Genomic DNA, 71761 nt, shown 5'->3' with positions numbered 1-71761 from the left:
TCGGTCGACCTCTAACAGACATATTCAATCTCTCCATATCCCAGTCTGCTGTCCCCACTTGCTTCAAGATGTCCACTATTGTTCCTGTACCCGAGAAAGCAAAGTTAAATATAAGGGTGTTCTTGAGCGACTAAATGTTCTTTACCATTCGGCCATCAGATTTGCCACCAATGCTCCTTATAGGACACATCACTGCACTCTATACTCCTCTGTAAACTGGTCATCTCTGTATACCCGTCACAAGGCCCACTGGTTGATGCTTGTTTATAAAACCCTCTTAGGCCTCACTCCCCCTTATCTGCGATATCTACTGCAGCCCTCATCCTCCACATACTTGACCCATTCTGCCAGTCACATTCTGTTAAAGGTCCCCAAAGCACACACATCCCTGGGTCACTCCCCTTTTCAGTTTGTTGCAGCTAGTGACTGGAACAACCTGCAACAAATACTCAAACTGGACAGTATTCGCAATCTCTTCATTCAAAGACACTCTTACTGACAGTTGTGGCAGCTTTGCGTGATGTGTTGCCCCCTCCTGTAGTCCCTGTTCAACCATGACTATGTGGCCATGCACGCCTCCAATTCAATCATTAAGTTTGCAGATGACAACAGTAGTAGGCCTGATTCCCAACAATGACGAGACTACAGGGAGAGGTGAAGGCCCTGGTGGAGTGGTGCCAGAAAAATTACCTCTCCCTCAATAAAACAAAGGAGCTGATGGTGGATTCAGGAGACCGAGAGGGAGCACGCTCCCATTCACGAGACCAGAGTAAAGAAGGTGAAAAGCTTCAAGTTCCTCTGCGTATACGTCAATGACAATCTGAAATGGTCCACCCACACAGACAGTATAGTGAAGAAATTTGGCTTGGTCCCTAAGACCCTCACAAACTTTCACAGATGCACCATTGAGCACAGCCTGCAAACGCTGGGCTCTCCAGATGGTGGTGCGGTCTGCCCAACATATCACCAGGGGCACACTGCCTGCCGTCCAGGACACCTGCAGCACCTGATGTCACAGTAAGGCCAAAAAGATCAAGGACATCAACCACTTGCCTGTTCACCCTGCTATCATCCAGAAATAGAGGTTAGTAAAGGTGCATCAAAGCTGCGACTGAAAAACAGCTTCTATCTCAAGGCCATCAGACTGTTAAATAGCCATCACTAGCAGGCCTCCACCCAGTATCCTGCACTGAACTTAATCACTGTCGCTAGCCGGCTACCACCCAGTTACTCAACCCTGCACCTTAGAGGCTGCTGCACTAAGTACATAGACATGGAATCACTGGTCACTTGAATAATGTTTACATACCGTTTTACTAATTTAATATGTATATACTGTTTTCTAGTCAATGCCAATCCGACATTGCTCACCCTAATATTTAAATATTTCTTATTTCCATTATTTTCATTTAATGTGTGTGTATTGTTGTGAATTGTTAGATACTACTACACTGTTGGAGCCATGTAAAGAATAATTTCGCTACACCCGCAATAACTGCTAAATACAGTGGGGCAAAAAAAGTATTTAGTCAGCCACCAATTGTGCAAGTTCTCCCACTTAAAAAGATGAGAGGCCTGTAATTTTCATCATAGACACACTTCAACTATGACAGACAAAATTAGAAAAAAATCCTGAAAATCACATTGTAGGATTTAATGAATTTATTTGCAAATGGTGGAAAATAAGTAGATTTTTTCCCTCATTTTGTCTGTCATAGTTGCAGTGTACTTATGATGAAAATTACAGGGCTATCATCTTTTTAAGTAGGATAACTTGCACAATTGGTGGCTGACTAAATACTTTTTTGCCCCACTGTATATGTATGTAGGTGACCAATAAAATTTGATTTGATGTAGGCTTACCCTGGAGTGACATTTTGATAACTATGTAAATTTCTCTCGGACAAGGTGACGTATCAATATATTCGGCTCTATTTACGCTCAGATTCAAAACGGCTAATTAGCATCAAAATAGACATCATGCAAAACTACAAATCCATGCAAGCTCCACCACGTCATCGCTAACTGATCCCTTTGCTAACAGGTATTGTGTCAATTAAAAAAAAAAATGTGCAGAAGACAGTTCACAGAATTGTCCATTTAAAGAAATGTTGCATATCTATTCCTACATCTAGCTAAGATTATAGTTAATCCAGAGAATCTTAGTTTTACCTCAATTTGGCAGTCTTGTCCAAATTAACATTGCAGTTGTAGTTCCTTATGATAGCCACATTAGCATTTCATTTTTGGGAGGGTAAATACATGCAAATATATTTGTTAGGAAAGATTTACACAGCTATGAAAACGTCGCGCCAGGGTAAGCCTACACGAAACACAGCCCATATTTTAAGTGTTTCCAAAATCACCCATGGGAAAAATGAAAGGTGAAAAAACGACAGGAACCATTTCCCCGTTTGACCTCTAGGTTTTATGGGTATTATGACATCCTGTGGTACTCAATTAACTAACTACAACAACAAGGTCCATAAATCAACTGGCTAGCCAGTAGACGTTACATGGCATTAGTTCATGTAGACTGTAGGCTACCAAATATGAAAAACTATCATACTGGTAGCTACTCCACGTAATAGTTTTAACTTACCGTGGCTTTAGCTATGATAAACACAGACTCTTGACTGGCGAGGGACACGTCTGGGTCGGCTTTCATCAATGCCTTGATGCGGGATAGCGGTAACTTCGCGAGACGGTTCTGGGGAGCTCCTGCAACAGGCCCAGTTTGTTGGTTGTTCTCTCCAGCCTCGTTCACCCGTACCTCTTCCTCGCCTTCACATCGCTCTGGGTCCGACTCTGTGGGTCCCAAGGGGGCGACAGAGACTGCAACACTTTCCGCCATTCTCTTGTAGCCACATACAGTTCGTAGCTAGCATGTGTTACTTTCCTAACGTAGAAAACGTGTTCGAATTCGAGAATCACACATTCGAATGTCCCTCCCCTTTCACTCCCGCCAACTATTCCTTGTGTGTGATTGGTGAAATGGCCGACTTCATGAGGCGACGATTGCCTCGAACGGAAGCCAAACAAAGTGTTCACAACTCCTCAGCGCTCCTAAACGTGAAACATTGACTACAGAACGCCCACGATGCTGAATAGAAAACATGACAGATCATGACACTAATTAAGAACTCTATCATATCTGTTACATTCAATTGCCATCTCCATTTCTCTATTGCTGTAGAAATGTGAGCAAGTATTAATTGTTTGTAGCTAGACCTGTCATAAATATTGAATTTGATTGGCCTCCCTTTCAATAAAATGTTCCATGTTTATCATTACATTAGATTCACGTGATATAGAAAAGTGCTCCATCTGCGTGTCCAGAGATTTAGTGCTGCCTTGTCTATATCAGTCTCTAATGGATATTAATACACGGTGATAATAGGATTGGCAGGGTGATGCCCTGAGGTTTAGTGATGGTGAGCCACTCCATTCACACACACTATCATTTCTACTGCTGGCCTTGAAGGATGAGGGATCCGCAACTACCAGGTAACACTTAAAACTATTATTTTGTGAGTAGTTAGTTATTTGCGAAAGTGCATATAAATAACTTTTTGGCTATTTTGTTTATTTTAGATGCAGATGTGTTCATTACGAAAATATGGGTTAACATCTAGTCTAATTGCATGTAGTCTACTTAATTAGGCCTTTAATTTGGTCCCAACAAATTTAGATAAAATACATAACATTTTCTATCAGATCAATAAGACAAAAACAGTCATTTATTATGCCCCAAAACAATATGTGTTGCCATTTCTATTGGCATTATGAAATGGTGTATTTTACTGCAATAGTAGAATAGAATCAAACAAATTAATCCAAATGGTGGTTTTAAATTGGAATTCTGTGCAAAGCTCATTGCTTTTTAGCTGGGAACTCCTGTTATTACATTACTTTCTGAATCAATGTACTGTATAAGGCAATTGCAAGCACAAAACAGACAGCTAGGCAAAAATAATGGCATGCATTTGATATTAGTGTATGTTTAAAAACATTACAGGTTACAGATAAACTATAAGGAATTGCATTGCATCAGAATATATTATCACATAAAGTTCAGGGGCACCGATCCAGTTGTAACTGATCATTGTGTTGTGTAACAGTTCAACCAGATAGCTTCAGGTAGCACAGCGAGAGAGTACAGTACTGTACTAGTGAGCAAAATTGGTTGAAGGACATCTTTTCATCGTCTTTTAAACCAAAAATAAATATTTTCAACGTCTTGTGCTCTCCCTATACTGAGTGTTATCTATTGCGTTTTCAGTTGTATTTTCAGAACAGAACTAACATCCTTGAGGATAACACAATAAAGTCTGGGACTTATTTCCATTGTTAAATGCATTACTCTTTATGTAGTTTTCCTTTCGATTTGTAAATGGTTCATTATTGATTGATTTACTGTATCTGAGGGACTGAATGATTTGTTTCGCTGGGATAAAAAAAAAACTAAACAGATCCATATATTTGACCATGGGGAGTTCTTAGAGTCAATACTACTGTGCTATTTCCAAGTGTCGCTGTCTCCAATATGCACTAGTAAGAATAGTCAATGTCACTTAAAGCTGTTAAGATGATTATTTAGCTGGCCGGACATTCCGTTCAAGTCAACAGGAGTCTCCTGCATGGAGATTAGTGTGAGCCAATCTCATTATGACTATCCTGCAGACTGCACATTTACCCAGAGGTAATGGTGGAGCTCCACGTCTGCAATTAAATCACCTTTTGTAACGATGACCTAAAATAAATTTTGACGGCTATTATGAATCCTTAAGGCCAGTCAGAGCATCAGCAGAGCTGTGCCCCAAGCCTCTAACAAAGAATGCCAGATAGAGAGAGTTATAATATGTGACAGTTTGAATTGATGCTCCTTTGTATCAATGCTCAATTATCCATTTTATCCTATAGGAGCTAACAGGAATAAGAAAGACAGGTAAGTAATTTGTATCAATGCATGATAGAAGGGAGCGGTAGGATATTTAAGAAGTTGTGTGATGTTATTTTATGTGAATAGAGCTAACTGGGCGAGGCCATAGAACATCTACCCACAATAGTCCCAAATCGGAAGCCCTGCCATTGAACACAGGGAGCCTCACCCAAATTAAAATCTCACCTGTAATTCATTTTTTTCCTTTGTGCCTTTTAGGACTCAAATCCAGACTAGCATGGCCGAAACGCAAGGACAAGGAGGATAAGAAAGCCAAGCCAAGTGAGACGAGTGTAACGCCATTGGACAAAACACCGAAAGTCCTTTCAACCCATCCTATTATACCAGAACTGACCCCAGAACAGAGGATGAGGCAGACACCATTTGAAAGGGTGCTTTATGACATGAACCATGACCAGAGGGTAGTCAACGACCTCATACTGGGCCGGAGGATCTCCTTCTACGAGCTCAGGGGGGAAATAGGGTGTGGGAACTTCTCCCACGTTAGATTGGGTATCCATGCCCTGACTAAAGGTAAGGAGGGTTTATTTGTTTGTCATCTTTTCAGTAGTTGGTTAAATTATTAATTGGTTAATTCATTAATCTAGTAAAGCCTGACTGGTACAGTAACCAGAGTGAGAGTTGAGTAATACACTGTACCTCGTCTCCAATGATATAATCATGTGTTCCATTCAGTACACCAACTGATGCCACATTGGAAAATGAAACAAAATGGACATTACAGTTCCTACTCAATGGTTGGGACCTGGCAGTATAAAGATATAGCTCTCTAACACATTCCTACTGACTGGTTCCATCTGAGCTGACCCTGTCTCTATCCTCCCCTGCCTGCCACACAGACTCTGTCTCCAGGGGGGTATTATAACAGGGTGAATACTGATGCCAGAGGACAAGGGGTGGTCACCTGAACTAAGCACCTCCTGATCGCCTCAGATCCCCCCTCACCCCCTGTGGTGAATTCATGCTTTATACAGCTCTGTTTCATTTCTGTAGCGGGCAGTTAGAGATCCCTGCAGGGAAATAACACAGGAGAGATGGCGAGATGGGGGGTGGGGAAAAGGAGAGGTCTTCATTTACCCTCACATTCTCCTCTCAGGCACATGTTTCACTGGACGTTATATAATTTGGTGAAGCTTCAAATTAAATTACACCAGTTGCCCTGTCTCATCACCCTTCCTTCTCTACTATCATTTCTGTATTGGTTTCTCCCTCTCCCCCCCTTCTCTCTCTGTGTCTTTCTCTCTCTCACTCCCTCCCTCAGAGAGGGTCGCGATCAAGATTTTGGATAAGCTTCGGCTGGACAAGAAGTCTCAGTCCCTGTTTGCCACAGAGATCAGCTGTATGGAGAAGCTGTCCCACCCTAACATTGTTCGTCTCTATGAGGTGATTGAGACCACCAAGCGCCTGTACCTGGTGATGGAGTATGGTAGTGGAGGAGACCTCTACTCACGTATCACCAACCGGGGGCGTCTGTCTGACCTGGAGACCAAGCTCATCTTTGCCCAGATCATCTCTGCCATCAAACACATGGTGAGCTATAGCCAATCAAAGCATTGGACAGTAGACGGGCACAGATGTCAATTCCACTCTGTGATTAAGGAAGCTTCCTAACTTGAGGATTGGATGCATAACTTTTGCATGCATCATGCATTGTCTATGGCTAGGATTTGTCAGAATGTATCCAATTATTGTAGGCTATTCTTGCTTGATTGATTCAGGGAGCACATCGAAATTTTGTAGCAACATCCAACTAACGTACCCCCAACCTACCCCTTTTTGTTATAATTTCAGCATGACAACAACATCGTCCACCGAGACCTGAAAGCAGAGAACATATTTTACACCACCAGCTACTGCATCAAGGTGGGAGACCTTGGCTTCAGTATCGTGAGTGCTCCATCTGAAGTCCTCACCACGTTTTGTGGCTCCCCACCCTACGCCGCTCCAGAGCTCTTCAAAGACAAAGGCTACGTGGGTCGTTACGTGGACATCTGGGCCTTGGGAATCCTGCTTTACTTCATGGTCACCGCCACCATGCCTTTCCACGCCGACAACCTTGGTCGTTTGAAGCGCTGTATCATGCAGGGAGCCTACGCCTTCCCTGACTGTGTACCCAACCCCTGCCAACTGGTCATAAAAGGCATGCTGAGGTCCGTGCCCGCTGACCGTGACCCCATCTCCCTGATAATGACCAGCACGTGGCTGAAGAGCATTGAGTACCCTCGGGCGTACGCCCCCCTGCCCCAGACACCCTTTCATCTGGCTGAAACCTCCCAGGTCCTGTGTGTGGAGGAGCAGGAGGTGAAGTCGGCCCTGTCTGATCTGGGCATCAAGGGAGTCCACCTGCAGAACAACACCTATACAGACAATCGCAGCCCCCTGACGGGGACGTACCGTATCCTCCTCCACCGTGTCCAGAAGAGGAGGTCTGTGGAGGCAGTGGGATACGCAGCCCTTTACCCTGAGGACTTTGGCAGTAAGAACGGCAGGACGACCACTGCTGTTATGGACAAGCACAACCCTACCAGTGTCTGTGTTATCCTATAGACCAGGGATTTTGCAACAGTTTTTGAACCAGGGACTGGAAAATTATGGATCTTCTCTTTGGATTAAAACAAACCATTTTGGTGGGCCACTTATAATGAAATTGAACACTTCAGAAGTGAAGTTCTCCCATAACTATGAACTATCTGAGGGACCTGTCAGCAACTTCTCAGGAACCAGTGCTGCTCCATGGACCTCCATGGAGGTTGGGAAATAATGCTACAGAGTCTGGCCTCCTGTATAGCCAGGCTCCACCAGAAGAGAATCACAAGACAAACACACACCACAAACGCACACACACATACACACACTACACTCACGGATTTGTTGTCGCATATTCATCGCAGTACAGATGATAGATAGATAAATAGCACCATCTTGTGCTCACATTAATCATTACATTTCAGTACTCCTAAGAAATCTGTGACAGAAAGATACAATGGTGAAAAGGTTGAGATTTCAGGGTTGTACTGTAAAGCACATTAATTATATTACAGCTTTATGTACTAAAAGGCTACAGTAATTGACTTCAGCTTGTTGCGATGTTACATCACTCAATAGGTCTATGTTTTGTACAATTGGCTTACAGCGAGAGACGAAGGATTAATAATACTATCAGCATCTTCCAAGCCTACTTAGTCCTGTGCTTCGTCAAAATATAACTGGGGTCGTGCTTGTGGAAGGACATGGCTAATTTGTCTTAGCTGTGATAAAGGAAAAGTGCTTTGTTCAGATAGCAATTGTAAGGGAGTCAGGCATGAAGCACTGGCCAATGCTCTGATATTTGGATTACAATACTTAGGTTTATCCTCAAAGACTTGTATGCCTTCAACATTAATGTAAATATAACCAATATAATCTTTAGGTAAATTCACAAGCTCTATTCACAAGTACATTGAAAAATTTGTAAAATATAGATGTGCACAGTTCTTTATTTAGGCTATTCAGTGGTTTGGAAGTGCAATGTTTTGTCTGAAGATGAATATCTTTATTATGATATAATGTAATTAAAATGCAGTAGCACATTGCTTATGCAGATATTTTTGTATAGTCATTTTATAAATGCTTTACTGATATACTTGATGTGGATTAAGTATATCAGTAAAGTATTTATAAAATGTTAATAAATATTATTTGCCATTGGATGTGCCCATTAATGCTCAAGAGAAATGTAATTTGAATATATGCCTGAGATGAGTAAAAAATAATAATATTGCATTGGTATTGCTATACCATTTAAATAATTAAAAATAAATAAAACATACACATCAAGACAAATTCATAAAAAGAAAATATAATAATCAATCACCTCTTGTGAGTTCAAGGGGCATCCCTGGTGCTAGTAACAGTGGAAAGGTCTTTAGGGAAGACTGACAAGTTTATATTGTGAGTATCCCCTAAGTGGAAATCTGAGCAGCATTTGAATATCATCTGTGTACTTGAAGCACATATTTGTTCATTTTTTACAGAAAATAGATACTAGAGAGTATGTTGTTCTATTATCTGTCAAAGTCAATAAAAGTATAAAACTTCCAAAGCCTTTTTAGAGGTTTTGCAGGTTCTTATGAGGTCACTCATAACGCAACCTATGCTCTCATAAAAATCAGGACGGTTGGATTGTATAAACATTAGCATTTTCTCTAACTGCCCTCCCATCTTACTCAACATACATTTCCCCTGAAGCTATTACCACCTCTATGATCCAAGCAGTGATAAAACCTGTCAGCACTTGACCTTTTCTCTCATTATTGTGTGCCAGGTTCTTACAGTTTGTACGTGTACCTGTTCTGTTCCTCTCCATTGATTGGCAGTCTGGCAGGGCAATATATTTTGCAATAATGAGATGAACCCCAGTCATGCCTTTGTCAATAAGGAACCGGACCTTTAAAAAAAAAAAGTTGACATTTTTGAAGTTTGTGGAAATGTTAAATTAATGTAGGATAATATAACACGTTAGATCTGGTAAAAGATAATTCAAAGAAAAAAACATGTTTTTTTGTAACATTTTTTAACCATCATCTTTGTAATGCAAGATAAAGGCCATAATGTATTATTCCAGCCCAGGCAGAATTGAGATTTTGGCCACTAGATGACAGCAGTGTATTTGCAAAGTTTTAGTTGTTGTATCAAGACTGCCCAAATGTACCTAATTGGTTTATTAATGCATTTTCAAGTTCATAACAGTGCACACTCCTCAAACAATAGCATGCTATTATTTCACTGTAATAGCTACTGCTACTGTACAGTGCAGTTAGATTAACAAGAATTTAAGCTTTCTGCCAATATCAGATATGTCTATGTCCTGGGAAGTGTTCTTGTTACTTACAACCTCAGGCTAATGTGATTAGCATATGTCAGCTCAACCGTCACGCGGGGGGGACACACCGATCCTGTAGAGGTTTTAAGACAAGCATGTGAGTACAAAATGATGGAGAGACAAACTATCAAATTATCTCCAAGCTAGTGCCTAAGTGGAGTCCTGACTTAATCACTTTGAATGTATAGTTGTTTTAGGCTATTGCTAAATATGTCTTAAACATTGCTTTGACTCTTTTCCTTTGGCTAATTCTTTAAAATGATAGGACAATAATAAATCATGTTTCTGACTGGAGCATTTTGGTGATAAGGGGTAACTCATCACATCCATTATCCAGTGTGATGTTTGGAATGGTCTGTTTGTTGTGGTTCTGGGTAACTGGTAACTTTATGTCTTAGCTGAGTCAATAACCTGAAGTGATGCCAAAGGTTGTTGTGTGTGTGGTTGTTACTTTAATGTATTGTCTTTCAATGAATGACGCATGATTATTTCTACAGTTGAACAGTTCACTCCACTGAATATCATAATGAAGTGTTGAAAGCCTGTGCTGAAGGTTTGTGGAACTTAGTGTCTACTGTGCACACTTAATTTCACAATTACCCAATTCATTTCAGCTTTACCTCAAAACTTCTGATTGGAATGAGAGTTCGGTGTCTGCAAAAACATGTTGAGTGGATAATAATTTGAGCAAGAATGTAATAAGAAGCTAATTCTCTCTGCTTACACATAGATACTTTTCTCAGTATTTCATTCCCCCGTGCACCTTTGAAAAAAAACTAACTTCTATGTACTGAGTCACTAGTGAATATCTGCTCAAATTCAAATGTTGACCTGTTTCCTTTTGGAATTGCAACAGTATACTGTCAGATTAATCACTTGTTATTCTCTTCCTCTCAAGTGAGACTGTTGAGAAATATGAGGTATGGGCCAAAAACAAGTTTATAGTCTCACAGTGCTCCTGGCAAATACAAAGGAGTCAGTGTTCTGAAACATTGATCACAGTCCATGTTCATATTGCATTGTATTGACAGTTGTATGCCTTGTTCACTGGAAGTTGGGTATGTGGTTTATAGTTCAGAAGCAGCCATTCATATGTCTGAGATTGATTGAATACATTACTCTTGAACACCGATAGAACATCTTTGAGTGTAATTTCATTGTAGTAGTTCAATGGCTGTATAGCAATAGTGTTAAATCAACATTAATAAGAGGAATAGGCCACTAGTAGCGATGAAAGAGATACTGTGTGTGTCCTTGGAAAGAAAGAGGCAAACCAATTAGACAAGGTTGGATGTATGTCTCATTGTGTAGTCTCAGAGATCTTCTCATTGGAACCTTGTCCTCTGCAGCACATTGGAGCCTCCCTGTCACACTCCACTGAGGGCAGGGACAGATAGGACAGGGACAGATAGGGCAGGGATAGATGATACATAGAGATTTCTCCTGGGGCATCACACTTGCCTTAAAATGGTGACCGGAGCAAGAATGAACATGTATAAACTGTGATTGATTCTCTGCCCATCATACTGTATCACATTTCAGGTAGATATGTGGCATTACAAGTGATAAGCTTCAGAGAGCTGAAGTTCTGTGTCGGTAAATGCTGAAGGCAATGAGAGGAGTGAAAGCTTTTTTTCAAATGAAGCGTGTGCAGTATAAATAGTTAATGTATAGATAGAGTGTAATGAGCTGGCCTTGGAATCATACAATTAAAGAGGATGAATATGAAGACAACTGTGGGGAAGATGGTTATTATGGACATCATGAAAATATGTATTTCTATTAATACATATTCTTAATTAGTTTGATGTATTCCCTACTGACATATCCATTGATATTTCTGAGATGTATCAACATTTTGTACTTTATTACATTTTTATTACAAATGGGAACTTAAACAAATAATGTTTTGACATAGTAGTGATTGAAATCAAAATAGAAATTATAGCTTTACATAAAAGTTTAGTGGTCGGGGGCCCTACAGTCAGCATGTAGTCTGCGTATAGGCAGAGGCAGCACAGCACACACACAATAATGCTAAGCTGCCAAGTGGATCATTACTAGCAGGCACCATTCATGGTTAGTCATCTAATGCTAACAGTGAATACAGTAATACAGTATAGTTGTCTTGCTATGCTACTGGATTGCCACCTTAACAATGGAACCTCAGGTATTCTCCCAAAAGTATGTGATATAAACTCATTAAGCCAAACTATAATATAATGAGTAATGTAATGATGAAGCTCACATTCTACTTACAGGATGATATGTCATATATTTGCCCACACATTTCACTTGACATATGGAAATTGGCATACACTGGTTAAAAGACTCTCCAACGAAGCAGCAGCTCAACTACATCCCCTCTTTCTCTTTTCTCAGGAAGCTATCGATACAAAAAGGCCACAATTAAATACTGTAAACTTGTCAAACGCAGAAGCATTTCTAAAAGGATTAGTTAAGAGTGAGAGTTGTACCTAGTTGCTTTGCTGCTTATCGACAACAGTCATCAGATTCTGTACCCACTTCTGGCTGGGATTGGCACAAACAGTCTTCTGTTTCTTCAGCATGAACCTACAGATATGAGACACGTGGTGGGATAAAAAGTGTTTGTTTTCCGTTAGACACTCAGACTCAGTATTGTTTTTTAGATTCACATTCTACGAGGAGAAAAAAGGGAAATCAAAATATGTAGAAAAATACCACATTTCTCTGTCAAAAAGCCTTCTTGGCATCCATTGCAGGCAACTGGAGGATTTGTTCTACCTTAACAGTGTCCCAATGATAGACTGACTGTGTAGCTTTGATGTTGTTTGGGGAGTGAGGACTTAGGGACAGAAGGTGAGGAGGTGTTCTAACACACTCACACAACAGCCTTGATGTTGCAGTCGCCATCTGTTTCCTGTAACCTGTAGCTCATCACGTTCCTCTTGGTGTTTTTCTTCAGGCCAGCAACGTGCTTCAGACAGCAGTTCCCATAAGAGCCTGACAACAATCAGGGGAAAAGGAAATGGTTGCTATTATACTCCTTTTGTGCTTACATTTCAATTTAATAAATTATAATGTACTAACATCACAGGAGGTTGGTGGCACTTTAATTGGGGAGGACGGGCTCGTGATAGTGGCTGGTGCAGAATGAGTGGAATGGTATCAAATACATCAAACACATGGTTTGATGCCATTACATTTACTCCATTCCAGCTATTACAATGAGTTGTCCTCTACTCAGGCGCCTCCACTGACTGACGTTTCAGTTACACATGGTTTGAAACGTGCAGTTGAAGTTGCGAAATATTACAGTGTGATCATTTTCTAAGAATATTTTTTTGAGTAAATGTATTGCAGATGTGTGCAAGAGAAGACATCACCAGGACTATTCATATTCACAATTTCTAATAATGCAAACATGAGAACTGCCTGTAAGTGCAGCATAGGCCATGTATATAACTATTGAAACGGTTGTGAAATCTAGTGCCAGGTGTTTCGAAACAATGTTTTGAAAGGAGCGGATCACAGAGACAAACATCAGTCTGTGTAAAATTTTCTGGTAAAAAAAATATTTGGAGCCGACAGATCTTTATCTTCTTTACATAGTATGGACCAGTTGAAGCTTGTAAAAAAACAACAGCATTATATTATATTATATTATATTTCACCATAGCCCCATATACTACCCACCATTGCGACATGTACGCTCTCGTTGGCTGGCCCTCGCTTCATACTCGTCGCCAAACCCACTGGCTCCATGTCATCTACAAGACCCTGCTAGGTAAAGCCCCCCCCTTATCTCAGCACGCTGGTCACCATAGCATCTCCCACCTGTAGCACACGCTCCAGCAGGTATATCTCTCTAGTCTCCCCAAAACCAATTCTTTCTTTGGCCGCCTCTCATTCCAGTTCTCTGCTGCCAATGACTGGAACGAACTACAAAAAGCACTGAAACTGGAAACACTTATCTCCCTCACTAGCTTTAAGCACCAACTGTCAGAGCAGCTCACAGATTACTGCACCTGTACATAGCCCACCTATATTTTAGCCCAAACAACTACCTCTTCCCCTACTGTATTTAATTTATTTATTTTGCTCCTTTGCACCCCATTATTTTTATTTCTACTTTGCACATTCTTCCATTGCAAATCTACCATTCCAGTGTTTTACTTGCTATATTGTATTTACTTTGCCACCATGGCCTTTTTTTGCCTTTACCTCCCTTATCTCACCTCATTTGCTCACATCGTATATAGACTTGTTTATACTGTATTATTGACTGTATGTTTGTTTTGCTCCATGTGTAACTCTTGTCGTTGTATGTGTCGAACTGCTTTGCTTTATCTTGGCCAGGTCGCAATTGTAAATGAGAACTTGTTCTCAACTTGCCTACCTGGTTAAATGAAGGTGAAATAAAAATAAATAAATAAAATAAATTGAAATAACTGACTTTGTGCAGAAAAATGCTCTCCATTACGAGAGGTTACTACTCAATCTGCAACAAGTTATTAGTGTACAGAATGTGGAGTGGCTATAAGTACAGTTGATTTTTCAACAATACCTTCATTACAAGAACAAATCAGGACAAACAATAGGCTTTAGACGGTTAGATCAATTACAGGGGACATAAGCTTCATAATAATTAGTCTATAGAATGTACAATACAGTAGATTTAATGGTGCCTACCTTGAGCCATGCTGAGGTACATGCAAGCCAGGAGCAGGAGAAAGAACAGAGCCTGGAACTTCATGGTGTCACTGCTTCTATGGTCCACTGTAAGAACAGGACAGGATGTAAAGCCTGAGAAACGTTCTCTTTTTAATACCACCACACTGTCAGCGGGATGTTTTCCTGACAGGGCCACCCCATTTACAATACTGGTATGTTTGTTTTCCAGACCCCATCCTGACCTCTTGATTTCAAACACTTGGATGCGTGGAGCTGTTTTGTGCAGCTATGTTAAGTTTGGCAGAAGCTCTGACTATGTTCCAATAAAAGTTAGCATGCATTCATCAGATGAACCATAACCTCTGTCTCTTAAAACAGCTGCATCAACTTGTTTATTTTACCACTTAGAAATGCAAAAGTACAGAATGCTTACAGCACAGGCTAAAAGTTAGTAAAATATGAATTAAGAATCAGATAAGCATATAATCAAGCAATAGGTCAGCATATAAACACACAAGCCTACCAACAAAACAGAACATGTCACAAATAACCTTCTCAAAACACAAAATCTCCTTGCAGAAATGACCTGTCTTCTCTGTCTTGTTGAGTTCCCTACTGCTTTATACAGTAGCTGCCATTTGATACCTTCTTCACCCCTCCACCAACCCTGTTATCTTAATCAGCCACACCTCCTCTCGCATGACAACTAGTAAGTACAGTATGTTTTACAATTGCTGGGAAGAGGTAGAATTTGAACAATTTGAACATCACAATCAAATGCCACTGCAATGCTTTCCTTGGCTTAAGTCCAGTGAAAAGATGAGTGACAAACTGTTGAAGACCCTCACAAACTTCTAAAGATGCACCATTGAGAGCATGCTGTCGGGCTGTATCACCGCCTGGTACGGTAATTGAACCATCCGCAACTGTAGGGCTCTCCAAAGGGTGGTGCGGTCTGCGCAATGATTCACCAGGGGCACACTGTCTGCCCTCCAGGACATCTACAGCACCCAGTGTCACAGGAAGGCCAAGAAGATCATCAAGGACTTCAGCCACCCGAGCAACAGCCTGTTCACCCCACTATCATCTAGATGGTGACGACAGTACAGATGCATCAAAGTTGGGACCAAAAGACTGATACACAGCTTCTATCTCCAGGCCAACAGAATGTTTCATAGTCACCACTAGCCGGCCTCTGTCTAGTATCCTGCCCTAAACCTTAGTCAGTATTACTAGCCAGCATCCTTGTGGAATGCTTTCGACACCTTGTAGAGTCCATGCCCCGACAAATTGAAGCTGTTTTGAGGGCAAAAGACCAGTAAATATTAGGAAGGCGTTCCTAATGTTTGTACACTCAGTGTATATATTTACATTCCGGATTCTGATATTGCTCGTTCTGATATTTCTTGATGTCTGTCTTTTTATTTTTGGGATTTGTGTGTATTGTTTTGTATTGTTAGGTATTACTGCACTGTTGGAGCTAGAAACATAAACATATAGCTGCATCTGTGATAACATCTACAAAATATCTGTACTCAACCATCATTTTTATTTTTTATGTTATTATGTTTTTCAGGAGGGATTCCATTTCCCTGAGGCCCCTCATTGCTATTGGAGAAGGATCTACGGTCCAAGGAGCCAGGCCAGCAATCAGTGCACAGGAACATAGTTTATTTTAGTCATTTATTAACTGTAAAAATCCACTACATCCTTAGAATTAAGAAAATGTGGACCACACGCAGAGTCCTTAATATCTTTTGTATAACAGCAATGAAAACACTGTCTGGAAACCCACTGTCTGGAAACCCACTGTCTGGAAACCCACTGTCTGGAAACCCACTGTCTGCAAACCCACTGTCTGGAAACCCACTGTCTGGAAACCCACTGTCTGCAAACCCACTGTCTGGAAACCCACTGTCTGCAAACCCACTGTCTGGAAACCCACTGTCTGGTAACCCACTGTCTGGAAACACACTGTCTGCAAACCCACTGTCTGGAAACCCACTGTCTGGAAACACACTGTCTGGAAACACACTGTCTGGAAACCCACTGTCTGGAAACCCACTGTCTGGAAACCCACTGTCTGCAAACCCACTGTCTGGAAACCCACTGTCTGCAAACCCACTGTCTGGAAACACACTGTCTGGAAACCCACTGTCTGGAAACCCACTGTCTGGAAACCCACTGTCTGCAAACCCACTGTCTGGAAACCCACTGTCTGCAAACCCACTGTCTGGAAACCCACTGTCTGGAAACCCACTGTCTGGAAACCCACTGTCTGCAAACCCACTGTCTGGAAACCCACTGTCTGGAAACCCACTGTCTGCACACCCACTGTCTGGAAACCCACTGTCTGCAAACCCACTGTCTGGAAACACACTGTATGGAAACCCACTGTCTGCAAACCCACTGTCTGGAAACCCACTGTCTGGAAACCCACTGTCTGGAAACCCACTGTCTGGAAACCCACTGTCTGCAAACCCACTGTCTGGAAACCCACTGTCTGCAAACCCACTGTCTGGAAACACACTGTATGGAAACCCACTGTCTGGAAACCCACTGTCTGCAAACCCACTGTCTGCAAACGATTGAATATCAGCCTGTGAGTTTATGTAAGATTCAATACCTGGTTTTGACACAAGCAATTATGTTAAAAGTAGCATCCATTATTGTTGAAGCTATAAGAGGATCCATTGAAAAGTTAACACTTTACATATTTTGAAAGTAGTGACAGATATCAAACAAACTATGTGTGTGTTGTCATCCAATAATGTTGTTGGCATCCTTTGGCCAAAACATGATGCCCTAATGGCCCTTGAAACTTTAAGAGTTATGCAATATACAAGCATGTAAAATGAGAGAAAAGAGATGCCCATAAATAATTAACTTCCATTTGACATATTACTCAACAATGTCTTATGAAGAACGTTTCCAAAAGCATGGAACATGGTGTATTATTCTTTTACCCCATCTCAAACTGGCAGTAACTGGAGGCCTATGAGTTTCTGTTTATTGTGAAACCAAATGTTATGTCAAGAACTGCCAAAGAAATTCTGTTGAAAATGTTGAGATAAAGCGTAACGTGATCTTGTTACGCTTTTACAATAAATTATGAAATCTTCTTGTCAAAACTAAAGGGGTCACAATCAAGAAAAAAAAAGTCTTACAGTCACGATTGATAGAATTCCCTGTAAGATGTACTGTACTTTAGAAGCATAAATTCTGTTTCTTCTTTCACTGCAGGATAAGATATATTTAGAAAATTAATCCGGTATAGGCGACTTTTCACTTACGTGGTTGTGACCATAGAAATAAGAATGACCTTGTGTTTATTCTAAACATTTTAAACATGACAGCTGTACACAAAAATACATGTATTTGTTATATGTCCATTGCTTGGATAAAAAGCACATAATCATCCTGTGAAGGCTAATGAGGACTAGCCTGACAGACACGACTCGTAGCAGGATGACTTAAAGTTAGGTCGAGGTGGACAGGCCTAGGTTAGAATAATATCCTTACAGCATAGCCTAGTATTAGCCCAACCAGCCGAAAGATGGCGCTATTGCTCCTTTTACGTCGTTTCTCGTTTTACGTCAGACTTTATTAACGAATTCAGTTGGTAATTTACTATTGTCCCTCGTGGACCGTATCGCAAATAAAACATAATCCATTCAAACTGCAAAGGCGTCAGTTTCCTCCCTAACTCGATCTAATGGCTCGTCGGTGGGAAAAAACGGGGGAAATATGTTTACTACTGTCTTAATGAAACAAAAAAAAATCACTGTTATCAAGCACACTTGGCTCTTGTAATGATGTTTTCGTCATTTGACCATGCATTTTGCTGACCGTGCATCTTGGTTGCGTATTTATTTAAATGTTGTCGTTATAAAAAATAATATTATACCGGGTTTCATGACCAATGCGTTCTGTTTTATAGTTATAACAAATGCACTACACGAATACAATTTATTCAACACTTATATATGTTTTATTTTACACATATAACCAAATAGGAGGTCCCTTGACCAAAACGTGCCCCACCCTATGGAAATCAAATGCCCGTGCAAACGGGTTCATTCTGGGCGCCTGCTCTGAAGCAAATCAGCAATCTGTTCGCATGCTAACTTGACCTGTGTTGATTTACAGTTTGCTTGTCCAATCAGAGGCCCTGGTCTGCATTTGAACGCGGCACGTGTCGCGGCACATACACGTGTCGCGTTCAAATGCAGACCAGGGCCTCTGATTGGACAAGCAAACTGTAAATCAACACTGGTCAAGTTAGCATGCGAACAGATTGCTGATTTGCTTCAGAGCAGGCGCCCAGAATGAACCCGTTTGCACGGGCATTTGATTTCCATAACTACAATCAGTCGGACGTTTCCTAGTTTCGACTAGTACATCAACTGTGCCACAAAATGAGTGACAAAACCTGGCCAGATATTTTCAAGTCATAAGTCAAAGTAGAGTCACGAGTCAATGTGCTAGTTGGAACTAGGAATCTCTTTAATGTCTTAAATGTCCGATTTACTAACTGGTTGTAGTTATAGGCTACAAACGCAGTGTTCAACAATTCAGAAAGTTGCACATTTTCCAATGTCCTAGTTCCAACTATAACGTGAACTCGGCACAAGTCAAAAAGTCTATATCACAACCGGCCGTGATTGGGAATCCCATAAGGCGGAGCACAATTGGCTCAGCGTCGTCCAGATTTGACCGGTGTAGGCCATCATTGTAAAGAAGAATGTGTTCTTATTAACTGACTTGCCTAGTTAAATAAAGGTTCAATTAAAAAAACATCCCACAACTTTGAAAGTCTTGAACGCGCCCAAGACAGCGCGTCATACAAGTCAGATGAGCCAAGTCATATGACCTATGCCAGTTAACGGAAGCAGAGGAAAACAAAGCACCACTCAGCTGCGGTAGCGTATAACGTTAATCTGTTGATTTCATGATTAGTTAGTTGAACTAACTATTGTTAAGACGCAGCAATGTAGCAAGCTGATTTACCGTAAATTAATATGGCACATTGCTGTTGTAAGTCTGACTTTATATGGCAGCATATGTTACCTAGCTAATGCAGATCATTTGGTCAGCAGTGCTCCTCACTGTTCCTCTTTTGCACGTTTAGAGTTCAGCAAGGCCCGTGCCCTGAAGATGGCAGATAATAACTTTCTTTCAGTCTTGGTCATAACACTCTGTACGGTCAGTACATGTGGTGAGTTTTCCCTTGTTCAACCAACAAGTTCTGATTTTAATAGGTGGTAATCTTGCCGCGTTCAAAATAACTGGGAAATCAGGAAAAATTGGTCATCCAACTCGGGAACTCATGCTGCGGTCGCATGTTGATCAGAGCTAGGAAACTCGGAAATGTAGTTGAACGCTGCAGGTGTATAACTACAACCAGTTAGCAAGTTGTACATTTCCGAGTTTCCTAGTTCCGACAAGACGTAAGCGCTGTAAAACAACTTAACGCAAGGTCAAATCATGACGTCAGTAATCTTCAAATCGGAGAGTCGATTTGTATGACTGTTCAAATAGATTTTTCCCAGTCGGAGCTAGTTTTTTTCCGAGTTCCTAGTTGTTTTGAACACGGCATGAGGCTTCTTTCTACAGCTCCAACCTGGAGATCAATGACGTAATGATTTGACCTTATATTTTTCAAAGTTCCCAGTTTTCTTGAAGGCACCATCTGAACCAGTATCTTGGCTTGAGAAGAAGAAAAATAGGACAAAATCTCCTCTGGCGCCCAGGATCTTGCAATTCAAAATGACAATAACCAGCTCTGCAAACGTTATAGTCAAATTGTAATTCTCATGATAAATAACATCAATGATCTTTCGGGATACTGTGCTGCTGGATCAGCCAGCCTGTGAGTGGCAGTAATGAGTGAATTTATTGGAGGTGCTGAAGGTGTATTTAGCGCATGCGCCCTTGGTCAAAAACAATTTTTATTTATACCTTTTTAGGATGTGCATACTGTGTGTACCGTGTGTATTGGCAGTAATGGCTATAGTTGTTCTGCGAAACTCAATATTTTGGTGAGTACCATTATGACGTTTGCAAAACATGTTAATGGGACTTTTGCCGCATTCACAACAAGTGGGAACTTGGAATTCTACAACCTCAAGACAACTTGGAAGTGGGGGAAATCGTTTTGAACAGTCATTCAACTCGGCATTCCAAGTCGGGAACTCGGGCCTCTTTCTAGAGCGCCAACCTGAAGATCACTGATGTCATGATTTGACCGTTTTTTTTAACGAATTCCCAGTTGTCTTGAAAGCACCAACAGTATTGAAGGACCCTGGTCGTCAGAGGAGATCTAGTCATATTCATCGTCTCCTCAAGCCCAAGTACTGTTTTAGGAATAATCAATTTTGCTAAACAGCCCTATCTGAAAACTGCAATATCATATTCCTTCAACAGATGGAAGTGTATCCCTATCTGCTCCAGCCACTGTAAATCTGGAGGTCAAAGGTTCAGCCAATATCACCATAACACCTAGGTAACCTTTCTTATATCTGGGCATCCATTGCCAGTTTGTATCAGTATCCTATGTATGTCTATTTGTTGTGATGTGTTATAATGTTATAATGCAGTGTTTTTATTTATTTTTGCAGCTCTCCTCTTAATGTGTCCGCACTTATTTCTTTTAACTTCACTGACTCCTCTGCAAATGTTACCTCGATACTTCAACTGCCTCAGCAGGTATGCTTTTTATACCACTCAAACTCACTGAAAATGATGACCAAAACACCATGTAATTGATTATTAATGCAATCTGAGATCTGAATCTATCATATTTCAATGAACTACAGTAGCCACAGTGTGTAAAACATCAATACTCTGTTGTAGGCATAACTGTTTTATATATTATATGTGCTGTATTTCTGATTTCCAGGTACAATTGCCTGCAAACGCCATATTAGGCACATTTGAGGTTCGTGCAGAGCATGTGGGTCAGGTGACCGCCTATTTATACAGTAACAACAATGACATTGCAAGGTGAGTTGTTCTCAGTTTCTGTCTTTTAGTGAATTTCAACTCTATGAGAATTTCCCATGTCACATTTCAGACAGATTTTAAGCCAACACAATGTACTAAGAGTCTCTTTATGTTTTCCAGCTTTAAGACCAGAATCCGTTTCTTGGTCATTAGAAGCAACATCATCGATATCATTAACCAATTAATTGGTTGGATTTACTTCCTTGCATGGTCTATCTCATTCTACCCTCAAGTATATGAGAACTGGAGAAGAAAAAGGTAGTGCCTCAAACTGTCATATATTTTTTTAAACAATTTAATCTCAGCCTTAAATGATTTAGAGTTAAAGGGGTGGCAGTGTAGCCTAGTGGTTAGAGCATTGGACTAGTAACCGAAAGGTTGCAAGTTCAAATCCCCGAGCTGACAAGGTACAAAATCTGTCGTTCTGCCCCTGAACAGGCAGTTAACCCACTGTTCCTAGGACGTCATTGAAAATAAGAATTTGTTCTTAACTGACTTGCCTAGTAAAATAAAGGTAAAAAAAAAAAGGGCATCTAGATTTGATTTCTGACTTTGTCTATTTGACAGTGTGGTGGGGTTGAACTTTGATTTCCTGGCACTCAACTTGACAGGCTTCATTGCGTACAGTGTCTTCAATGTAGGCCTCTTCTGGGTTCCGTACATGAAGGTAAGAGCTCTGCATGCCCTCACTAACAGTGTAACAAATTAGGACGAATCCTAATTTGAGATCTACACGCACAACTCGGATTTCTGTGTCATTCATGCATTGACACCAATAGGGATTTGTTCAAATATTTTGGTCTTCTATGGACCTATTGACTTGGTTTTTACTCCATATAGTTGTTATATTTTAAATATTTTTTTTAGGAAGAGTTTGTGAAGAAAAATCCAAACGGTGTGAACCCAGTGGATGCCAATGATGTGTTTTTTAGTCTCCATGCAGTTGTGCTGACAGTTGTGTATATCTGTCAGTGTGCCATCTACGAGGTGAGTAACAGAAGACTAGTAAAATAACTTCCTAGATGTCCCTCTTTGGTTATAGGCCGGAGACAGATGTTGGCTGGACAAATAATGATCAGCTTATGTTTTGATTGTTGTCAGAAAGATACTGTATGTCTGATCCTTTGAAAGGAAAGCATTGTTGTCAAGGCCTCAAATGAACATTGACAGGTAAACACTTGTTGAAAGTAATGACTGTGTTCCTGTGTGTCTGTGGTAAAGAGAGGAGGGCAGAAGTTGTCCAAGATCGCTATTGGCCTTCTGGTGATTGGATGGACATTTGCCCTTGTCACCCTCTTTGTTGCTGTGGCCAATAAGATCACCTGGCTGGAATATCTCTATTATTTCTCCTACATTAAGTTAGGTGTCACCCTCGTCAAATACATCCCTCAGGTATGGATTTCACAATATTTGACTGCATATTGAATGGTTTTACCTTATACACAATTATCATTTGTTACAGTAGATATTGTTGCTTTTCATGATCACCACTACATTGTCTATCATCAATACACTGTCTGTGTGTGTCCTCAGGCCTACATGAACTACCAAAGACAAAGCACGGAAGGGTGGAGCATTGGCAATGTGTTGCTGGACTTCACAGGAGGCAGCTTCAGTCTCATTCAGATGATCCTTCAGTCGTATAACAACAGTAAGGCTGCTCACGCAGACACTTCAGTAAAACATAATTAGTCAAAGTGAAAACCACAGTCAAAGGACAGTCCCAACAATTGAAAATGTGTCTTCAATTGCAGTCATTCATTGTTTATATAGCTTCCATGGGTTTTTCTTAACTTAATTTATTATTATTTTTTACAATTATTCCTTTACATTAACATAAGAGACAGTGGCACAATTATGTAGAAGAATTTCCTGTTCATGCCCACCCACGCACAAGCCCGCCCACCAATTCACCATCTCTTTCCCTGTGGCTGGGAGAAGAGCAGACAAATCATAAGATAAAAAGTCATCAACATAAAGAATAACAACAACAAAACTATAAAGAAAGGGAAAAATAAAATGGTTTAAATAATGGTATTAAACATGTTATAATAATACATTGAAATAGTGATACATTTTGATGTTGTTTTTCAGATTAGTTCCATCAGTCACACATTCTGCCTTACTACATCACATGCTGAATTATTTAATGGTTTATGTCAGGGTTTCATAGAATGTTTCTATTGTTTCCTAGATGAATGGAAGCTCATCTTTGGCGACCCCACAAAGGCTGGACTTGGTTTGTTATCCATATTCTTCGATGTGGTGTTCATCATTCAGCACTACTGTCTATACCGGCATAAAACACATTACGAGCCTATGGGTGACCAGAAATAGGCTAATAACCTCTCACTCTCTACCTCTGCCAGTGAAACTGGGGCCAAATGACTTCCTATAGGGATTTATTCTATGCAGTGTTCACAGCCATTGAATGAAAAGCTATTTCAACACAGGGCCTTTGCTTAAAAAGTACTTTTTTTCCTCCAAATGATTGTTTAGGATAATAGGGATTTCTTTTTGTTCCATAATTTGTGAAGAAATGATTAGCTATGGTTTGATACCACTAAGGGAGGGACTCTGTAATCTTTTTAAAAACTCACTGTATAGGCCTATCACTTTTACATCTGTCAAAGCAATAGTTCATTTTATACAATACAATTGTTTATTTTGAAATGTGTTCTTTAATTGAAAGGTAATTTCTATTTTGAAATGTAAGTAACATCATGCGTTTGTCAAATTAGTAAAATGTTTTCCACGAATTAATATTAGTGTGATGTTTCATTATGCTTAAATTTATTTTATGATGGACTACAGAGCACAGCACAAAATTGGCGGTGGGGACTATTTCTGCTTTGTTGCACAAACGTGTAAACATGACTCCCCCTAGAGGTAGTAACATTTATTTGTCCAGCCATAACGCGCATGTCTACCGCTGAGTATTGTGGGTGTCAGTAAGGAAGTAAAATGGCGGACCTGGCAAACGAAGGTAAGGAATCGCTCAGGGAGAAAGATAAACAAATCTAATGAATGAACCACAATAGCGAGTGAATGTTACCCAGACAGCTTCGGGACTGTCAGCAGGTGTGCAGGGAATGCTCCGTTGTGTTTGCAGCTCGATGTGGAGGCAGCAGTTTGACTAAACATTAGCTTACGTTAGATCCCCGGCCTTTGCTGGCTATATTTTACAGGGATGTGGAGTGGGGGGCGGCGGTCCGAACCGTGTGCCACAACCGGGGGAGGGGAGGGGCAGTTAACTTTTTGAAAATATCAATTTTTTACAGAACTAGCAAACATAAGCTACCTACCATTATATCTGCATGTTTTTGTAGTTAGTTAACTAGACAAGAAAAGCAAACTAATTAAATACTCATGAACAATAGAAATCACATCTGGGTCACATGTGGGAAACACCGGGTGGAATTTGTCTTCTCGAATAGCCTTTTAAAACCTCCCACCATCTCCATGTTGCTTGATCTACTATGTTCAGAAACGAGTTAATGGCAAAACGCAGGCAACAATGGCTTTGTCCGACCGTAGCTAGTGTTTTGCATGGCGGTGCTGCTTACAGACAGAAGTTCAGAACTAGGTCCTTCTTGTTCTTGCTCATTGCCGGAGGTTACAAGTCACAGGTGTCTGACCCATTTACTGTACTAGCCTAGTGACATAACAGGATTAGCAACGTGCTACACTAGCTATATGGATTTGAATGACTTTGATATATAGGATCAAATCAATCCATTTTATGTAGCTAACAATGCAACCCTGTCTCAGAGCATTTTGTATTATTCTGTACATATCTCATAGCGTTTATGTTACGTTTTGCTTGGTATGTATTAATTTATGGATGTGTATCACCCATTCGTATGATATGAATTACACATTGTGTTATGTTATGAATTACAAATCTTATGTTAAGAATTTGCTAAATGTATGATGTTATGAATTACATTTTTACATTTGAATTGTTTAGCACACACTTATCCAGAGCGACTTACAGTAGTGAGTGCAATAATTTTCATATTTGTTCGTACTAGGTGGCTAACGTTAGCTGGGTTCGGTCATCTAAAGTGTTACGGATAGGGGAAGGGTTAGCTAATGCTAAGTAGATGCTAAAAGTAGTTCAAGTTGCTAAAATGCTAATGTTGTCTGTGGTGAGATTCGAACTCGCAACCTAAACATTCGCGTCATAAGCCCGCTCCGCACCCGACTTTTGTTCTTGCCTTAAGTAACCGTCTGTCTTATGTAACTGTACCAAACATAACATATCATACTAATTTGAGCGTCTTTGATTTACATTTACTATGTTACGTCTAGTCTGAGACCAGGCTGAGTGATGATGCCAATGTGAATAGATATCTTGTTGAGCAGGGCCAGTATTGAACAGTATCTATCGCTTGAATGTGCAATCTACTCAGCTGCACATAATGCCTCGATCAGACGAACAGTGTCATTGCGTTTTGGTACACCTGCAGTACATTCATTTCCAATGGAACGCTGTGTTTGCCTTGCAGCATTGTGTTGCAAAAGCAGTGCGTTTGTGTCGTTTGCTTCAAACTGTAAGTGTAGACTTGACAGAAATGCTAGCAAAAGGTGATTGTTGAATTTTGTTGCACACAAATCCAGTAATAATTTAGGACTACATGGATGAGCTAGACACTGCAAAATGTATTACTTGGCATTGATGCCATGACACTGTCGGTCTTTATTATACATTTTATCTTAATTGTTTTGCACTGACTGCCTTGCACTGGCTCTATGCACACTCACACATACTACACTGACACTCCAACACACTCCTTACACGCACACACACAAAACACACGTGCGTGTTGACCCCACACACACACTCAAACAGGGTGTTTCTCAAAATGCATACTACCATGCTCCGAGCATGAGAGAGTGGGAGTATGAGTCCAAATCAAAGTATGCGAAATGGAGCACGGAGGGCACTTCTCAAATGCGTACTCCGTTTGTACATATTTTGAAGATGGAATTGATGCAACCTTCAATGGAAATATGACACAACCATGTAAAAAGGACCAACATTTTCTTGAAATCAATGGCAGCCATTATTTCAGCTGAAGCGAGAGAAAATACACACTGACTTCGGAATGGTATTCTGCCTATTCACATCTTATATGTTGCCTGACTACAATATTGTATCTTAATGTTAATAAATACATGCTGTGTTAATTTTGGCATGGTTACCTGCCTACAATACCCACTGTAGTGTGCGTAGGTCGTAAACCAACATTAAGTCAATAGAGCTAACTGGTCTAGCTACTAGTGTTAGCTAGCCAGGTAGCCACGTATAATTGTTATCTAGCTAACCAAAAATGGACATCTACCTTTGATAACATTGGTTTTTAGGTCATTATTGACTAGCTAGCTAGATTACGACTTCCATACAGTAACAGTCAAAAGTTTGGACACACCAACTCATTCCAGGGTTTTTCTTTTATTTGTACTATTTTCTAAATTGTAGAATAAAAGTGAATACATAAACTATGAAATAACACATGGAATCATATAGTAACCAAAAAAGTGTTAAACAAATCAAAGTATATGCTATAGATTCTTAAAAGTAGCCACCCTTTGCCTTGATGACAGCTTTGTACACACTTGGCATTCTCTCAACCAGCTTCACCTGGAATGCCTTTCCAACAGTCTTGAAGGAGTTCCCACATATGCTGAGCACTTGTTGGCTGCTTTTCCTTTACTCTGCAATCAAACTCATCCCAAACCATCTCATTTGGGTTGAGGTCAGGTGATTGTGGAGGCCAGGTCATCTGATGCAGCACTCCATCACTCTCCTTGATCAAATAGCCCTTACACAGCCTGGGGGTGTGTATTGGGTAATTTTCCTGTTGAAAAACGGTCCAATTTAGCGCAAACCAGATGGGATGGCAAATCGCTGCAGAATGCTGTGGTAGCCATGCTGGTTAATTGTGCCTTGAATTATAAATAAATCACTGACAGTGTCACCAGCAAAGCACCATCACACCACCTCCTCCATGCTTCATGGTGGGAACCACATATGCGGAGATCATCCGTTCACCTACAAAAAGACACAATGATTGGAACCAAAAATATCAAGTTTCGACTCATCAGACCAAAGGACAGATTTCCACCGGTCTAATGCCCATTGCTCGTGTTTCCTGGCCCAAGCAAGTCTCTTCTTTATTATTGGTGGCCTTTAGTAGTGGTTACTTTGCAGCAATTCGACCGTGAAGGCCTGATTCACGCTTTCCCCTCTGAACAGTTGATGTTGAGATATGTCTGTTATTTGAACTCTGAAGCATTTATTTGGGCTGCAAGCTGAGGCTGGTAACTCTAATGAACTCCTCTGCAGTAGAGGTAACTCTGGGTCTTCCTTTCCTGTGGTGGTCCTCATGAGAGCCAGTTTCATCATTGCACTTGATGGTTTTTGCGACTGCACTTGAAGAAACTTTTAAAGTTCTTGAAATTGTCTGCATTGACTGACCTCCATGTGTTTCTCTTTGCTTATTTGAGCTGTTCTTACCATAATATCAACTTAGCGCTATTTGGTAAAATATCATCTTCTGTATACTACCCCTAACTTGTCACAACACAACTGATTGTCGCAACGGCTCAAATGCATTAAGAAGGAAAGAAATTCCACAAATTAACATTCCAGGTGACTACCTCATGAAGCTGGTTGAGAGTAGAGGTCGACCGATTAATCGGAATAGCCGACTAATTAGGGCCGATTTCAAGTTTTCATAACAATCGGAAATCGGTATGTTTGGGAACCGATTTTACCTTTTATTTAACTAGGCAAGTCAGTTTAAGAACATGTTCTTATTTTCAATGACGGCCTAGGAACAGTGGGTTAAATTCCTTGTTCAGGGGCAGAACGACAGATTTTCACCTTGTCCGCTCGGGGGATCCAATCTTGCAAACTTACAGCTAACTAGTCCAACACTCTAACCACCTGCCTCTCATTGCACTCCACGAGGAGCCTGCCTGTTACGTGAATGCCGTAGAAGCCAATGTAAGTTGCTAACTAGCATCTAACTAAGTTGCTAACTAGCATCTTATAAAAAGCAATCAATCATAATCACTGGTTATAACTACACATGGTTGATGATATTACTAGTTTATTTAGCGTGTCCTGCATTGCATTTAATCAATGCAACGCAGGGGGATGATTTAACAAAAGCGTATTTGCGAAAAAAGCACAATCGTTGGACGACTGTACCTAACCATAAACACCAATGCCTTTCTTAAAATCAATACAGAGAAGTATATATTTTTAAACCTGCATATTTAGCTAAAAGAAATCCAGGTTAGCAGGCAATATTAACCAGGTGAAATTGTGAGACTTGGAGTAGTTATTCCCCTTGCTTTGCAAGGGCCGCTGCTTTTGTGGAGCGATGGGTAACGCTGCTTCTTGTGTGGCTGTTGTCGATGTGTTCCTGGTTCGAGCCCAGGTAGGGGCGAGGAGAGGGACGGAAGCTATACTGTTACACTGGCAATACTATAGTGCCTATAAGAACATCCAATAGTCAAAGGTATATCAAATACAAAATGGTATAGAGAGAAATAGTCCTATAAATACTATATTAACTACAACCTAAAACCTCTTACCTTGGAATATTGAAGTCTCATGTTAAAAGGAACCACCAACTTTCATATGTTCTCATGTTCCGACAAGGAACTCAAACGTTAGCTTTTTTTGCGTGGCACATATTACACGTATACTTCTCCAACACTTTGTTTTTGCATTATTTAAACCAAATTGAACATGTTTCATTATTTATTTGAGGCTAAATTGATTTTATTGATGTATTATATTAAGTTAAAAATAAGTGTTCATTCAGTATTGTTGTAATTGTCATTATTACAAATATATATATTTTTTAAATCGGACGATTAATCGGTATAGGCCTTTTTTTGGTCCTCCAATAATCGGTATCGGCATCGGCGTTGAAAAATCATAATCGGTCGACTTCTAGTTGAGAGAATGCCAAGAGTGTGCAAAGCTGTCATCAAGGCAAAGGTTGGCTACTTTGAAGAATCTCACATTTTAAATATATTTAGATTTAACACTATTTTGTGTGTTATTTCATAGTTTTGATGTCTTCACTATTATTCTACAATGTAGTAAATAGTAAAAATAAAGAAAAACCCTTGAATGAGTACGTGTGCTGGTACTGTATATCTAGCTGATAATTATGAGGTAAAACATTTGCTTTGTGTATATTTTGTTTTGTCTCTATTGTGGCATTGTTCTGGCTGGAAGAAGGTTCAGTGAATATACAGCGTGAGGTAATACATTTGAGAAGCACTCCCACTACTGTAATGTTTTATGCGTTCTTCACACTCTCGTCCTCACAAAAACGTACCCGAGAATGTCCTCGGAGTATGCCCTTGGAGCATGTGTGTGGAGTATGGTAGTATCATACTGAGGAACACCCATCGACACACATTCACACTTCACATACGCTGCTGCTACTCTGTTTATTATATGTCCTGATTTCCTAGTGACTTGTACCCCTACCCACATGTACATACTGTACTACCTCTACTACCTCGTACCCCTGCACATTGACTTGGTATTCCTTTTCTCTTGCCTCGATATTGTTTTTGTGTCACAATTACATTTTTTCTTTAGAAATATTTGTCTTATTTTTTAACCTTGCATTGTTGAGAAAAGGCTCGTAAGTAAGCATTGCACTGTAAAGTCTACACCTGTTGTATTCGGCACGTGACCAATAAAAATCTATTTTAATTTGATCTAGGCATAAGAGCACAGCCACCGGAAGTCCAAACTTTCAACTGGCTCTCTACTCTGTATTTCTTTCTGATTTCACCATCACAAAAATACTACGACTTGTTTTAACACTTCTCTTCAGTGCATGCTCGTTCATTCAAACGTGTGAGATATAAGATGTGAAATTGAAGGTCGTATGGCTAGCTTCAAAATAAGAGGCTTAGACAGTAGGCCCTATGTGAATAGCTGGAAGACTAATGAGATTAATACCTATAGCCACTCTTTGCTCCAGAATGTCACTGTGTTTCTCTGGAGTCAGTCTATTTGACAGCTGCTCCATTGACAGACACTGGAACTCCCATTCCATTTTGTGAAACCCTCTCACTTCTCTTCTGTGGCCTGGATTCCTTTCTCATTTCGTCAGATGCACGAGGTCATAGGAGACGTGTTTGCTATTTGAATCTGCGACAGTCATTGGACGAAGCCTATCACACACATCATTCATTTCTATCAGTTTCTAATTTCAATCAAATGAGAAGAATAATCAGGTGTTTTGGTCTCGACAACTTGTTCCCCTTGCTGAAACTCATCTTATTTTCCTTCTGTTCTTAGCAGGAAGAATGTGAGATGTTCAGTTTGTGATGGTTAGAGCCAGAGGTAGGGATCAAAATTGACAGCATGGACAAGGACAAGGGTGAGTGGAGATGGGTGAGGCCTTTATGCTCAGTGGGTAGGGGACCCAGAAGCAAAACCAGGTTGCTCTCGATCTTACTCTAATGAGATTTAATGAGAATGTTTTGGTCCGAGGTGGATCTTTGTACGTTTTTTTCCAAATCATTTTGCCTTGTTAAAGATAGTTTAGGTGCAATATTGTGCAGGCCTTTTATATTGTCCAACACCTGAGTTCCGCTGATGTGAGCAAGTGTCACCTCACTGATTTCTAGATAAGTTATTCTCTCATGGTAAAGAGCTGAGGCTATATGCTGCATGAAGTAGATTAAGTTATACTGAACAAAAATATAAACGCAACCATTTTATTTATTTTACTGTGTTAGAGTTCATATGAGGAATTCAGTCAATTGAAATAAATTCATTAGGCCACAATGTATGGATTTCACATGACTGAGAATACAGATATGCATCTGTTGGTCACAGATACCTTAAAAAAAAAATGGGCCTCAGGATCTCGTCACAGTATTTTTGTGGTTTGAAATTTCCATCAATAAAATGCAATTGTGTTCGTTGTCCTTAGCGTATGCCTGCTCATACCATAACCCCACTGCCACCATGGGGCAGGTTGGCATCAGCAAACCCACACAACGCATACATGTGGTCTGCGGTTGTGATGCCGTTTGGGCATACTGCCAAATTCTCTAAAACTATGTTGGAGGCGGCTTATGGTATTGAAATTAACATTCAATTCTCTGGCAACAGATCTGGTGGACATTCCTGCTTGAGACATCTGTGGCATTGTGTTGTGTGACAAAGCTGCACATTTTAGAGTGGCCTTTTATTGTCCCCAGCACACGGTGCACCTGTGTAGTGATCATGCAGTTTAATAAGCTTCTTTATATGCCACACCTGTCAGATGGATTGATTATCTTGGAAAAGGAGAAATGCTCACTAACAGGGATGTGCACAACATTTGAGAGAAATAAGCTTTTTGTGAATATGGAACATTTCTGGGATCTTTTTTTTCTGCTCATGAAACCTGGGACCAACACTTTACACGTTGTGTTTATTTTTGTTTCAGTGTACAGTATGTTGTATTTTAACAACAGACATTCGTATGAACACTGAAATAACTAGCCTAGTCAGAAAGGCTATAGAGTACATTTCAACAGGCTAAATATAGACTAGAGTGTGAAGGATATATCAAGTTTAACCCAGCATTGTGACACAAATCAAGGATGTGCAGTTTGTTTTATCCTCTTCATTAATATGATCAAGTAAAAATGCCATCAAGTTTATTTTGTGACGAAGCAAATCCATTGTGTCCTTTTGGTTTTCATAAAAAGGGGAATGTTTCATTGCCATATCACAGGTAATAGCACTAGTGTGGTTGGAGCCCTCAATGTAATTATGCAAAAGGTCTCGTCAAAGGCCTTGCAGTGTGCATCCACCATGCATGTTTTACACCTGGAGGGCAAATGAGCAATACCATCACAAAGCCTTTTGCCTCAGCCGGGGACGAATAACCACACAAACACACACACACACACACACACACCAACACACACACACACACCAACACACACACACACACCAACACACACACACACACACACACACACACCAACACACACACACACACCAACACACACACACACACACACACACACACACACACACACACACACACACACACACACACACACACACACACACACACACACACACACACACACACACACACACACACACACACACACACACACACACACACACACACACACACACACACACACACACACACACACACACACACACACACACACACACACACACACACACACACACACACACACACACACACACACACACACACACACACACACCAACACGAACACACACACACTTTCACATTCTTCATACACACAGTTGCTATTCTGTTTATTATCTATCCTAATTGCCTAGTCACTTTTACCCCTAACTACATGTACATATGACCTCAACTACCTCATACCCCTGCACATTGACTCGGTCGCGGTACTCCTCGTTTTTTAAATTTAATTGTTGCTAATTTTCTTAATTTTGAACTCTGCATTGTTGCTCATAAGTAAGCATTTCACAGTAAAGTTTATACCTGTTGTATTAGGCCCATATGACAAATATAATTAGATTTGATTTACTAGGCCTACATATTGAAAAGCTTTCTTTTTTTGGCTGGAACCAAAAATCTCAAATTTGGACTCATCAGACCAAAGGACAGATTTCCACTGGTCTAATGTCCATTGCTCGTGTTTCATGGCCTAAGCAAGTCTCATCTTCTTATTGGTTTCCTTTAGTAGTGGTTTTTTTGCAGAAAATTGACCATGAAGGCCTGATTCACACAGTCTTCTCTGAACAGTTGATGCTGAGATGTTTCTGTTACTTGAACTCTGTGAAGCATTTATTTGGGCTGCAATTTCTGAGGCTGGTAACTCTAATTAACTTATCCTCTACAACAGAGGTTACTCTGGGTCTTCCTTTCCTGTGGCGGTCCTCATGAGAGCCAGTTTCATCAAAGCACTTGATGGGTTTTGCGACTGCACTTGAAAAAACTTTCAAAGTTCTTGAAATTTGCTGGATTGACTGTCCTTCATGTCTTAAAGTAATGATGGAATGTTGTTTCTTTTTGCTTATTTGAGCTGTTCTTTCCATAATATGGACTTGTTGGGTAAAATATGATATATATCTTCTGACTGGTACTGTATCTGCTTAATATCAGCTTTTACTGTTCAGTGTCAGTAGCTAGGCACATCTGCCTTCTCAGCCTTCTAAATCAGGCTTTGCTGCCCTTTCTGTTCTGCATTTTCACGTACCGTGACCATCTCACCTTCACCATAGTTCAACCGCTTTCTTTCTGTAATTGTATTGTCTTTAAAATGGGTGCTTTCCTCCTTTATACACATTACTGATTTATCATTTCAACAAAATGACATTGAACCGCTATGGAATAGACATTGAATTGTCGTCTGCCCAGTGGGTAGAGCCTCCTCAATTAAGTTATGACTTGTGTTCTAATTATAGCTTGGGGAAAAGATTTACTAGGTCCTGGCTGAGGTTCTATCAAAAGCTTTGTGGGCACTGACCTTGACAGGGGAGTCCACTTACACTGACTTGGATGCCTGAGCCCTGAGGTGTATTGTGTTATGGGGAAGGTGAAGTAAAGTGCACAGTTGAACAAAACTTGTCATGGTTTCACTTTGGCCTAACCTGCGTGTCTTTGTCAGCTCTGTAGAATTCTACTGGTAATATTTGTAGTCTAGAAATGCAGACAAGGCTCATAGTAGGAGAGGTGTTTTTATAGACAAAGGGAAGAGACATCCATCATAAAGCTTTTGCCCAAAGATGTGCAAAATGAGATCTCCAACAGTGACACATCTGATTTCTCTTACAGAGAAGCATGCCATAGCCCCACCAGTGTTTGTGTTCCAGAAAGATAAAGCTCAGAAGGTGAGAAACACTCTTTTCATACCTCTTCTGAAAATGTAAACAGTGTGACGGCATGCTATGGAGCGGACTTGCCTTCACACTGACTGGATAATTTCCTCGGTTTCCTCTGTCTGAATGTCTGTTATGTTCTTCCTATCTTTCTTCCTCTATCTCCATCTTTCTCTGTCAAACCCTTAACAGAGATCAGTAGAAGGGTCCAGTGCGGAGGATGGAGAAGGTAAGGATGAGGAGGGTAACCAAGCAGGTTCTGGTAATTTGGAAAATTGAAAATGTCTGTCTTATATTTTGCACTGAACAAAAATATAAACGCATCAATTTCAAACATTTTACTGCGTTACAGTTCATATAATGAAATCAGTCAATTGAAAGTAATTAATTAAGATCTAATCTATGGATTTCACATGACTGGGAATCTAGATATGCATCTGTTGGTCACAGATACCTTTAAAAAAGGTAGGGGTGTGGATCAGAAAACCAGTCAGTATCTGGTGTGACCACCATCTGCCTTATGCAGCGTTACACATCTCCTTCGCATAGAGTTGATAAGGCTGTTGATGGTGGCCTGTGGAATGTTGTCCCACTCCTCTTCAATGGCTGTGTGAAGTTGCTGGACATTGGCGGGAATTTGATCCAGAGCATCTCTAACATGCTCAATGGGTGACTGTCTGGTGAGTATGTAGGCAATGGAAGAAATGGGAAATATTCATCTTCCAGGAATTGCGTACAGATCCTTGCGACATGGGGCCGTGCATTATCATGCAGTGATGGCGGCGGATGAATGGCGCCGAAATGGGCCTCAGGATCTCATCACGGTGCATTTAAATTGCCATCGATTAAATACAATTGTGTTCGTTGTCTGTTGCTCTTGCCTGCCCATACCATAACCCCACCGCCACCACGGGGCGTATGGAACATTTCTGGGCTCTTTTATTTCAGCTCATAAAACAAGGGACCAACACTTTACAGTTTAAGTCGGAAGTTTACATAGACTTAGGTTGGAGCCATTAAAACTCGTTTTTCAGCCACTCCACAAATTTCTTGTTAATTAACAAACTGTAGTTTTGGCAAGTCGGTTATGACCTCTACTTTGTGCATGACACAAGTAATTTGTCCAACAATTTTTTACAGACATATTATTTCACTTATAATTCACTGTATCACAATTCCAGTTGGTCAGAAGTTTACATACGCTTAAGTTGACTGTGCCACGAAACAGCTTGGAAAATTCCATAAAATAATGTCATGGCTTTAGAAGCTTCTGATTTTAGTCAATTGGAGGTGTCCTGTGGATTAGAGGTTGACCGATTATGATTTTTCAACGCTGATACCGATACAGATCATTGGAGGACCAAAAACGCCGATGCCGATTTTAAATCAAAAATCAAAAAAAGTTTTTATTTGTATTAATGACAATTACAACAATACTGAATGAACACTTATTTTAACTTAATATAATACATCAATAAATTAAATTTATCCTCAAATAAATAATGAAACATGTTCAATTCGGTTTTAATAATGCATCAACAAAGTGTTGGAGAAGAAAGTAAAAGTGCAATATGTGCCATGTAAGAAAGCTAACGTTTAAATTCCTTGCTCAGAAAATGAGAACATATGAAAGCTGGTGGTTCCTTTTAACATGAGTCTTCAATATTCCCAGGTAAGAAGTTTTAGGTTGTAGTTATTATAGGAATTATAGGACTATTTCCCTCTATACCATTTGTATTTCATTAACCTTTCACTGTTGGATGTTCTTATAGGCACTTTAGTATTGCCAGTGTAACAGTATAGCTTCCGCCCCTCTCCTCGCTCCTCTCTGGGCTCGAACCAGGAACACAACGACAACAGCCACCCTTGAAAGCAGCGTTACCCATGCAGAGCAAGGGGAACAACCATTACGCCTCATCTTGGGAGTTGATAGGCTTGAAGTCATAAACAGCGCAATGCTTGACGCACAGCAAAGAGCTGCTGGCAAAACACACGGAAGTGTTGTTTGAATGAATGCTTACGAACCTGCTGCTGCCTACCACCGCCCAGTCATATTCTTGTATGCTTGTATGCTCAGTCAGATTATATGCAACACAGGACACGCTAGATAATATCTAGTAATATCATCAACCATGTGTAGTTAACTAGTGATTATGATCGATTGATTGATTGTTTTTTATAAGATAAGTTTAATGCTAGCTAGCAACTTACCTTGGCTTACTGCATTCGTTTAACAGGCAGTCTCCTTGTGGAGTGCAAGGAGAGGCAGGTGGTTATAGCGTTGGACTACTTAACTGTAAGGTTGCAAGATTGTATCCCCCGAGCTTACAAGGTGAAAATCTGTCGTTCTGCCCCTGAACAAGGCAGTTAACCCACCGTTCCTAGGCCGTCATTGAAAATAAGAACGTGTTCTTAACTGACTTGCCTAGTTAAATAAAGATTAAATAAAAAAAATTGGCCAAATCCGTGTCCAAAAATACCAATTTCCGATTGTTATGAAAACTTGAAATCGGCCCTAATTAATCGGCCATTCCGATTATTCGGTCGACCTCTCCTGTGGATGTATTTCAAGGCCTACCTTCAAACTCAGTGCCTCTTTGCTTGACATCATGGGAAAACCAAAAGATATCAGCCAAGACCTCAGAAACAAAAATTGTAGACCTCCACAAGTCATCCTTGGGAGCAATTTCCAAGTGTCCGACGGTACCACGTTCATCTGTACAAACAATAGTACGCAAGTATAAACACCATGGGAACCCACAGCAGTCATACCGCTCAGGAAGGAGACGCGTTCTGTCTCCTAGAGATGAACGTACTTTGGTGTGAAAAGTCCAAATCAATATAAATATAATAATATATCCCATTTAGCAGACGCTTTTGTCCAAAGCGACTTACAAGTCGGCTGGTGCCACTACTTTTACATATGGGTGGCCCCAGCGGGAATCGAACCCACGACGCTTGGCGTTGCAAGCGCCCTGCTCTACCGACTGAGCCACACAGGACCACTAGAACAACAGCAAAGGATCTTATGAAGATGCTGGAGGAAACCGGTATCTATATCCACAGTAAAACAAGTCCTATATCGACATAAACAGAAAGGCCGTTCAGCAAGGAAGAAGCCACTGCTCCAAAACCGCCATAAAAAAGCCAGACTATGGTTTGCAACTGCACATGGGGACAAAGATCGTACTTTTTGGAGAAATGTCCTCTGGTCTGTTGAAACAAAAATAGAACTGTTTGGCCATAATGACCATCGTTATGTTTGGAGGAAAAAGGGGGAGGCTTGCAAGCCAAAGACCACCATCCCAACCGTGAAGCACGGGGGTGGCAGCATCATGTTGTGGGGGTGCTTTGCTGCAGGAGGAACTGGTGCACTTCACAAAATAGATGGTTCATGAAGAGGGAAATTATGTGGATATATTGAAGCAACATCTCAAGACATCAGTCAAGTTAAAGCTTGGTCGCAAATGGGTCTTCGAAATGGACAACGACTCTAAGCATACTTCCAAAGTTGTGGGAAAATGGTTTAAAATGACAACAACGTCAAGGTATTGGAGTGGCCATCACAAAGCCCTGACCTCAATCCCATAGAAAATGTGTGGGCAGAACTGAAAAAGCATGTGCGAGCAAGAAGGCTACCCGTAACGTTTGACCCAAGTTAAACAATTTAAAGGGGATGCTACCAAATACTAATTGAGTGTATTTAAACTTCTGACCCACTGGGACTGTAATGAAAGAAATAAAAGCTGAAAGAAATAATTCTCTCTGACATTTCACATTCTTAAAATAAAGTAGTGATCCTAACTGACCAAAGACAGGGAATTTTTACTAGGATTAAATGTCAGGAATTGTGAAAAAGTGAGTTTAAATGTATTTGGCTGTGGTGTATGTAAACTTCCTACGTCAACTGTACATGTTGAGTATATTTTTGTTCAGTATAGTTACTTTGCTAATCTTTGCTCGTTCTGTCTCCTCCAGACTCTGATAAAGATGAGAGTAGTTACTGTCCCCCGGCCAAGAGGGAAAGGACATCGTCACTAACACAGTTCCCACCCGCACATTCAGGTAATGGTACATTTTGTTTAATTAAACGACTTTCCATAGTTTGTGGAGAAAGGGTGTGTACTCATGTTATTTATCTTTGTCTTATGCAGTTTCTAAGAACAATGTGTTCATGCCATCCAGTTTCTGTCAGTCCCCGACAGGAAATAATAATTCAGATTCAGAACCTGGTGAGTTAACTTAAGATCTCCTTTTCAACCTAGTTGATATTTGCATGATAAGGAAAACTACCCTTGAAGAATCCAATTTTTTATAAACAAATTTCTGGCTTAGCTTCCAGCTATCTCATGTTCCCTCTCTCTTTCTCCTTCTTTCTCTGTTCTCATGTCAACAGAGGAGAAAACGGTTGGGTTTCGCCTGAAGCCTCCCACCCTGATCCATGGACAGGCTCCTAGTGCAGGTGGGTGCCCTCTCTCGAGTCAATGTCATGTTAGTTCCTAAGGCTTTATTGTCCATGTTAAGGGACAAAGGAAATGGGTTTTGGGGGTCTACTATACAGGCTCCGTAACAGGCATAAACACAATGTACAAAACATCACAATAAGAGTGCAAAAAGATGGCCTTCTTTGTCTGGCTTTGGTCTGTCCAGAGCCTTATATTTAGTCCAAGTATAATGTGTTGCAGGTGTCCCGAGCCAGAAACCCAAGGTGCAGCAGCGCAGTGTACTACGACCAGCAGTACTGCAGGCCCCTCTGGCCACCAAATCACTAACCCAGACCGGTAAGCACACTTTCACGACGGATTAACCTTAGTCTTCAGATCCTCTCAAACAAACAGCTGTACTACTTTGTTCTGTTCTGCGATGGCCATTCTCCTTCAGCTTCCTTTCATCTCAATGTGCTTCGACAAAACATTAATTGAAGATGAAAGAAATCCAACCAGTCTCTTCTTGTGGTCCTGATAGGGTTGAACAGTGGTACAAATGGAGTGGACAGGTCATCAGAGGGTCTACCAGTTACCCAGAACAACACAGAGAAGTGTGATGACACGTCACAGGTAGGCTGAGAGGTGAAAGGGCGTCAAAAGTTTGGACACACCTACTCATTCAAGGGTTTTTCTTTATTTTTACTAGTTTCTACATTGTAGAATAATAGTGAAGACATGAAAACTATGAAATAACACATATGGAATCATGTAGTAACCAAAAAAGTGTTAAACAAATTTTAGATTCTTGAAAGTAGCCAGCCTTTGCCTCGATGACAGCTTTGCACACTCTTGGCATCTCTCTCACCTGGAATGCTTTTCCAACAGTCTTGAAGGGGTTCCCACATATGCTGAGCACTTGTTGGCTGCTTTTCCTTCACTCTGCGGTCCAAGTCATCCCAAACCATCTCATTTAGGTTGAGGTCGGATGATTGTGGAGGCCAGGTAATCTGATGCAGCACTCCATCACTAACCTTCTTGGTGAAATAGCCCTTACACAGCCATGAAAAATAAAGGATAGTCCCACCAAGCACAAACCAGATGGCATGGCATATCGCTGCAGTATGCTGTGGTAGCCATGCTGGTTAAGTGTGTCTTGAAAGCTAAATAAATCACTGATAGTGTCACCATTGCTCGTGTTTCTTGGCCCAAGCAAGTCTCTTCTTATTCTTCTTATTGGTGTCCTTTAGTAGCAGCAAATTGACCACGAAGGCCTGATTCAAGCAGTCTCATCTGAACAGTTGATGTTGAGATGTGTCTGTTACTTGCGACTGCACTTGAATAAACTTTCAAAGTTCTTGAAATTTGCTGGATTGACTGACCTTCATGTCTTAAAGTAATGATGGACTGTCATTTCTCTTTGCTTATTTGAGCTGTTCTTGCCATAACATGGAATTGGTCTTTTACCAAATAGGGCTATCTTCTGTATACCACCCCTACCTTGTCACAACACAACTGATTGGCTCAAATGCATTAAGAAGGAAATTAATCCCACAAATTCACTTTTAACAAGACACACATGTTAATTGTAATGCATTCCAGGTGACTGCTTATGAAGCTGGTTGAGAGAATGCCAAGAGTGTGCAAAGCTTTCATCAAGGCAAAGAGTGGCTACTTTGAAGAATCTATAGCATATATTTTGATTTGTTTAATACTTTTTTTGGTTACTACATAATTCCATATGTGTTATTTCATAGTTTTGATGTCTTCACTATTACTCTACAATGTAGAAAATAGTAAAAACAAAAATAAATCTTTGAGTAGGTCTGTCCAAACTTTTGACAAGTATTGTATATAGTTATCAAGCGAGTTCATAACAACAAAAAACACAACAGGACAAGACACAGAGGCAGGTTTTATGCTTGAACATTCATTTTGGAATTTCCATGACTGTCTCTCGCTGCTTTAATCTTCTTTCAAGGAGAAGAAAAGCGAGAGGGATGAGAGCAGGACAGGAGGAGGGAAAACTGATCCTCCTGTGGAATACACATTTGTATTTGGCCAGAATGTCAGAGCCAAGCTGACCTTGAATAGTTAACTAAAGTGCATGTCATATGGAATACTTTTCAAAGATGTTGTGAAGTGCTCTGGGCTTTGCCTCATACCTGACAACAGCCCACTGGGTGTGTGGGTAAATCACAATATAGCAGCCTCTTGTGGCCTTGCAAGCTTTGTTACATTCTTTTGATCTGTTCCTTTTTTGTTATGTGTCTGATCCTTACCCTTTTCTCCATTGGTCTAGGTTGAGCAAAGCAGTGAACAGAAAGGCTCTACATCAGCAGAATCAGGGGAAACCAATTATTTCCTACAATACAGAAGCACTCCCAGGTTAGCCGTTTATTGATTCTGTCTACAATGGACATGATCAGTCATCTGTTTTATTAGGCTACTCTTTCATCTCCCCTATCTAAAATTCTTTCTCCTGTATGTTTCCCACCCAGCTTACAGAAGGCTGAGAACAAGGCTGATGACGGGGATAAGTTTGTGTTTGGACAGAACATGTCGGACCGTGTCCTGGTAAGACTTGCTCTTTGTGAGGCTAATCTAGTCATCTGTTATCACAGTTTTCTTTTCTACCATTTGTCCCTCTTCCAACTAATGATGGCATCCACAAAGTTGTGTTAAAGCATGTTGTATAACATTCTTGTTTTGCAGAGTCCGTTGAAATGTGAACAAGCAGCCGAGGGCAGCAGAGATCCCCCCACCGCCCCGCCCTGTGAGCTCCCGTCAAAAGACAGCAGCCCTGATAAAGGTGAGTAAATAAAGACCATACTGGATATGAAATTAATGTTAAGAGGCTTATGTAATGGCAATGCAATGAAGGAAACACCTGGCTTTTTTCAGGCCCCTACTATGTGACAGTGTTTGAATGCGGTTTTGGTTCTCTTGTTTACAGATACCAATGTGACAGAGTCTTTGGAGGAGTCGGCGGCGGCCTACACCAAAGCCACAGCCAAGAGGTGTTTGTTAGAGAAAGTAGAGGTCAGAACTGGAGAGGAGTCGGAGAGTAACGTTCTTCAGGTATGCAAGAGGTTTCCTACATGTTAGGTGTTTAATTGCTTGATTTCAATGTCAGGGAATGTTTGTAGTTCACCATGAAATTGAGCAATTGTTGATTGATAGTTTTGTGTTTACATGTCTCCTCAGACAGTTAGAAATAGGCTGAAATGGTCCATGGTCATGTTTTTTTGTCACCTTAGGTCCAGTGCAAGTTATTTGTGTTTGACAAAGCTTCCCAGTCTTGGGTTGAGAGAGGCAGAGGACTGCTAAGGCTCAATGATATGGCTTCCACAGAGGAGGGATCGTTACAGTCCAGGCTCGGTACAGTCATTAATCATGAATTAATCATTCGTCATGAATCAAATCATATCAACAATTTAGTTCATTTAAAAATCTCAATACACTTTACTGTCATGCCACACTGCCCTGGATTGTATCGTATGATTCTATGGAGTTGTTTTTGTACATCTGTCAAAATGCAACTCCCATTTGAAGGTATTACATTGGTTATTCTATACATTGTTTTCTGTGCTGTAGTGATGAGGACCCAGGGCAGTTTGCGTCTGATCCTCAACACCAAACTGTGGCCTCAAATGCAGACGGACAAGGCCAGCGAGAAGAGTGTCCGCATCACAGCCATGGACACTGAGGACCAGGGGGTAAAGGTCTTCCTCATATCGGTATGAGAAAGACCACATTAGTTATTACTAAAGATATATATTTAAGTGTGTTTGACCAACTTTTAGAATGTTTAATATTGTTATAATGCTTTCAGTTACAAAGAATAGTTTAAATATTCCCCATGTAATGTTAATGGGGAACTAACATGGCTGCCATAGAATGTTGAAGTGTCATGTAAATGCATCAAAACGCAGAAACCGCATTGGCCCAACACTCTAAATACATGGCTCTGGTTATTACATATTAATGACACTGACAGTGGTAATAGATGTTGAGTATATCTTACACTTCCAGAACATCCAGTTTAGTGCTGATGTGTCATTTCTGTTCCAGGCAAGCTCTAAGGACACAGGGCAGCTGTACGCAGCGCTGCACCATCGTATTCTGGCCCTGCGGAGCCGCTCAGACCAAGAGCCAGAGCCCAGGGTCCCCATCCCAGATGGCCACATCCCTCATCCCCAGTCTAACGGGGAGGATAGTGATGAGGACGAACCGCTCACACCCACTGCCAACACTACAGGTAAACTATATAACCCCTTAGCCTAGTTGTTACCCCAACTTTTCCAATCACCACAAATTGATCTGAAGACCTCTTACTGTGATTGTTCAAAAAAGTGATCTAATGATATCCTGGACACAAACTAATGGTCCAAAACTGTTATCTGGAAGTGATCTGGGAAAAGTTGTCTGGTGGTCCAAGAATGTTATCTGGACATTCCCCCTAACAGTCCAACAAACATTTGAAGGTCCAAGTAAGTGACCTTCGACACCCTCGCTGATGGTTCAAGGAAGTGATCTGGGGGGTTCAAGGAAGTGATCTGGGTGTCTTTGAATTGGACCCTTGCACTGTTTCCTTGGATGTTGTGAAGTGTCTTGGATTTCCCTTATTTCATGCAAGCAAAACATATCTGTCCCAATCAAAAAGCCCAAGAATGTAATTTAAAACAATATTTGATTGAACTGCCCTAGTCTATCACTCACCAGGCCTCTCTCTCCTCTCCCCAGATGGTCCAGAGGCCCAGTCCTGCGGGACTGGCAGTGGGTCTTCATAGCACCTGCCCCCCTTCATCGGCTCACGCACTGCAGTCAGGACCACCTTACAGACCCCTCCATGGACACCTCAGGCCAGCATCTCCCCAGTGGTCTGAGGTCACAGTGGAGCGCCAGGAAGGATCCTATGCAGGTGTTACTAAGTTAACTCTGTAGTTCACACTCTGGATTCACAGTTTATCTGGGATGGATGGTCTTTTTTGTTTAGTATTTGTCTTCTTTTTTTTTTTTACCTCTAGAACTGGATTTTGGGGGGAGTGGGGGGGTGTTGTGAATTGGATGCTCATCATATTGATGAGTCTGAGGGAACGAGAAAGCAGTTTTCTTCTCTAGCTGATATAAGTACATTCTAAATAGTTTGCTGTTAAAAGTGGGACTTTAGCCACCTTGCAAAAGAACAGACCTCAGGCACTTCGGTGGGGCTTGTATTTTGTTCAGCGAGGTAAAGATTGAGTTGCCTAGCAAATATTTGTTTATAAAGTCTTTTTTTTAGTTCGCGGAGTTTTGTCATTGAAGAGTGTCTGAACTCTTACTTCAAGTTGTATTTTTCTAAGGCAAAATGCTTGCACACACTCTAGCTAGGATTAGTCCGTCAATACCACCTCTGGCCACTGTTAGTTTTTAGTCTGTCGTTCACATTGTCATTTATTTTTTTACCACAAATCGGTTGAATTTAAAATCCCTTGTGCAAACACCTGCTTTGATGTTCGTAGCCATAACATATTTAATTAAATAGTGGGATTTACCTGTGTTCATGATTATTATTATTACTGGTACATTACGTTTTTATTGATAGTTAATATTATCGACTTTGCTTTTGAAATTCATGCGAAAATGAACTAATTCTGTAAATAAGAAAGCTTGTTGGATTTGATTATTTTACCACAGGTTTGCACCATGACCCCAAAGTTTACCCTGAATATAGCTGTTAGATTTGTTTGTTTCAAATATATAAACATTTTTTTAGATAGATCAGATAAATATATATGTTCTCAAATATATATATATATGGAAGAAACCCTTTCTATGTTTGAGTGGTTTACAATTATGTAATTAGTTTTAAATAAGTTCCAATCACAAGGCTTTGTGTATAACATCCATGATCTCAGAATCATATAAGACCATTGCAACAACAACAAAATCCCTATTTTTTTCATGCGATCAGAAAGGCCCATATAATCACTTTTAGGTTAGAGTGTTGGCATTTGGTGTATCTAGCATGTCATTATTTGCATCTGTCCTAAACTTGTTTGACATCAAAACCCTACAAAATGCACATATACTCTCAGAACAGCGAATGCTGCCATTTTATTCAAAGAGCTATAGACATTGGAACAGGTGGTACTACGCACACAGGGTACAGTATTTTTCACCAACAGTCTGGTGCTGAGCCCTCTATTTATTCATTTGTTAAATAGATGGCTCTGGTCTGGTGTATTTAAAACAAACAGCCCTTAAAGAGACGTAGATGAATAATGTAATATTTTCTTCAGTGAAGTGTAGTTCCTCTTGTTTAAGCCTTTTTCTTCCTCATCGTTGGAATGAGTAATATTTCTAAGTTGTATTATAGCATTCTACTTTTTCATTTACTACAAGCCTTTGATGTGAAAAAAATGTATTTTAACTAACAAAAAGTATACTAAGAAAAGTTTGAAACAAAAAAAAATAGGCAAGTAGACATATTATTGGTTAAAATGTATAAATCCTGTAATGTATATTATTGAATAAGCAGCCTTTAAAGGAATAATCCACTCAAACTTTATTTAGGTTATTGTCATTTCACTGTTGATAATGAAACAAATTCCAAAATATAGTTTGTGAGTAGATTACTCCTTTTAATTGTAAAAAAAGGACAATTCCTTATTTAGTACTCTTCTTCACTGCAGTCTATAGAAACCTCACCGTGTAATGTGCTCTGTAAAATTGTGTTCTCTCCATTTTTCACATTCTGCTTGTGTAGCTACAAACAGGACTATTCCTAATGGCCCAGTTTTTAAAAAGTTATCTGGGTTTCGCCTATCAGATAAGAATAGAATGAATAGAACGGAAGTCCCCATTCAAGTCAATGTTTTGTCCATTCTATTCATTCTATTTCTATGCATTTAATCCTATCCGATAGGTAAAATCTAGATAACTTAAAAAGAAACTGGGCCCTGGAAATGAATGTATGGCAACTTGTCTCTATATAAAGGGCCAGGGGCTGACGTTCTTCAGCACTTTTCCTTCTCTGTGATATTTCTCCCATCAATATGAATTGTTTTAATGTTCGTAAATGCACATGAACTGGGGCTGTCCATTGATTAATTGGCAAAGGAGGTTGATAATGAAGTGTTGAATGTTGTTTACATTGGGGTCGTTGATGGTTATTTGTTGGGGAGTGACTGTAAGACCGATATACACTTTTGTTCATGTTATATTTTTGTTGCTGAAATTTCTGTCATGTCTGCTATAGTTCCCTTAAAACATCTACCTGTTTTTTTGTTTGTTTTTTGTTATGCCTAGCTGTTGTTGTTCCATAACCTGGTGCTATTTTGTTGCATTTCCTACCACTATACAAGTCAATGTTGATATTCTGTTAGTTCGAGATCAAAACAGTCCATCTTTGAATGGAAGTTGAGTGAAGAGGATGTTATGAAACCTAGTTGACATGGATGCGCCCTTGCTGCTATTGTACAAGAGCATCTGTCTCATACTGTATCTGTGACTGGAATATGTTTTCATAGGAACATGTCATCTGCATTGGCCTCTTAACATGCCATTAACTTCAATATATTAGGTGATAGTTTACAGTAGTGGCATTGCTGCTTGTTGTGATTGATCCAATACAACACAGGGGTGTTCATAGAGTAGGTATGCCAGAGATACTCAAGGGATCGGGAGTGTTGCATTAATACTCGTTGGAATTGTCCGAAAAAAAGCAGATTCATTTCAAACAGGCCCACTTACGAGGGAAAGGCTTGCTTACCACCTATCCTCTCTTTCCAATGGAGACATCTAGAGAGGAACCACACCTATCAGGATAAAGATGCTTGTCATTGAGGAGCACTAGAATAGCTACATGTCTCCTTTCAACAATTTATTTATTTTATCTTTATTTAACCAGGCAAGTCAGTTAAGAATAAATTATTATTTTCAATGACGGCCTAGGAACAGTGGGTTAACTGCCTGTTCAGGGGCAGAACAACATATTTATACCTTGTCAGCTTGGGGGTTTGAACTTGCAACTTTCCGGTTACTAGTCCAATGGTCTAACCACTAGGCTACCCTGCCGCCCTCCTTAACCAGTCACTTTGATATCAATCGCCCAATATGTGTGAAATAAGGACAAAGAGGCTACAAAGTCATAGCAAATGTCCATTCAGGCAACACACAGGAGAAGATACTGTACCATTCACCCCTGTTGATGTGTGTATCACAGAAAGACTACTTGTATGGCTGTCAGAGCATCTACTAGCTGTAGTATATTATTTACCAATCTCTAATGCGTTCACTCAATGGAACGCCTCCTCTTTCTAATAACCCTAGTAGAGTGCCGTCAAATGTCGTTGACAGATTTGAGTCTTTTGGTCTAGGTTTTTCTTTGTTTTTTTTCCCCTTAAAAGGCTTTGAGGATATTAAAGAAGGCAGTAAATCTCCCCCTCCCCTCCACCACCCTATAGATGTATAAGAGATGAGGGACCATGATATGACTATGCTTAGATTGCTGATGGATTGAGCTGTAAACATTGGGCTGGAGAACCACAGCATTGCAGTGAGTCATTCTAGCGGTCTGGGCCTACAAGGGAGCGTGTGGCATGAATTTCTGTTTATAACGCTGCTGTCTGTCAGCAAACCATAGAGGTCTGTCCATCCGTCCAAACAAACCACAGGGATACTTGGAGATCTGGGTCAGGACTCTCTTCCCCCAGTCCTAGGGATGGGCATCTTGGGACCTGGAGCGCTGCAGGGAGTGCAGGCTTTAGTGCCGTTTAGTTAATTCACGCATAATGATTTACAATAAAATAGAAGAAAGATTTGAATAAGCCCTGAAGGCTGGTGAAACAAAGGCCTGCACAGCTCTCCATGAACAGAGTTGCCCACCCCTGTCTCAGTCCCTTCATCTGAACTTCATTGTTGAGTCTACTGTTTTGACAGGTGAAACAATCATGTTATTTTTTGCTTTGAGCTTTAGTATAAAATGACTAGAAAAAAATGCAAAAACATAAACAAAAAAAATAATATAAAAAAATAATACTTGTGTTATAAAAAATGTTTATGTAAAATTGTCATATCAAATGTATTTCAAAATCACATTAAAACTTTTAACAGAAAGCAAAGCTTGTTTTGTTGTTTTCAGGGTTTAATCAAATAGCTTTGATCGTATGGTTTCACTTGCATTTTAGGTGAACTAGAGTAAGTCGTTTCGAAGTACAATAGCTAATCCTGCAAGCTCAAACTGTCTCAGCGTAGTGAGTGTTGCTCTCTCGCCACAGGAGGGTGCTCTTGGCCTGAAGATGGTTCACTATCAACAGGAGGGTGCTCTTGGCCTGAAGATGGTTCACTATCAACAGGAGGGTGCTCTTGGCCTGAAGATGGTTCGCTATCATCAGGAGGGTGCTCTTGGCCTGAAGATGGTTCACTATCAACAGGAGGGTGCTCTTGGCCTGAAGATGGTTTGCTATCAACAGGAGGGTGCTCTTGGCCTGAAGATGGGTCACTATCAACAGGAGGGTGCTCTTGGCCTGAAGATGGTTCGCTATCAACAGGAGGGTGCTCTTGGCCTGAAGATGGTTCGCTATCAACAGGAGGGTGCTCTTGGTCTGAAGATGGGTCACTATCAACAGGAGGGTGCTCTTGGCCTGAAGATGGTTCACTATCAACAGGAGGGTGCTCTTGGTCTGAAGATGGTTCACTATCAACAGGAGGGTGATCTTGGTCTGAAGATGGGTCACTATCAACAGGAGGGTGCTCTTGGTCTGAAGATGGGTCACTATCAACAGGAGGGTGCTCTTGGTCTGAAGATAATGAACTGTCTCTGTTGATAGTGAACTATTTATCTTGTTAGCCGTACCAAATCCTCAAATTGGAGTAAAAAATGTGAAATGGACGCTAATCATATTTTTGCGACATTATTATCATTTTAAGATGATACCTCTGAAACCACCAGCGGTGCCCTTTTAATGGTTGTAAACTGCTTATTACAGTGGGCTCAAAGTATTGGCACCCCTGACTGGCAATGTACAAACAATACTTAAAAAATATAAACAGTATAATTAATTCTCAAAATACCAACGTGAGAAATACTGTACTTTATTAATGTTTCAATGGAACCCACCAAAATCATTTATTGATTTAATTAAAAATCAATGTCCTCTAAATCAAGGTTTCACAATTAATGGCACCCTTAAAGAATATTGTAAATAACATCTGACAAAATTAAACCAGGAATTAAATTGCACTTATTTAAGTTTATCTAAGTCTTAAGGATCTATATTGAGCCTTTAGATCACTTCCTTTTTCACTGGGGTATAAAAAAGAGGTAACACACATGCAATATCCCTTTGTCATCCAACACCATGAAGAAAACAAAAGAACTGGCAGTTCAAAAGAGACATATGGTCGTAGACCTTCATAAATCTGGTAATGGCTACAAGAAGATCCACAAACGATTGAATATACCACTGAGCACTGTCAGGGCAATTGTAAAAAAAAGAAAATAAGGAGGATTGTGAGAGAAGCAACAAAATCCCAAGAATCCCCGTGAAATAATTGCAGGCCTTGGGGACGTCTTGGGGTCACCAGGTTTCAAAAAGCAACACGAGACGCCACCTCCACAACCACAGGCTCTTTGGAAGGGCTGCCAGAAGAAAGCACCATCAGATGCCACCTCCACAACCACAGGCTCTTTGGAAGGGCTGCCAGAAGAAAGCACCATCAGATGCCACCTCCACAACCACAGGCTCTTTGGAAGGGCTGCCAGAAGAAAGCACCATCAGATGCCACCTCCACAACCACAGGCTCTTTGGAAGGGCTGCCAGAAGAAAGCACCATCAGATGCCACCTCCACAACCACAGGCTCTTTGGAAGGGCTGCCAGAAGAAAGCACCATCAGATGCCACCTCCACAACCACAGGCTCTTTGGAAGGGCTGCCAGAAGAAAGCACCATCAGATGCCACCTCCACAACCACAGGCTCTTTGGAAGGGCTGCCAAGGGCTGCCAAGAAAGCACCATCAGATGCCACCTCCACAACCACAGGCTCTTTGGAAGGGCTGCCAGAAGAAAGTCCTTTCTGACCCCAAGACACAGACGCAAACACATTGAGTTTGCAAATGTCATTTAAATTATGACTGGAAGAAGGTGCTCTGGTCAGATGAGACCAAAATTGAACGTTTTTGTCAGATACAGCATCGGCATGTTTGGCGGCGAAACAGAGATGCATACAAGGAGAGGCATCTCATACTCACGGTGAAATATGGTGGTGGGTCTGTGATGTTTTAGGGGTGTTTTAATTGCAGAGGTCCAGGGGCACTGGTTAATATTGATGGCATAATGAACTCCACCAACTATCTGGCAATTTCATCTGACAATCTGGTTGCCTCTGCCAGAAGGCTGGGACTTAGCCGTAGGTGGACTTTCCAACAAGAAAATGACCCAAAACATACCTCAAGATCCATACAGAAATGGTTCTGTGACAACAAAATCAATGTTCTGCCATGGCCATCTCAGTCGCCAGACCTCAATCCAATCCAAAACCTGTGGGCTGAGTGGAAGAGGGCAGTTGATAAGCGCAAACCCAAGAATGTGAAGGATCTTGAAAGGATCTGCATAGAGGAATGGTCCAAAATCCCTCCAAATGTGTTCCTTAACCTTGTCAAACACCACAGGAAAAGACTCCATGCTGTTATCCTTGCCAGAGTTGGCTGCACTAAGTACTAAATGAGGAGTGCCAATACTTTTGCAACCTTGATTTTGGCTAAATTTATTTTGTATTAAATAATTGTATGATTTTGGTTGGTTCCATTGAAACATTAATAAGGTACAATATTTCTCACATGTTATTTTGAGTTTCTCTATAATTATGTTGTTTATATTTTTTTAAGTACTGTTTGTGCATTGTCAGTCAGGGGTGCCAGTAATATTGGAGCCCACTGTATATGTATTTATCAAATTAGACTTTCTGCAGTTCCTGCTGAATAAATAGCTTGCAGTATACACTCAGTAGACAGTTTATTAGGTGCAACTGTGTAGTACTGGGTCGGACATCCCTTTGCCTCCAGAACAGTCTGAATTTTTTGGGGAATGGAAACGTAGCTAAATTGGTATCAATGTGCGCCAGGAAAACATTCCCCACACCAGTACACCACAACCACCAGCCTGTACTGTTGACAACAGGCAGGATGGGGCCATGGACTCATGCTGCTTACGCCAAATACTGACTCTGCCATCAGCATGAAGCAACAGGAACCGGGATTCGTCGGACGAGGCAACATTTTTCCACTCTTCAAATGTCCAGTATTGGTGATCGTGTGCCAACTGGAGCGGCTGCTTCTTGTTTTTAGCTGATTGGAGTGGAACCTGGTGTGGTCGTCTGCTGCAATAGCCCATCTGTGATAAGGACCGACAAGTTGTGTGTTCTGAGATGCCATTCTGCACACCGCTGTTGTACTACGCCATTGTTTGCCTGTTTGTGGCCTTCCTTTTCGCTTGCACGATTCTTGCCCTTCTTCTTTGACCGCTCATCAAGGAGCTATTTTCACCTACAGGATTTACGCTGACTGGATGTTTTTTGTTTGTCGCGCCATTCTCTGTAAACCCTAGACAACTGAAAAGCCAAGGCGGCTGGCTGGGTGTTTCTGAGATACTTGAACCTGCGTGCCTGGTACCAACGATCATACCTAGGGCTGTTGTGATGACCGTATTACCGCGATACCAGTGGTCACGAGTCATGAAGGCAGTCAAATTCAGGAAACCGCTAATTTCATTTGGAATAACAATGATCCAGTGTTTTACCAACTCTGGTAGCACAACCGATATGCTGATAGAATTTAGGGAGTCTTGTTTTCAGATTAGCCTTGTTAAAATCCCCAGCTACAATAAATGCAGCCTCAGGTTTCCAGTGTACATAGAGTCAAATAAAGTTCATTCAGGGCCATCGATGTGTCTGTTTGGGGAGAAAATATGCGGCTGTGATTATAATCGAAGAGAATTCTCTTGGTAGATAATGCGATCGACATTTGATTGTGAGGAATTCTAAGTCAGGTGAACAGAAGGACTTCCAGTATGTTGTTATGATCACACCACGTCTCGTTAATCATAAGGCATACCCCCCCGCCCCTCTTCTTACCAGAAAGAACGTGAACGTGCCGTCCTTGGCCAGCTCTCCCGCTATCTCTCTCAGAATGACCTTCTTGATCCAAATCAGTCAGGTTTCAAGACTAGTCATTCAACTGAGACTGCTCTTCTCTGTATCACGGAGGCGCTCCGCACTGCTAAAGCTAACTCTCTCTCCTCTGCTCTCATCCTTCTAGACCTATCGGCTGCCTTCGATACTGTGAACCATCAGATCCTCCTCTCCACCCTCTCCGAGTTGGGCATCTCCGGCGCGGCCCACGCTTGGATTGCGTCCTACCTGACAGGTCGCTCCTACCAGGTGGCGTGGCGAGAATCTGTCTCCTCACCACGCGCTCTCACCACTGGTGTCCCCCAGGGCTCTGTTCTAGGCCCTCTCCTATTCTCGCTATACACCAAGTCACTTGGCTCTGTCATAACCTCACATGGTCTCTCCTATCATTGCTATGCAGACGACACACAATTAATCTTCTCCTTTCCCCCTTCTGATGACCAGGTGGCGAATCGCATCTCTGCATGTCTGGCAGACATATCAGTGTGGATGACGGATCACCACCTCAAGCTGAACCTCGGCAAGACGGAGCTGCTCTTCCTCCCGGGGAAGGACTGCCCGTTCCATGATCTCGCCATCACGGTTGACAACTCCATTGTGTCCTCCTCCCAGAGCGCTAAGAACCTTGGCGTGATCCTGGACAACACCCTGTCATTCTCAACTAACATCAAGGCGGTGGCCCGTTCCTGTAGGTTCATGCTCTACAACATCCGCAGAGTACGACCCCCTCACACAGACACAAAAGACAAATTTCCTTTATATAAAAATCCCCATAACATGAATATTTTCTATTTTAGCAAAAGTGGGCTAAATTTACTTCAAAGGCGCAGGTCCTAATCCAGGCACTTGTCATCTCCTGCGTCTGGATTACTGCAACTCGCTGTTGGCTGGGCTCCCTGCCTGTGCCATTAAACCCCTACAACTCATCCAGAACGCCGCAGCCCGTCTGGTGTTCAACCTTCCCAAGTTCTCTCACGTCACCCCGCTCCTCCGCTCTCTCCACTGGCTTCCAGTTGAAGCTCGCATCCGCTACAAGACCATGGTGCTTGCCTACGGAGCTGTGAGGGGAACGGCACCGCAGTACCTCCAGGCTCTGATCAGGCCCTACACCCAAACAAGGGCACTGCGTTCATCCACCTCTGGCCTGCTCGCCTCCCTACCACTGAGGAAGTACAGTTCCCGCTCAGCCCAGTCAAAACTGTTCGCTGCTCTGGCCCCCAATGGTGGAACAAACTCCCTCACGACGCCAGGACAGCGGAGTCAATCACCACCTTCCGGAGACACCTGAAACCCCACCTCTTTAAGGAATACCTAGGATAGGATAAAGTAATCCTTCTCACCCCCCCCTTAAATGATTTAGATGCACTATTGTAAAGTGGCTGTTCCACTGGATGTCATAAGGTGAATTCACCAATTTGTAAGTCGCTCTGGATAAGAGCGTCTGCCAAATGACTTAAATGTAAAGATGTTTGCCCTCCATCATTTCAAATCATATTTAGAGTCACATGTTTTAACAATCGAAATATGGATTTATAAACTTTCAAATGTAGATATTCCAAAGGTCTGCATCAGTGGATTGAACCAGCTATTTTGTTGCTTTAAGATAATTTATTGAATTGTGTCTTCTATGCAGATTGATGATAATATAGGCTTAAACTCTCTCTCTCTCATAATAACAGTACCACTGAGTGCTGATATTTGGCCAGTGATCCGTGTGTATCTGTAATAAAGGCTTGTAATTGGTTACACCTGCAGTGTTGGATGGCAGTGAGGCTTCAGGGTTCATCAGAGACATCTTAATCCCTGTAATAAGTCAGAGGGATTCAGATACTTCTCTACCACAGCCATGGTTCACCTAACACTCCTGTAGCGCTGCCCAATTTATATACAGTATCCAGCTGCAGCACAGAATAGGCACGCTCAAGTCTAACAAATACAGACTACGTCTCAGACACTGGTGTCCTGTTTGGGTAGAGTTAGTGTTGATGTAGGAGTTAAGGCTAGTTATTAGGGATGGGGTTAGGGTTAAGGACTGGACCATGTTATTTTGGCATCCCAGTGCCTGGGAATGAGAGTGACTGGGTTAGCTGAATCCTGTACCTTTGTCAACTATCTGTTCCTGTTGGGGTTGTCAGAAGTTTAATATTTAGATGGATTGTTTCCTGAGCATGAAATTATCACACATGAGTTACAGGCCTATCTTTCGTGTCAGAAAACACAACTAAAGAAGTCACTGAAACCCTTAAGGAGTTTAGTTTTGGTTTGGGTGGCTAGTAATAAACTTGTCCTGGACATCTAAAACTAAGAGCATTGTATTTTCTACAAATCATTCCCTAAGCTCTAGACCTCAGCCGAATCTGGTAATGAATGATGTGGCTGTTGAACAAGTTGAGGAGACTAAATTACTTGGTGTTATCTTAGATTGTAAACTGTCATGGTCAAAACATACATATTCAATGGTTGTAAAGATGGGGAGAGGTTTGTCCGTAATAAAGAGATGCTCTGCTTTGACACCACACTCCACAAAGCAAGTCCTTTAGGCTCTAGTTCTCTTATCTTGATTATTGTCCAGTCGTGGTCAAGTGCTGCAAATAAAGACCTAGTTAAGCTGCAGCTGGACCAGAACAGAGTGGCACATGTTGCTTTTTATTGTAATCAGAGGGCTAATATAAATACAATGCATGCCAGTCCCTCTTAGCTAAAAGTTAGAGACTGCCTCATCTTCACACTACCCTTGTTGCACCATCCTCGGTAAACCCTAGACACTTTTGAGTGTGAACTCTTCCATCTCATATTGCTCAAATGAACAGCAAACCTGGTTTAAAAAAAACAGCTAAAGCAACACCTCACGGCATAACGCCGCTCCCGTTTTTGACCTAAACATTGATATGTAGGCTGTGTGCCATTTTTAAATGTATGTAGTTCTGTCCTTGTCTATTAATTTTTCATATGTATATATAATCTTTATTTAACCATCTAGGCCAGTTGAGAACAATCCCTTTTGGCCCGACAGTCTAGGGGGGGGATGGTAATGAGACCCGTAACATAACTCATGCAAATTATAATTGTGACCAAATAAAAGTGAGAACGAAATAACCAGGACAACTGAAATCTACCATCAAACTCAAGGTTTATTTGAAAACACACGGTAATGGGGGGAGCAGGAAAAGGGGCTGAGCTGGACCCAAGGAAAGAAACAATAAGTATTCAAAAAAAAACCTAAGCTAGACTAGCCTACTTTAACAACAGCTAACTAACCAAAAATACAGTGGGTGGTCCGCCCAGTTCTAACTAGTGTATTCAACAAAGTTTACCAATGGGTAGTGTATGCCCATGGGCGACTTGTCTTGGTTTCCCTTTTCCCACCAGCAATCAAACACAAACACCATAACCAAAACAATACTCACAGGTGATGACAAAGTGCTATGGAGGTGCTCAAACAAAAAGAGAGGTTAATACACAACGAGAGAGTGAAACACAGATGCCTACAGACATGGCATTTACAGAGAGATTGAGCTCTAGAGCAAACAACTGACAAGTTTTTAAACCAAGGGAAAGGAACTGTGATTGGGTAGGAAACAGGAGGAGGTGTGTCTTCTGATTGATGATTGATTGTTGACTGATTAGGGAGTGATGATTTTCACCTGTGAGGGGAGAAGGAGAGAAAAGAAACACACACACAGGATACACACACAGGATACTTGTATCCGTAACACCAAGATTAAGCAAAGCAGTGCGACAAAAACAACAACACAGAGTTACACATGGGATTAACAAACGTACAGTCAATAACACAATAGAAAATCTGTATACAGTGTGTGCAAATGAGGTAAGACAAAAAATAGGCCATAGTGGCGAAGTAATTACAATTTAGCAATTAACACTGGAGTGATAGATGTGCAGATGTGGATGTGCAAGTAGAAATACTGATGTGCAAAAGAGCAGAAAAAAAAATATGGGGAAAATGTAGATAGTTGGTTGGATGGGCTATTTACAGATGGGCTGTGTACAGCAGCAGCAATCGGTAAGCTGCTCTGACAGCCGATGCCTGAAGTTAGTGAGGGAGATATAAGTCTCCAACTTCAGTGATTTTTGCAATTCATTCCAGTCATTGGCAGCAGAGAACTGTAAGATAAGGTGGCCAAAATAGATGTTGGTTTTGGGGATGACCAGTGAGACGTGCTTCGGGTGGGTGGGTGTTGCTATGGTGACCAGTGAGCTGAGATAAGGCGGAGCTTTACCTAGCAAAGACTTGTAGATGACCTGGAGCCAGTGGGTTTGGCGATGAATATGTAGCGAGGACCAGCCAACGAGAGCGTACAGGACACAATGATGGGTAGTACAGTATATGGGGCTTTGGTAATGGTAATGTTCTATATTTTGTCATGTTTCATGTTTTGTGTGGACCCCAGGAAGAGTAGCTGTTGCTTTCGCAAAAACTAATGGGGATCGTAATAAAATACCAAATAACAAACCATGTGATACATTAATTATGTTCACATCATATTGGTACTGTGCATTATGTCTGTCGACTATATTCAATGATCCAAAAATACCCCCTGAGAAGTATAATAAAGCATTTCTTTATGCACAATAAAATTGTATGTTAAGATAATCACTAACTTTCTAAAACATTTTCCGCTGTAACGTTGTGTAACAGCTGTCATAAGGATGTTGAAATATGTACGCAGTCTCCCTACTGTTTGTTTAGTAAACCACAACCACACTGATCAGAATCTGACATGCCTCTAACCACTTTAATTTCACTTGTGACTAAATCTAAACAAATATTGTGTGTGAATGGAGAGCATTTGTTCCTTGTTTGCCATATTAAATTAATCTCATGGTGATATGGTTACTGTTAAAATGTTTACAATTTTTTAAAATATATTTTATATAATGAAAATTGGCAAAGAATAGCAAAAAAGAAAGATGGTTTTCACGGTTCAAAATATATATTTTTTAAACACATAAACATGTCCAATTAGTCTATGTGAAAAGCTTTAAGAAATGCCAGTCACGTCTTATGCCAATTGGGAAATGAAATTCTAACTCCAACTGTGTCAATGCAACTCACAATTATTAAGACCATATTTCTTTGGGGAAAATAAGTGTTACTAGATATTAATCATAAAACTTCTGAAAGTTATCTTGATATCCATTTTCACAGCGTAGCTTATTGTGTCTCTGCATCATAAACGCAAGTATTAGCTTCCATATTTTTCTGCAAGATTTATTTTTGGCCCCCCAATGGTGGAACAAACTCCCTCACGACGCCAGGACAGCGGAGTCAATCACCACCTTCCGGAGACACCTGAAACCCCACCTCTTTAAGGAATACCTAGGATAGGATAAAGTAATCCTTCTCACCCCCCTTAAATGATTTAGATGCACTATTGTAAAGTGGCTGTTCCACTGGATGTCATAAGGTGAATTCACCAATTTGTAAGTCGCTCTGGATAAGAGCGTCTGTCAAATGACTTAAATGTAAATGTAATGTTATTTCTTGGGCAAATTCTTAAATGCTTCACTTATTATCAGAAGCATTAGACTATTTATATCCTACTTTCTTACCCTGCCAGCCAGGTAGTCATTTCATCAGTGCTCCCTTGGGAGAGGTTTGTCAGTCAATTTATTGTAATTCTTTGTACTGTGTATTTAATCCTGACATTAAGTTCAGACAAATCATTCATTAAAACAAGGATCATGATGTTTTAAGGTCCAATGCAGCCATTTTTATCTCGATATCAAATAATATCTGAGGAACAATTAAGTACCTTACTGTGAATGTTTTCAATGTGATCAAAAAGAAACAAAAATAGTTTATTTGCAAAGATCAATTTCTCAAGCAAGAATATTGCTAGGAATGTCTGGGAGTGGTCTGAGTGGGGAGGGGAAAACTGTTATTGGGAGAGAGGTTTGGAACTCTCTTATTGGTCTATTAACTCATTCACGGCCTGTTGATGTCACCAGAAAGGCCAAAACTCCATCCCACCAAAACAGGCTGAAATTTGAGGCGGTCTTGTCAAACAACTCTTACACTAAAAAGGCACTTTCATAATTTTCACAATTTCACAGTATTATTCCAATCTCATAGTGTGAAAGTATATATAAAACACAGGAAAATCACGTTTTTGACTGTACTGGGTCTTTACAGAAAAGAGAGCAATGAAAGTTGGCTACAACATAGAAAATGTTAATGTTTCTCTACCATTTGTTTTTCTACCGTTACTCAGTTTCCACCTGCTTTCATTTGTTCCTTCTGTCTACTCTTTTTTACTGACTCTTTTTGTGACAGCGTAAACATTTTACATGGTACAACCTTGTTTGTTTAAACAAGAAATCCAAGTAATGTGCCTTTCAGTTGCCAGGCTTAGAGACAATTAACTCAGGCAGGCCATGTGCTCAGTCTGGCATTTTGACTGATATTAATGCTTACTGGAGTGTGTGTTTGTGGCAGGGCCAGATGTGTTATTTTCAGGAAGAGATCGGGGAGGAGTTTGAAGCGAGCGAAAGGTTTAACCTCCCTTGATCTTGAAGGCTGCATGATCTCTGTAAAGTCCCAGATTCCCAGCTTGATGAGGAGGTGGTGTACCTCCAGGAACTCCACAGAGATTCTCTCTCAGACTATGTTTACACCAAGGGGGTGTCTAGTACCAGATTTTACATGAGATGGGACGCCTCAATACCAAAACATTCTCCACCACACCATGTATTCCGTTTACATGAGATGGGACGCCTCAATACCAAAACATTCTCCACCACACCATGTACTCCGTTTCCCAACCTACGGGGTGTGTAGGCTTTTCTAAATGGAGTGTAATTTGTGACATGTCATTTGCATACTTGGTTGTTTGTGGCACTCTATTTGTTGTTTTGTATTGGTGAGATTGACACAGTAAGACATTCTGGTAAGACCATTTAAATCTGTGTTATTAACCATTTCTCAGTTGCTCCCATATTCATGTCCAAAATTGTAACATTTATTGGGACATTTGTTTTTAGAAAATCAACATATGGGTTTGTGTGAGAGTTGTCCAATTAGCTGTTTGAGAGTAATTATGATAAATGTAATTGAACTGCATAATATAGTACAAATTATTGTTGTCATGGCATGGGCCCTCAACTCCTCAAAGGGCTCTACAGCTGCACCATCGAGAGCATCCTGACTGGATGCATTACTGCCTGGTATGGCAACTGCTCGGCCTCCGACCGCAAGGCACTACAGAGGGTAGTTGGTACGGCCCAGTACATCACTGGGGCCAAGCTTCCTGCCATCCAGGACCTCTATACCAGGCGGTGTCAGAGGAAGTCCCTAACAATTGTCAGTCTCCAGCTACCCTAGTCATAGACTTGTCTCTCTGCTATCACACAGCAAACGGTACTGGAGTGCCATTTCTAGGTCCAAAAGGCTTCTAAAGACTCCTGAACATTTAATCAAATGGCTATCCAGACTATTTGCCCCCCTTTTACGCCGCTGCTACTCTCTGTTATTATCTATGCATAGTCACTTTAATTACTCTACCTACATGTACACATTACCTCAATTACCTCGACTAACTGGTGCCCCCCACACTTTGACTCTGTACTGGTACCCCCTGTATATAGTCTCACTATTGTTATTTTACTGCTGCTCTTTAATTACTTGTTTCTTGTATTTCTAATTCTTGTTAGTATTTTTTAAACTGCATTGTTGGTTAGGGGCTTGTAAGTAATAATTTCACCCTAAGGTCTACTGTTGTATTCTGTGCATGTGACTAATAACATTTGATTTGATTTGATATCAAACACTTTTCTCCCATTGTGACCTGCCGTGCCCTACGATCAATGGAGACCAGGTGTAGAAGAACCTGGCTTGGGTTAGAACAGGATAGAGGGATCATCATAAGCACCCACTATAATCCCTATTACTTCAATCATACCTAACCCAATGGGTCTGTGAGAGGAACAACCATGGGGGCTGCAGAGCATTCCTAATCCAGTCTTGAAAGATAGTATGCACCCTCAGTTAAAAAAAGATGTAGGTTGATACACTAGAACTATATACACAACTTGAGTTTTACTACGAGTCAAAATTGTGGGGGGAATGTTCCAGGACACCAAAGCAGCGCTTTCATAAATGGAAAGTCCATCATGTGTTGAAACCCAACTTGTCCAATCAATTGATGTCATTTCTCAGAACAGTGCTAATAACATGTCTAAAAATGAATTCTTTGGCCAAGAGAGGTACAAAATCCTAAATCCTGTAAAGATCTTTTCCATGCGTCTCCATTCCACCAGCTCTATGATTGGCCTAAGTCGTAAACACAGGGGTGTTATAGGAGTGTGCATGGAAAGCTCTGAACTCTTATGGGCACCTTCGCCCGAAAAGGCAGGAATCTAGAAAGTTCCACTTAGTTGTTGATCAACATCCCACATAAGTCCACACTCATGGGCGAGTGAATAGCAAGAAGCAAAGCCGAAATCTCTTTTTAGTAAAGGAATTATTTTTCTTTGTCTAGGCCTCAAAAGTCTGCCATTATAGCTGTAGCTCAAGCAGTTTCAAGTGGCCATGGCTGTGTTTAGAAAACACACCTTTTCCCAGAGAAACTGACACAGAGCAGAGTTGATCTCAGTGTAAATACTCTCCATCTTTTTTTCCGTTGCAGATGTAAATATAGAGCATATTTTGGGAACGGTGTTCAGTGCGTAGGTCACATTTTTCCCCTTTAGTAAACCCAGCATTGCGTAGCGTTACGAGTGTGAAATCCTATTACAGAGAGTCTCACCCTAGGGCTCTCTAATTGAACCCATGTCTGAATACCAGTGGCTGAATACTCCACCAGGACAGTGGCAATACTATGTCCTCAATCAGTGGAACTGATTCTGACAGGAAGGTACCAAACCCACACTTAAAGCAGCCTCAATGTCAGCTAATGAGGTTGAGCACATTAAATTAGTCTGGATTATTCTAATCAAATGTTATTTGTCTTATGCTTCGTAAACAAAATGTGTAGACTAACAGTGAAATTCTTACGGGCCCTTCCCAACAATGCAACAAAAAAAAACAACACAAGAACAAAATAGTATGAGTAACGATAACTTGGCTATACATAGGTACCAATACGGGGTACCAGTACAAGGTATTTGAGGTAGATATGTAAATATAAAGTGTAGGGATAAAGTGACTAAATCAAATCAAATTTTATTTGGCTGAGCAGTTGCCATACCAGGCAGTAATGCAACCAGTCAGGATGCTCTCGATGGTGCAGCTGTAGAAGCTTTTGAGGATTTGAGGACCCATGCCATGACAACAATAATTTGTACTATATTATGCAGTTCAATTACATTTATCAGAATTACTTTCAAACAGCTAATTGGACAACTCTCACACAAACCCATATGTTGATTTTCTAAAAACAAATGTCCCAATAAATGTTACAATTTTGGACATGAATATGGGAGCAACTGAGAAATGGGTTAATAACACAGATTTAAATGGTCTTACCAGAATGTTGTCAATGTCACCAATACAAAACAACAAATAGAGTGCCACAAACAACCAAGTATTCAATTGACACGAAAATATTTACTAAATAAACTAAAGTTTAAAAAATGTAGTAAAAAGTAACACAATAATATAACAATATTGAGGCTATATAAAAGGGGTACCGGTACCGAGTTAATGTGCGGGGGTACAGGTTAGTCAAGGTCATTTGTCCATGTAGGTAGCGGTAAAGTGACTATGAATAGATAATATGAAGCGAGTAGCAGCCGTGTAAAAACAAAGGGGGGGTGGGTGTCAATGCAAATAGTCCCGGTGGCCATTTGATTAATTGTTCAGCATTCTTTTGGCTTGGGGGTAGAAGCTGTTTAGTCCCAGGGTCCTTAGCTTAGTGATGAGCTTTGTGGGAACTATGGTGTTGAACACTGAGCTGTAAACAATGAACAGCATTCTCACATAGGTGTTCCTTTTGTCCAGGTGGGAAAGGGCAGTGTGGAGTGCGATTGAGATTGCATCATCTGTGGATCTGTTGGGGCGGTATGCAAATTGAAATCGGTATAGGGTTTCCGGGATGATAATTTTGATGTCAGCCATGACCAGCCTTTCAAAGTCCTTCCTGGCTACCGACGTGAGTGCTACGGGGCAGTAGTCATTTAGGCAAGTTACCTTCGCTTTCTTGGGCACAGGCACTGTGCTTTCTTGGGACTCGGTCAGGGAGAGGTCGAAAATGTCAGCGAAGACACTTGCCAGTTGGTCCTCTCATGCTCTGAGTACACATCCTTGTACTCCATCTGGCCCCACAGCCTTGTGAATGTTGACCTGTTTAAAGGTCTGGCTCACATCGGATATAGAGAGTGTAGCAACAGCATAGATAATAAACAGTATCAGCAGCGTATGTGATGTTGTGACTTTAACATTAATCTGAAGACTGTTACTTATCTAATACCTCATTATGTTTAATTGTTACCTGATTAAATTAATCATGTAACAATTAACTCATTTTACCTTTATTTAACTAGGCAAGTCAGTTAAGAACAAATTCTTATTTTCAATGACGGCCTAGGAACAGTAAGTTAACTGCCTTGTTCAGGGGCAGAATGACAGATTTGTACATTGTCAGCTCGGGGATTTGAACTTGCAACCTTTCAGTTACTAGTCCAACGCTCTAACCACTAGGCTACCCTGCCACCCCAACAATTAACTCATGGATCTGGGGCACCACGAGAGCGGTTCTTTAAAGAGTTACCATCTCTCCTATCACATCCTTAAACAGTCAACTTATTAATCATAACCTTGTATCATATAATCATTCTGAACAGTCGAAACCTTACATCTGCAAAAACCTGAGCCTTTCTTATGATTCAGTACTACACAAATTGGTTTAATTATTTATTTACTAGCTAATTAAATGGGAACACAGGATAAACATACACACTTTAAATTGGTTATTGATTGGAGACTTAATACGCTAAAACAGGTCGCTAGCGGAATGACAACAACATGGCTGCTTGTTAAAGAAAAGATGGAGAGGGAGAGAGAGAGGGACAGAGCCACTTAACATTGGTAAATTCAGAAACTATTCTCACTTGCAGTAACCATATACTTTGCACTTGACCCCCGCCCTCTTTGAATAAGAAATAATTAATGTATTTACGTGAAATGCCTGGGTTAGCCAGAGTCTCTCGGTGAACAGGGCAACCTTGGAAAGGGATTTGGGCTTTTTCGCGGCACGCGTGTAAGGCTCTGATTGTCCAAAATGGTTCCGACGAGTCTTCTATTGTTGTCCTTCTCTGTAGTTGTCTGGTATCACTTGACTTGTCGTGGTCCTGAACAGAACTACAGAGCTGACTTTCCTTCAATTCACTCTTGAAGTGTTTTCTCTAAAGATAGGTTAGCCAGCTGTGTCAATGGTTTCCCAGTGGGGTGCTGAGAGTAGCGTAATACGACGGTTTGAGCAGAGTAAAAGAATGGTCCTAATTAAATTTGCTTTCGAAGATACTTTACTTAGGACAGCTAATCAGCCGTGCCAGTGGTTGTCCGGGAGGTAAGTTTATCGTCTCTACCTCGTGTTGAGATTCAAAGTTCAAAGAGAGAACAGTCTATGGAACAGAGAGAACAGTCTATGGCTGGAGTCTGACCATTTTTAAGGCGTTCCTCTGATACTGCCTGGTCCTGGATGGCAGGAAGCTCACTCCCAGTGATGTACCTCGCTGTACAAACTACCCTCTGTAGCGCTTTGCCGTCGGATGACCAAGCAGTTGCAATACCAGACGGTGAGGCAGCCAGTCAAATTGCTCTCAATGGTGCAGCTGTAGAACTTTTTGAGGATCTGAGCACCAATGACTAATCTTTTCAGCCTCCTGAGGTGGAAGATGTAGACAATGAGGAACTTGAAGATCTAGACCCGCTCCACTACAGCCTCATCTGTTTTCTGTAGTCCACAATCAGCTGCTTTGTCTTGCTGACGTTGAGGTTGTTATCACACTGCCAGGTCTCTGACCCCCCTCTCATCGTCGCATTGGTGTGGCCCCAATTAGTCATGTGGTATGGCCCCACTCAATGAGCATCTGAAAATCTTTATTGAAATCACATAGCTTTTGCCAGACAGATACAACATTGTTAGCTGCTGCCCATCTGACTGGGAAGCAGTGAGGGAGACGGTGGCATTTTATGCTACAGTGGAGCAGCGTTCCAACCAGACATGATTTTGAAATGGCTGATTGTCAAAATAGGAGGAGTGTGTTGTAACTCTCCAAGCCATTGGACAGTAGCCTACGGGCCTTGATAGCCAGTCATTGTGGTTTTCATTTAAATTGACGGGCACTGTTGGTTTCAGGGATTTATGTGGTTGTTTCCATTTGCTATGCAATTTCCAATTAGGAATTGTATTTTTTAAATTTCTCAATGCACCCTGTTAACTGTAAATTATTTAAAAGTGGCCCAGTCTGGACTTGGATTTGGTAGGTTGGATTTTTTCAAATCATTTAAATGTTTTGCTAAGGCATTTACTAAGGAATTTCAACGACTTCTCACCAAATGGTTTATACAAAAAAGCAAGTATGGCAAAAAAGGAAAACAAATGCATTGGCTGGCTGTGTTTACCAAAATGAAAACAAATCAGAGAAGTGTCAGTATTGAAGTAGAAGAGATGGGTCATTCCACCAATTCAGTGCCTTTTGAGAAAAGTAAACTTTTGATGTCACCTAATTGTAACATTCTGCCATTAAGAGCACATGTTCAACTTTTGCACATGTTCAACACGTTTTCCCATCTCAATAAGTTAAATAGAAAACAATACTATAGTAAGCGCCTATGAAGTACCAAATAAAGTAACCGGGTTGACCCTAACATTATCAGCCCTGAATTGTTTTTGTGTTATTACAGCCGGGAGGAACTTTTGGATATCGGATCCTTTGTTCGTACCCCCCAAGGCAATTATTTACTTTTCTCCCTTTTTCTCCCAAATTTCGTGTTATCCAATTGGTAGTTACAGTCATTTCTCATTACTGCAACTCTTGTACTGACTGGAGAGGTGAAGGGCAAGAACCATGCATCCCCCAAAACACGACCCAACCATGCCACACTGCTTCTTGACATAATGCCTGCTGAACCCGGAAGCTAGCCATACCCAATGTGTCGCAGGAAACACCATACACCTTGCAACCGTGTCAGCGTGCATGCGCCCGGCCCGCCACAGGAGTTTCTTGAGCGAAATGGGACAAGGACTTCCCTGCCGGCCAAACACTCCCCTTACCTGGACGACGCTGGGCCATGCCGCCCCATGAGTCTCCCGGTCGCGTCCGGCTGCAACAAAGCCTGGACTCAAACCAGGATCTCTAAAGGCACAGCTAGCAACTGCGATGCAATGCCGTAGACCACTGCGCCACCCGGGAGCCCCCCCCCCCAGGGCAATTGAACAATCCAGAGGCTGACCCAAAACACCACCGGAGGAGGAGAGGTACTCAGAGTGGACGTCTATTCCAACTCAGAAGGCGCGCACACCACAGGAAGTGGTGGAGTATATTACTCGTTAATTTTCAGTCTCTGAATAATAAAGTTGATGAGCTCAGGGCGAGGATTTCCTTCCAGAGAGACATCAGGGATTGTAACATACTCTATTTCACGGAAACATGGCTCTCTCGGGATATACTGTCTGAGTCCATACAGTTGGGTTCTCAGTTCATCGTGCAGACAATAATTCATATCGCTCCAGGAAGAAGAAGGACAGGGGTGTATGTTTCATGATTAACTATTCATGGTGTGATTGTGATAACATACAGGAACTCAAGTCCTTTTGTTCACCCGACCTAGAATACCTCACAATCAAATGCCGACTGTATTACCTCCCAAGAGAATTCTCTTCGGTTATAGTCACAGCCGTTTATATTCCCCCTCAGGCCGATACCACAACGGCCCTCAAAGAACTTCACTGGACTTTATGCAAACAGTTATTGTAGCTGGGGATTTTAACAAAGCAAATTTGAGAAAAACGCTACCAAAGTTCTATCAACACATTGACAGTAGTACTCGCGCTGCTAAAACACTCGACCACTGCTACTCCAACTTCTGGGATGCCTAAAAGGCCCTCCCCCACCCTCCCTTCGGCAAATCTGATCACAACTTCCATTTTGCTCCTCTCTTCCTATTGGCAGAAACTCAAAAAGGAAGTACCTGTGCTAAGGACTATTCAATGCTGGTCTGACCAATCGGAATCCACGCTTCAAGATTGTTTTGATCACGCGGACTGGGATAAGTTTCCGGGTAGCCTCCGAGAATAACATTGATGAATACACTGATACAGTGACTGAGTTCATCAGGAAGTGTGTAGCAGATGTTGTACCCACTGTGACTATTAAAACCTACCCTAACCAGAAACCATGGATAGATGGCAGCATTCGTGCAAAACTGAACATGCAAACCATTGCATTTAACCATGTCAGGGTGACTGGGAATATGGATGAATACAATGTAGTTATTCCCTCTGTAAGGCAATCAAGCAGGCAAAACGTCAGTACAGAGACAAAGTAGCGTAGAGTCTCAATTTAACGTCTCAGACATGAGACGTATGTGGCAGGGTCTACAGACAATCATGAACTACAAAGGGAAAACCAGCCACGTTGCGGACACTGATGTCTTGCTTCCAAACAAGCTAAACACTATCTTTGCCCGCTTTGAGGATAACACAGTGCCACCAGCGTGGCCCGCTACCAAGGACTGTAGACTCTCCTTCTCCATGGCTGACGTGAGTAAGACAATTAAGCGTGTTGACACTCGCAAGGCTGCCGGCCCAGTCAGCATCCCTAGCCGCGTCCTCAGAGCACGCGCAGACAAAAGGAAGACCTATGTAAGAAAGCTGTTCATTGACTATAGCTCAGCATTCAACACCATAGTACCCTCCAAGCTCATCATTAAGCTCGAGGCCCTGGGTCTGAACCCCGCCCTGTGCAATTGGGTCCTAGACTTCCTGACGAGCCGCACCCAGGTGGTGAAGATAGGAAACAACACCTCCACTTCGCTGATCCTCAACACTGCACCCACAAGGATGTGTGCACAGCACCCTCCTGTACTCCCTGTTCACCTATGACTGCGTGGCCACGCACGCCTCCAACTCAAACTATATCAAGTTTGCAGACGACACAACAGTAGTAGACCTGATTGCCAACAATGACGAGTCAGCCTACAGGGAGGAGGTGAGGTGAGGGCCCTGGGAGTGTGGTGCCAGGAAAATAACCTCTCACCCAACGTCAACAAAACAAAGGAGCTGATCGTGGACTTCAGGAAACAGCAGAGGGAGCACCCCCCTATCCACATCGACGGGACCGCAGTGGAGAAGATGGAAAGCTTCAAGTCCCTCGGTGTACACATCACTGACAAACTGAAATGGTACACCCACACAGACACTGTGGTGAAGAGGGCGCAACAGCATCTCTTCATCCTCAGGAGGCTGAAGAAATATGGCTTAGCACCTAAAACCCTCACTAACTTTTACAGGTGCACAATTGAGAGCATCCTGTCCATCTGTATCACCGCCTGGTACGGCAACTGCACAGCCAGCAACCGCATGGCTCTCCAGAGGGTGGTGCGGTCTGTCCAACGCATCACCATGAGCAAACTACCTGCCCTCCAGGACACCATCAGCACTCGATGTCACAGGAAGGCCAAAAAGATCATCAAGGACAACAACCACCCAAGACACTGCCTGTTCACCCTGCTGTCATCCAGAAGGTGAGGTCTGTACAGGTGCATCAAAGCTGGGACCGAGAGACTGAAAAACAGCTTCTATCTCAAGCCATCAGACTGTATCACTAGCACATTAGAGACTGCTGCCCTATATACATAGACTTAAAATAACTGGCCACTTGAATGGAACACTCGTCACTTTAATGTTTACATATTTTGCATTAATCATCTCATATGTATATACTGTATTCTATCCTAATCCACTGTATCTTAATCTATGCAGCTCTGAAATTGCTTGCCCAAATATTTATATATTCTTAATTCCATTCCTTTACTTTAGATGTGTGTGTATTGTGGGTATTGTTGTTAAATTGTTAGATCTTACTCGTTAGATATTACTGCACTGTTGGAGCTAGAAACACAAGCATTTCCCTACACCTGCAATAACATCTGCTAAACAGGTGTATGTGACAAATGAAATTTGATTTGAACAGGGTTGACAACTTCATCTTAAATCAGCCATAAATCAGGGAGTGGCAATTGAATGTATGCCAAAAAGTGTAGAACCATCTCACTTGTTTTAATGTTATGATTTGACTATAAGATGTTCAATGTTTCTTTGAATATATATATTTTTTAAGGAATAGTTTCACCATATTAAAATGAGAGTTCGGTTCACTTAACAGGATTGACCTTAAAATGAGGGACAGATGTAAATGAATCACTAATCACATTAAATAAATATGAATCTTCAGAAATCACTTCATCAAAGCAACAAAATAACGACAGTAAAGATTTACAATGATGGTGAAACTTGGAAAGATGTTGGATGAAGTGGGTTGAAATCTTCCTAGTAGTGACACAAGATTGACGGAGGGACATGTCAAAATAAAGAATTCTGGCACTTTAGCAAGCCTTTATTCATTTTATAATGTAAGATTTGTTGAATTATCCATGTGCTCTATATTAAAGGGGGCTTTGTTTAATATAACAGGCTTTTAAAATTCAATATTGGTGCATAATTTCTACTTAAAATATCAAAGTGACGCAAAAGGCACTCTTTTCGTGGAACAACCCAGAGTCACAACAACATCCACAGACTCCATGATAAGGCTTTTATTTATTTATCCCACCCTCTCTAATTATGCCTTTAGGACTTACAAATGAACCTCTCTCTCTGTCTCTCTACCTCCCTCCTCTTCTCTCTCTTTCTCCATCCCTTAACGTTTCACTATATTATAAAATAACATATGAACGTAGTAGGAGGTTGTTTAAAAATACCTTCTTCAAGTCTTATTACCAATGCAGTCAATTACCAATGCAGTCAATTACCAATGCAGTCAATTACCAATGCACTAATGAAGTTTGAATGCATTATTTCATATTGGACTCATGAAGTGGTGCAGCTGTGTGCCTGTCTGTAAATGTCCTAACAGCACACATGATTAAACCAAAATCAAAGCAAATTTTATTGGTCACATACACATGGTTAGGAGATGTTAATGTGAGTGTTGCGAAATGCTTGTGCTTCTAGTTCCAACAGTGCAGTAATATCTAACAAGTAAACTAACAATTCTTTAAGATGAAATGAATAGACCTATTATAAGGGTGTGTGCAAATGCAGATGTTGGGTCCATGTAGCCATAATGCAAGGTGATGACACCTATCTTCTAGAACTTAATGAGAACAGCTCACTTTCACATGACACAAAGTGGGAATCTACAGATTCAAACTAGTACATACTTACAGTTCCTTGCTCTCCTATTATGAGAAACAGATGAGGCATTCATTGTGTAAATTAGTGACAGTACTTTCCTTGGTAAAGAAACAAACAGACTTGCTAGTTTAGCTAACCAAACCATCAGTCCAAGCTTGCTATTATGAAAATTGAATTCAACAATGCCAATAAGGTTTTCAATTCGACTTTTGTTTTCAAAAGCAGTGAGTAGAAGAAATAGAAGAAGTAAGAATAAACTATAGCCAATCAATTCTACTGTGTAAATATACCGTGCGTTATGGGGAAATAATGCCCTTCAAGCCAATCAGAAATGAGTATCCATCAATGTCATAAACTGTACTTAATAATGTTGCAAGAATTTTGTTCTGATATTACATCCAAACCCTTTCAATCATCAATTGTCCATCAACAGTTATACAGTGCTTTAAGACAACACCATTGGCCTTCTGAAAACAAAGGTGCAAACTTTGGAAGAGGAACTGGATCAGCTAGAAAATAGATAGAGAAAAAATGATATGAGAATATTGTCCCTTATGGAAGACAAGGAAAAACGGGGCCTTTCCAGCTATGTGATCAAGCTAATATCGGAGGAGCTTGGAGTATCATCGGAGGAACTGGAGTATCATCGGAGGAGCTTGGAGTATCATCGGAGGAACTGGAGTATCATCGGAGGAACTGGAGTATCATCGGAGGAACTGGAGTATCATCGGAGGAGCTTGGAGTATCATCGGAGGAACTGGAGTATCATTGGAGGAGCTTGGAGTATCATCGGAGGAACTGCAGTATCATCGGAGGAGCTTGGAGTATCATCGGAGGAACTGGAGTATCATCGGAGGAACTGGAGTATCATCGGAGGAGCTTGGAGTATCATTGGAGGAGCTTCGAGTATCATCGGAGGAACTGGAGTATCATCGGAGGAACTGGAGTATCATTGGAGGAGCTTGGAGTATCATCGGAGGAACTGCAGTATCATCGGAGGAACTGGAGTGATGCCAACAGATCAGCGTGAAGCAGAACTATGCTAAATACCCTCGCATTATCATATTTAAACTGTAACTCTCAGACCAAAGTCAACATTATGAGGGCCGTGGGGAAAGAGATCAGGGTCAGTCCATTCGATTCGTCCAGGACTTGTCTGCTAGGCTAAGGAAAAAACGCAAGCAATTCATTCCGATCAGACAGTCACTGGAGGTTTCTATTCCGATTCCCGGCAGTACTGTGGGTATAGAAGGGATCCCTGAGAATGGAGTTCAGATACACCGTTGAAGCCCTGAACAGGCTGCAGGAAACCTTTCCAGTTGATAGAGAGCCCAGTGCCCTGAGGAGATGAAGAAGCAGAAAAAAACCAAGAACAGATTATTGTAAGTTGAGACAATATTTCTTCACCCTCCCTCCAATACAAACTAGACTCAATTGTCCCCAAGTAACTGTTCTTCTTTAGTAAGTAACAATATAATTAACTCATGCCAATGAGATACATAGACACTGAAAAGACAATATAAAAGAGGAAATGTAGGATGTTTGTCAATAATTGTTATATGGATGTATGTGTGTGGGCGAGAGGGTGTGAGTGGGTGTATGGGAGGGCATATGTGGCTGTACATATGAATGGGAGTGGGAGAGTGAAGCAGGGTGAATATGAATATGTGTAGGAGGGCAGGAGAGAATGGGTGTGTGGAGGCATAGGGTATATGTTGTGTGTGAAGAAGAATGGGTGAGTAGTTAGATGTATAGAGGGGTGTAAATGTATTTGACAAGAAGGGAGGGGGAAAGACGGAGGGTGGGATAAACTTGACCTGGGTGGGTAAGGGAGGGCAAGGAAGGGAGGTGGTGTTAAGATTGGCTTGGAAGGGCAAGGGTGGGTACGGATGGGAGGGTGGCACAAGCTTGGCTTGGGGTGGCAGGTGGTAAAGATGGGAGGTGGGGATAAGCTTGGCTTGGGTGGGGTAAAGGTGGAGAACAGGGAGGGGTGGTGGAGAGGGATGGATTTGGTTTGGGAGAGAGAGAGAAGGAAGGGAGGACTTAATTATACTACAATGTAATTGTATTTTTTTATGACTTGTGAACTTGTTGAATAAGAGTTCTGGACAAATTAGGACAGGATGTTGAATTATTATTATTATTCCTAGTTTTTCATTACAACTAACATTTAATGGTGCTTATTGGTGAGAATGGAGAGGGGCTATACAGTGGGGCAAAAAGTATTTAGTCAGCCACCAATTGTGCAAGTTTTCCCACTTAAAAAGATGAGAGGCCTGTAATTTTCATCATAGGTACACTTCAACTATGACAGACAAAATTAGAAAAAAAAATCCAGAAAATCACATTGTAGGATTTTTAATGAATTTATTTGCAAATTATGGTGGAAAATAAGTATTTGGTCAATAACAAAAG

At 41.1% G+C, this 71761-nt stretch overlaps 5 protein-coding genes across 7 annotated transcripts in view; 3 read left to right on the top strand and 2 right to left on the bottom strand.

Moving 5' to 3' along the window:
* pole4 (polymerase (DNA-directed), epsilon 4, accessory subunit) overlaps window positions 1–2973 on the bottom strand; it is an 11158-nt gene extending 8185 nt beyond the window's left edge. The window contains exon 1 of the mRNA XM_064952251.1: window positions 2603–2973. Coding sequence (XP_064808323.1) covers window positions 2603–2854 — 252 coding nt within the window. The 5' untranslated portion in view covers window positions 2855–2973. The remainder of the gene's footprint in view (window positions 1–2602) is intronic.
* Window positions 2974–3367: 394 nt separating this feature from the next.
* Window positions 3368–9086, top strand: LOC135524582 (serine/threonine-protein kinase NIM1). The gene is made up of 4 exons (XM_064952248.1): window positions 3368–3507; window positions 5162–5476; window positions 6225–6493; window positions 6755–9086. The coding sequence occupies exons 1-4, from the start codon at window positions 3486–3488 to the stop codon at window positions 7508–7510; spliced, it is 1362 nt and encodes a 453-aa protein (XP_064808320.1). The 5' UTR covers window positions 3368–3485; the 3' UTR covers window positions 7511–9086.
* A 2586-nt stretch (window positions 9087–11672) lies between these two features.
* Window positions 11673–15116, bottom strand: LOC135524583 (C-C motif chemokine 25-like). Of its 2 annotated transcripts, none has more exons than XM_064952250.1 (5): window positions 15032–15116; window positions 14499–14585; window positions 12692–12809; window positions 12302–12398; window positions 11673–12210 (listed from the first exon to the last, which is right to left on the bottom strand). In XM_064952250.1, exons 2-4 carry the CDS (start codon window positions 14560–14562, stop codon window positions 12302–12304), a joined length of 279 nt encoding a protein of 92 aa, XP_064808322.1. In that variant the 5' UTR covers window positions 14563–14585; window positions 15032–15116; the 3' UTR covers window positions 11673–12210. The 2 variants fall into 2 exon arrangements, with proteins under 2 accessions (XP_064808322.1, XP_064808321.1); XM_064952249.1 differs by having other exon boundaries at window positions 15004–15082.
* Window positions 15117–19311: 4195 nt separating this feature from the next.
* On the top strand, window positions 19312–24248 carry LOC135524581 (cystinosin-like). 2 transcript variants are annotated; one of them, XM_064952245.1, is made up of 11 exons: window positions 19312–19402; window positions 19612–19698; window positions 20907–20985; window positions 21101–21188; window positions 21382–21485; window positions 21606–21743; window positions 22053–22152; window positions 22353–22472; window positions 22707–22877; window positions 23019–23136; window positions 23680–24248. In XM_064952245.1, exons 2-11 carry the CDS (start codon window positions 19638–19640, stop codon window positions 23820–23822), a joined length of 1122 nt encoding a protein of 373 aa, XP_064808317.1. In that variant the 5' UTR covers window positions 19312–19402; window positions 19612–19637; the 3' UTR covers window positions 23823–24248. The 2 variants fall into 2 exon arrangements, with proteins under 2 accessions (XP_064808317.1, XP_064808319.1); XM_064952247.1 differs by lacking the exon at window positions 19312–19402 and adding an exon at window positions 19409–19517.
* Window positions 24249–24409: 161 nt separating this feature from the next.
* On the top strand, window positions 24410–46058 carry LOC135524580 (ran-binding protein 3-like). The gene is made up of 16 exons (XM_064952244.1): window positions 24410–24471; window positions 34325–34380; window positions 34561–34597; window positions 38347–38433; window positions 38523–38600; window positions 38765–38830; window positions 39054–39149; window positions 39334–39425; window positions 41095–41180; window positions 41294–41369; window positions 41508–41604; window positions 41749–41873; window positions 42053–42173; window positions 42390–42532; window positions 42867–43053; window positions 43539–46058. The coding sequence occupies exons 1-16, from the start codon at window positions 24450–24452 to the stop codon at window positions 43583–43585; spliced, it is 1416 nt and encodes a 471-aa protein (XP_064808316.1). The 5' UTR covers window positions 24410–24449; the 3' UTR covers window positions 43586–46058.
* Window positions 46059–71761: the final 25703 nt, after the last annotated feature.

The sequence above is a fragment of the Oncorhynchus masou genome, chromosome 31 (genome assembly GCF_036934945.1).
Source record: "Oncorhynchus masou masou isolate Uvic2021 chromosome 31, UVic_Omas_1.1, whole genome shotgun sequence".
In the NCBI taxonomy this organism is placed as follows: domain Eukaryota; kingdom Metazoa; phylum Chordata; class Actinopteri; order Salmoniformes; family Salmonidae; genus Oncorhynchus; species Oncorhynchus masou.
This window is presented reverse-complemented; position numbering and strand designations above follow the sequence as displayed.

Excerpts from the sequence above, each read along its gene's own strand:
- LOC135524582 (XM_064952248.1), top strand. The coding sequence starts at position 3,486 with ATGAGGGATCCGCAACTACCAG. Across the intron at positions 3,508-5,161 it reads GAGGGATCCGCAACTACCAG|GACTCAAATCCAGACTAGCA; the intron begins GTAACACTTAAA and ends TGTGCCTTTTAG. Across the intron at positions 5,477-6,224 it reads TATCCATGCCCTGACTAAAG|AGAGGGTCGCGATCAAGATT; the intron begins GTAAGGAGGGTT and ends TCCCTCCCTCAG.
- LOC135524583 (XM_064952249.1), bottom strand. Across the intron at positions 12,810-14,498 it reads GTACCTCAGCATGGCTCAAG|GCTCTTATGGGAACTGCTGT; the intron begins GTAGGCACCATT and ends GATTGTTGTCAG. Across the intron at positions 12,399-12,691 it reads TGCAACATCAAGGCTGTTGT|GTTCATGCTGAAGAAACAGA; the intron begins GTGAGTGTGTTA and ends TCATATCTGTAG.
- LOC135524581 (XM_064952245.1), top strand. The coding sequence starts at position 19,638 with ATGGCAGATAATAACTTTCTTTCAGTCTTGGTCATAACACTCTGTACG. Across the intron at positions 21,486-21,605 it reads AACAACAATGACATTGCAAG|CTTTAAGACCAGAATCCGTT; the intron begins GTGAGTTGTTCT and ends TATGTTTTCCAG. Across the intron at positions 22,878-23,018 it reads TCGTCAAATACATCCCTCAG|GCCTACATGAACTACCAAAG; the intron begins GTATGGATTTCA and ends GTGTGTCCTCAG.
- LOC135524580 (XM_064952244.1), top strand. The coding sequence starts at position 24,450 with ATGGCGGACCTGGCAAACGAAG. Across the intron at positions 41,605-41,748 it reads AGACAGCAGCCCTGATAAAG|ATACCAATGTGACAGAGTCT; the intron begins GTGAGTAAATAA and ends TCTTGTTTACAG. Across the intron at positions 42,174-42,389 it reads ATCGTTACAGTCCAGGCTCG|TGATGAGGACCCAGGGCAGT; the intron begins GTACAGTCATTA and ends TCTGTGCTGTAG.